Below are 60,852 nucleotides of genomic sequence, written 5' to 3'. Positions count from 1 at the left end.
TTTTATTTGAACAAGTGACATAAATGAATGAATGAATGAATGAATGAATATCAATATACCTGCCAACAACTGCTGCTGTTTCTGCCAGGGTTAAGTCATGCGCATAATCTAGACATCTCTCGAGTGCATAGACAATTCGTGCGCAACTGCCCATAGTCACGGTATCGGTTTGAGTTGGAGACAATAGCCACAGGGGAACTTAACCTTCTAGGTGTAAGGGTAGCAGTTTGAATAAATAATAAACATAGCAGTTTGAACTCTTCTCCACTTTATTATACCACACATAAGATCACTAACTCCAAAAACCCGCAGTACTAAGTGCGCACGAGCCATTCCTATCTACGGCAAGCCCCGAGGGGAAAAATAGATTGCATACACACATACAACGAGCGCCAGTATATCATCACCACATGACAATCCAACAAAGTCTGTTACAATAATAATAATAAAAAAGATTTTGAGGACAGTTACACTGTATTGAGACAGTTGAGAAATAATAATATTTTTACAGTTTTCAACAATAATTGTCATTTTTGAACCCTTGCTTTTATTATGTTTCTGATTTCTCAGTTTTGTCATTATTTTAGCAAATAATTTATTTTATATGTTTTGAGACAGTTTATTTTAAGATGTTTCAAAGTGTTAGGAAACTCCAAGGCCACTTGGGGAAGCCAGCCATCCCAGGAGATGCTGTTATTCACAATGATAGAACAGAATAAGTTATTACTCAGAGTGATTTCTTTTCACGTGACCACCAGAGTGCTCTGAAGGGTAATTGAATTTCCAGCCTGGGTTTTTTAAGCTTCTTAGCAATATCTGGAGCAGTTCCACTCCATTCCACTGCCAGGATACTAGGATTACAGGCCTTCACAGTGCCTCTAGCCAGACATTCCTAAAGGGAAGACCTGAGAGAACAGAGGCCTCGTTCTCCAGACCCACCAGTGCACACAATCCAACAAAAAACTGAGCCTACTTCCTAAACAAGACATTACAAGCATGTTCAAACTTACTGTACAAAACGATTCAGACTAGGGGTCACTCCAGACATGGAAAGGCAAAGCTTTTTCATATGCACAAGGTAAGATGAGAATGGCATCATAGTCCATGGATAAAATGTCCCCTAGTGGTTGAACATTCAGCATCTAAAGATATATATTGAAGAAAGGGCCGTACCCCTGAAAGTTGAGAAACCACAGTAGAATATAGTCACTGTTAAAAATGTTCTGGTTAATTAAAGAAAATATACAGTACTGAAAAAAATCTTATGGGATAAAGACCCAAATGGGTTGACAGTCTGAGATTGGCAAGTTATTTGAACCCGTTTTGGCAAAGCTCCCAGCAATTTTTGTGTCTGTGACTTATCTAATAGGCACGAAGCCAAGTGGGCTTCTCTTATATCAGAACCAGAAGAGAGAATGTGGTTTTATGAATCTTGAACTTGTCTTCTCAAATAAATGCTTCAATAGCATTCTTCATCACTGATATAACAGGGGATTCCAAAGGAATTCATTGGGGTTTGACAGAATTTTACAATGTCAAATAATAGAAGACTCATTAGGAGACATTATGTTTCCATTATGACTGCAAAATAAGGCAAGATGCTTGTGTCCTCCTGAATACAGGTGGTTGGAACTTAGGGCATTTTTACACTGGCAGTTTAGTTCGGAACGGGGCACGATTAGCATGAAAAATTGCTAATATGAAAGCTGTCATGTGGACCTGGGAGCGCATCAGGGTGCTAAATCCGAGACTACCTGGAGGAGGCGGTCTGAGTTCGGCTGCACTCGAACTGTGCCGTGATTCGAGTAAATGTGAAAGCAACAGGGACTCGTGTGCACACTTTTTCAGGAAGTAAAGTAACCTGGGATTTACCTTGGATTCGAGAAAGAGTGAGCTTGTAGTGTATTCTTGCATAGCGAGTGCAATCGGGGAGGCAAATGAATGGCAATCCACTGTCTCCCCAAATGAGTCTGTTGGCAAGCAGCAGAAAGCCATCTTCATGCGACACACACAGTTAGTGTACCCAAGTGTTGTTTACTCAGCTGCACATAAAAAGCTCCAAATTAAGAAAAAACACAATATATTGACCCACGTTCTGTTTTCTATCATGGGTCGTGCACATTTGGATTGACGTAAGATGAACACAAGAGTCCCAGGGTTTGATAGAATAAAGTTGAGTGTGAAACCGGACCAACGCTGCAAGGGATCACCAGGAACAATCACGCTCAAACTCAGCAAACGTTCCCAGTGTAAAAACTCCCTTAGCCTCCAAAAAGATAAACAAGCAAAAAGAGAAACCGAGAGGAAATGTCCGGTCCAAGCATATCCAGTGCAAGTGTGAAGTTAATCTTTATCTGAAGGTTAGCCTTTATGCATTTATGTAGCGATATGACAACCTCATCCATATCTAATTTGTGCATTTCAGGTTCTTCAGAGATCTGAATCTTTAATAGATCAATAGTTAAAAACAAAAAAATATATATTTTATTGTCAGCGTAATGAAGAGAAGTATGGTTTAGCTCAAATAAAACCATAATAATAAAGACTTAAACCAAACTCCTCAAAAGATTAATCTGCATTGCGGTCAAATCTTTATCGACATTTCTGTAGGATAATTCACAGGTTTATAGCAGGCTATGGGCTGTCTGGTTGCTTCAGCTCTGAGAGAAACAAGTAAACAACGTATTTTTAATATACTGGGCATATTAAAAAGTTCCCAAAGAAATCTCAAATACAAGTTCCCAAAGACATCTCCAGAGACCATGGCCATGACTGTGGTAACAAACCCAAAAGCAGGACTTATCCTAGTTCACACACATCCTAATATTGGCATGTAAAGCCTCCTCTAATTGCACAGACAGTATAGTCATAGGCAAATATATTTATACATATACATATACATACATATATATATATATATATATATATATATATATATATATATATATATATATACATACATACACACAGAGACAGGCCTCTTCATGATTTGTTGGTGTTGTAGAGAGGTCTGTTTTGTATTAACCACCTCTCTTGAGGCTTCTGGTTATTCAACGCACTTACCCATAATCAGATCCATACTTACTCCGGTAGGGGAGCCAGTTAACATATGAGCCCTATATAGTAATCAACAGCCTGTCAGGCTTATGGGAGGAAAGCAGTCTTCATGTGAATGGAGGAAGTCCCTCTTGGACTTTTGGACAGTGCAGCACAGCTGTGGAAACTGATGGTTTGTCTTTTATGGGTTACTGGGAACAGTGAATCAAACTGTCTCTCAGTAGCAAGACAGTTCTATGGAACCAATAGACAGTAATATGCTATGCTACTACTACATTTTTCTGATTTTTTCTTGTATATAACCTCCTCCTAAACATTACATATTCCATCAAGTAAACTAGTAACTCAGTTTTCAGTTTTCCTGCATAATATAACTTAAGTCATTGTAGGATCTAGTCCAGATGCAATGGAAACGAGGAGAGTTAAATTGGGGTCTAGCTTGGTTCGGAGCAAACTGGTCCAGGGCCTTGCCTTACAGTTAAGAACAACGATCTCCCTTTTTTTTCTGCTAAGCACTTCTTGTCAGACTAACGTGCCATGGACAGAACATTTATCAGGAACAGATGTAACAATAATAGGCATCCCTTCTTAGACACAATCTCATGTTGGTTTTGTGTGAAGCATCATTCCTTCCAACTGCTCTTGAGGGTCATGCATCAGGGGTGTGTTTTATTGCTTGTCATGGAAAGATGCTTCATAAGGTCAGAGCTTTAATTAAGTCCACTGGCAAAGTCCAAACAACTGCTCATGGGGAGACTCGCTTAAAGTGGACTTTCTGTTATGTAGAAAGATGATAAAATGTAGATTTAAAGTATTTTATGCCCATCAATTTTTCCCAAATACTTTGGGATTCTCTCTCATGTTGCTTAAGCAGATGTGAGAGCAGGAGTTCTAAGCCATGCTCATCTCTTTTATGTACAGTGTTCTCCAACACTTCCCATCATAAACGCTAGTGTCTAAGTAAAGAGACAGAGAGGACGTGAATACAAATTTTGGTTTCTACACATTTTTTTAAGGTTGTATTTCCCTAATGCTGGGGTCTTGTGATTTTGTTCTCCCTTTCTCCTCCTATAATTGTATTATATAATGCACTAGGGTACTGTAGAGTTGTTTCAGGACAGAAATCCACAGTATGGTTTTATTACAGAAGGGTCAGCCAAGTGAAATAAATTTTTTAATTACTATTGACTTTCATGCACCGAGAGTAAAAGGCACATTTCATGCAGAGGTGACCAACAGAAAAAAAAAACACTCTTACACACACTTAAATCACTATCTCCTCCAAATATTTCACATAGTTAAAACTTTCAATATAACTTATTTTAATATTAACTTCAGATGGGTTCTATGATAGGATATGATATGTATTAGGATAGCTGAAACTACTCCAAAGTTATTATACATGTTGGCTAACTCACAAGGTGATTAATCAGGTCTGCACCGCCTCAGAACATGTGTTGAGGCCTGACATCTGCCCTCTAACAAACCACTGACAGAGGTTGACATTCACATTTGCAGTAGAAACTCCTCAGCTTTCCTTATCCATCACCTTAGTTCATGGGGAAACTCCAGGAGGTTTATTAATCCCAATATTGACACATTTCTTCATGCATTTCGGCAAAGGTCTGGCTTTTCTGCTCAAATGAGAATCTAGGTTCTCTTAAAAAACAAATGCTTGCTATTGATCTTTGAACTTCCAGCTGACTTGACAATAAGTGCAGAATAGCATTAAATAGGATAGTAGGCTACTTCTCCAGGGAGTGATGCAGACCAGGAGTGCAGACCACTTGCCAAAGCGAATAAGAAAAGTAAACATAAAAGAGATTCTTCAAGCAGCATGATGCCAACCGCTTGGCAACGTCCAGTCCTTTTTGAAAATGTTCTGCTTCAACTGAGCTTTGCTTGGATGGATGGAAATCCTTAGGAGGCAGTATGCAAGAAAGGAAAAACCAAACACTTGTGTCTCTTCCTCAAAAGCAGCTAAACAAACCATACAGACCGAACACAGTAGGGTTCACTTCAATGTCAGTCTTCCCTCAGTGCTTCAAACTAAATATTATCAAAATATCTTGAAACATAGCAAAAAAACGAAAAGGTTTAAAACATGAGGTTAACTCTAAAAATACACAATGTGTGGTGGGTACCTTCCCACAGAATCCACAGAAGCCTGGTAAAAGTTTAATGGTATATAAGATGCAGGAACAAAAAAAACTATTCTGAGCCAAAAGAGCATTTAAAAAAAAAAGATTTGCACAATAACTGAAAGGAAAACATTGAACAGGTGGCGTACTAAATATCAAGTCCAGGGAATCTCAAAAACTACTCTTCAATCTACTGTTCTACCAATAAACTGACCAGTAAACAAAGAAACCTCCTCTTGTTGGACAACTCCCTTGGTCTGAGGCAGTTAGTCTAAAACAATAACTACATCTTGCTTTATATAACACAATATCAGGATCAATATATGTGCAGTTAGTTCAGTTGCATTCACATTATTCTAGCTCATGGGTTAAAATGTGTTCAAAGGTGAGATAAACCATTTGTGCATACAAGCTCTGATGATTTACATAATGGCACATGTAGTTATACTTCCCAGTACTACATATTTATTTGTCATCTCATGACATTGATTCACAAAAACATAAAACTGAAATGTTTTTAAAAGTTATTCTTTCTATACTGAAGATTATCCTAGATTCAATATCCTACAATTTTTCTGTGGACATAAATGTACATTAAGATGATGGGATCTATATCTAGGTTTCTGACATTTGTAGTTTAATTCCTTGTTTTTCCTCATTTTTCTTAAGAGTGTGTCTTCTAATTAGGCCTATACTTCAAACTAAAGAAGCTCTTGACTACCTGCTTTTCCTCTCTACGCTTACAGGGAAGCTGAAGGAGACAGTCTCAAGTCTTTGACAGTGAATGACCCCCAACTGAGCGGAAAACAGGGCATAGGGGTTTTTCACAGAATTCCACCTTAGACACACAATGCGCTGTAACTATGTGAATGGAGTGTCCTTCAGACTTACAAACTGTAGACTGTTTCTAGGATTTTTTTTCATTGTGTTGACTTAAGAATGATAAATTGGGGGCTAATGAAGGTCATTTTGATAACAAGAACAATGATGCATTAATAAAATCTTAGATTTCATCTTTTAACGTATGAGCCTGTCAATAGGAACATTTCTAATCTAAGCACCTTTATAGTACTGAAGATACTTATAGTTTAGACTAGACTATCTCTTCTCAGAGTATGTTTAGAATAAAATGTATATTTGGTTCATTCAAAAACATTAAAGAAGGGATGATTGCAATATTACAAATATATATTCATGTCTCCTATCTGGCACATCTCCCGGTCCACATCGATCTGCAGACAGTAAAAGATGATCACAATGCAATGTTTAGCACAAGCTTTCTCTCTAACAATTATACTACCCCCTATTGGACAGTTTAAGCACAACAGTAAAAGGTAAACATACCTGAGGTTTCTACAGCAGATCAGTTAAGTAATGCAGGCTATAATCCTGAAATGTATTTGGACACTTAAGACTTAAAAAAAAAAAAAAAAAGTCTAGATCTGGGAGTATATATCTGACATTATTTGATTGCAGATGTTACATTAATATTTTTTTTAATCTATTGCAAGATATCTAGTGCTGCTCAAATGTCTAAACACTTTTCAGGGCCACATTTATTTAAAAAAAAAAAAGCTACCCAGCCGCCAGTGAGTGGATTATGTTAAGCAAATGGTTCAAATAATGATGCAAATGATTCAACAGAGGAACAAGACTGATAGTGACAGTAAGACAATGACATTGAAGTCATCTTTATGGCAGGTGCTCATTCCCTCTGAAAGGCACATTTGACAAAGGGGGTGTCACGAGAATCTCAACTCAAACACCATACTGTAAATATATTTCAAAGTCTGAGTTAATATTTCAAAGTCTGAGTCAAGTAGATTCATGGTGCAAAAGAAAAAGTAACAGGGAAGAGATATTCTACACCTTTTTTCAGTATTTAGGTTTTAAATCTAATTTTTTTATTTTATTTTTTATTTAACCTTTATTTAACCAGGAAAATCCCGTTGAGATTACTAATCTCTTTTTCAAGGGAGTCCTGGCCAAGACAGCGGTACAGATCACAACAATTCAGTACATTACAGACAATTTCATAAGACTATTTAAAAACATTTACAAACCATAGATTTAATTTCCAAACTTTTGAGCAAAAGTAAAAACTGGCCTATTGAAACCAGTTCCTTTAATTTCCAGAATTTTTGTAAGTTGTTCCATGTTGTGGGGGCAGAATAGCCCCCTTACCCGCTTCAGTGCTGACACTTGGTACAGACATTAGCAGTGAGTCTTGTGAGTGTAAAGAATATAGTCCAGCTCCTTTTGGTTGAATATATTCACACAGATATGAGGGGAGCAGACGCAGAATACCCTTATAAATAAACATATACCAATGACTGAGTCTACGATTCTCCAGTGCTGTCCAGCCCACACGTGTGTAAAGTCCACAGTGGTGTGTGCGAGGCTTACAGTTTGTGATAAACCTCAATGCGGCATGATAAACAGAGTCCAGTAGTTTCAATACTTGGGTCGGGGCATTCATATAAATGAGGTCACCATAATCCAGAATGGGTGTAAATGTTGCAGCTACAAGTTTCTTTTTTGCATTGAAAGAAAAACATAGCCTATTTCTAAAATAAAAGCCAATTTTCAGTCTCAGTTTCCTAACCAAATGTTCAACATGTCCTTTAAAACTAAGACTGTCATCAACTAAAATACCTAGATATTTAAAAGATTTAACACTTTTAATTTCTGCCCCTTGAAGAGTGACAATTGGAGGACTTATGTGCAGATTGCTCTTTGCATTTGTGAATAACATCAACTTGCTCTTATTTGCATTTAAAGCAAGACCCAGTTGTAGAAACATATTCTGAACTTTGTTAAAAGTAAATGAAATATGACTTCATAATAAATGAAATATGACTTCAGTGTTTCCCCTAAGATTTTTTTTTTAGGGGGGGTGGTAGACCCCCCGAAACTACTAGTGTAGTGGAGCGGGCATGTTATGGATATGTGGTGTTGTCATAGACGCGGCGCACAGAAGGAGGTTGTTTGTATCTGTGCATTTCTAGAGTGAGCTGAAATGACAAGAGTGCACATAAATTTAGTAAATAAATATAAACATTTATTTACACATCACACTACGAAATGAAATCAGTCGGTCACCCTATCATTCCTATCAGTAGGAATCTTGCTAGAGAGGCCTATCTCCTTTGAGTGAAACTAAACAAGCCAATGCACACTGTTGTGCAATCATTTGCATCAGCCTCGCAGCAGGTATATAATGAGCACCAGGTGCAATTGCACTTCAGCTTTTTGGTTCGGAGCCAAGCACTTCGATGTTTTCTACTAAAGGTGAAACCACAAGCTTTCCTGGACCTCTCCATCCTGGTGGGGGGGTGACAGCACAGCAGCGCGAGTGGTCTCAAGAGATCAGTTATGCGAACAGGGGGACCTCGTGCTCAGGCACCTCAGCCAGTTGGGTCTTCAGGTCAACTGGGTAAAGAGTAAACTCTTCCCTGTGCGGAGGATCTCTTTTCTCAGCATGGAGTTGGATCTGGTCGCACAGACAGCGCCTAACAGAGGAATGCGCTCAGTCAGTGCTGAACTGCTTGAACACATTCAAAAGCAGGACGGTGGTCCCACTGAAGTTCTTCCAGAGGCTCCTGGGGCATATGGCAGTGGCGGCAGTGGCAGCAGCGTTAACCCCACTCGGGCTGCTTCATATGAGACCGCTTCAGCACTGGCTCGACGGCAGAGTCCCGAGATGAGCGTGGCATCACGGCATTCACCGGGTGGCAATAACACTGGCGTGCCGCCAGACCTTCAGCCCGTGATCAGACCCCTCGTTCCTGCGGGTAGGAGTCCCCTTGGAAAAGGTGTCCAGGCATGCTGTGGTATTCACAGATGCCTCTGCCACCGGCTGGGGTGCCACGTACAACGGGCATGCAGTGTCAGGGGTGTGGACGGGCCCCCAACTGCATTGGCACATCAACTGCCTCGAGTTGCTAGCAGTACGTCTCGCTCAGAGCTGCTTTAAAAGGCTACTACAGGGCAGGGACGTGCTGGTCCATACGGACAACACTGCGACCGTTACGTACATCAAACGACAAGGTGGTCTACGCTCCCGTAGCATGTCGCAACTCGCCCACCATTTCCTCCTATAGAGTCAGAAGCATCTGAGGTCACTTCAAGCCATGTATGTCCCCGGTGTGCTCAACCGTGTGGCCAACGAGCTATCACGAGCTGTGCTCTCGGGAGAATGGCGACTCTACCCCCAGGCGGTTCAGCTGATCTGGAGAGAGTTTGGTGAGGCTCAGGTAGACCTGTTTGCCTCCTCGGAGACCTCCCACTGCCAGCTTAGGGCTGGGCGATATGGCCTAAAAAAAATCCCCGATTTTTTCACAAAAAATCCGATTTACGATTTAAATCGATTTTCTTCTCTCCCTACTTAAAATCAATCTGCAGATGACAAAGAAATTGTTCAAAACAAGTTTTAACTTTATTTTGTTTTAATATTCCCTTCTGGGATTTGATCTCGCTTAAAGTGCAATCAGAAACAACAAGCCAGAAAGACAAGAGGACAGGCCCTGTCTTTGAAAACAATGAAAATATAACATGAAATAAAATGGGTGGATTGGGATTGGGGTGATGTGTAAAAAAACAAAAAACTTGCATCACAATAAGTGTATTGTGATTGTCAAATTATTTGGTAACTAAACATAATTTTATTAAGTTTACTGGTATGCTACTGTTTTTATTATTGCTTAACACAAATTTCTCAATTTCAATTCAATTCTTTTGATTTGATTCAATATAAATTCCTTTGGATAAATAGGCACAGTAGATACATTAATGTGTTAATTGTTCTCCAAAAAAAAAAAATCACCTGATGCTGTAAACATACAGAGAGCCTTTCAGCTGGTGTTATAAAAGGTTAAAACTAACTCAAATTAAATATAATGAGTTTTTTATAATAACAACTTTATACTATTTTAATGATATAGGTAAAAAATATAATAAATGTGTAATATAGTTATCATATTTAGCAAAATACTCCTCTCTATAGCAATTATTTTAAGTCCAACTAACATGCGTGCTATCGGTCATTAAAAGGCATCCTGAGGTAAATGTAACGTTCCGTGACATATGTTGTTCTCCAGCTGTTTTATGGACATCTTTTCGTGGTTGAAAAACACTGATCGATCGATTTTATTACATTTCGGTAAGTTGGTAGTAAAGAGTAACAGATGATCGGTTCACGTGCCGCTTGAACTGAGATCTGCCAGCATTCTTTCACGTCACATTTACAAGCGCCAAAACGGTGTTTATTGCTTGAATTTAGAAATAAAATTGACAGAATCTGAGAGCTGAGAATCTGTTTCATATCTATAGTAACGTGATCTGTCTTGTCTGTCGGTGTCAGTATCCTCTTTGCTTCGCTATTTTTCTCTGCGTGAGAAAATGGATGTGTGGCGTGAGAGCGTGTAAAAAGTGACAAAATTGCGTCTCTCACAGTGAACTCGTGAGAGTTGGCAGCCTTGCAGATTCAGCTTGTAAATGTTTTCGGCGGGTGTGCTTTTGCTGCCGCGGTCTTGCTCTTTTGCCATGTTGTTTGTGTATCTCTATCATGGCAAGCGCTAACCCCGCCGGAACTACGAGAGCCCAGATGGGAGCGTCGGCGGTTGTTAAAGAGAAAAACGATTTTCATTTTAAAAAAAAATCGGCGTAAACTACACATTCGAGTTAATTGATAAAATCGATTTATCGCCCAGCCCTATGCCAGCTGTATTACTCCCTGACCGAGGGAACAATCGGCACGGACGCACTGGAAGCTGGCCGCGGGGGCCTCCGCAAATGTTTTTCCCCCAGTGAGCCTACTCGCACAGACCCTGTGCAAAGTCAGGGAGGACGAGGAGCAGGTCCTTCTGGTGGCTCCCAATTGGCCCAAACAGACTTGGTTCCCAGAACTCATGCTCCTCATGACAGTCCTCCCTGGCCCATTCCTCTGACGAAGGATCTTCTGACTCAGAGACGGGGCACCGTATGGCACCCGCGTCCAGACCTCTGGAAACTCCATGTCTGGTCCCTAGATGGGACACAGAGGTTCTAGGTAACCTTGAAGTGGAACCTGTTCGTCGAATGGTTTTCTTCTCACCGAGAAGACCCCGAAGATGTTCGAGAGGGTCCATGCTTTCCTTCTTGTAGCAAGGGTTGGAGCGAAGGCAGTCTTCCCTCCACCCTCAAAGTACATGCAGCCTCTATTTCAGCATATCATGACCACATAGACGGCAAAACAGTAGGAAAGCACGACCAGGTCGTCAGCTTCCTTGGTGGGAGTGAGACAATTAAATCTGCCTCAACCCCCTCGATACCCTCTTAGGACTTTTCCGTGGTGCTTCGAGCACTTCAGGATGCTCCCTTTGAGCCTTTACAATCAGCAGACTTAAAACTTCTCTCCATGAAGACTTTGCTGCTGGTTGCACTGGCCTCTGTCAAGAGGGTAGGGGACCTGTAGGCATTTTCGGTCGACGAATCGTGCCCAGAGCACTGGCTTTGCTCTATCCCGTTCGCGCTCTGCGTCTGAACTTGGACAGAACTCAAAGTCTCAGGACCTCAGACAAGTCTGTTATGGAGGCCAGCATAAGGGAAAGGCTATCTCCAAGCAGATGATGGCTCACTGGATAGTGGATGTCATCGCCTTGGCTTACCAAGAACAAGGTGTGCCCTACACGCTCAGGTTGCATGCTCCCTCCACGAGAGGTGTTGCATACTCCTGGGCGCTGGCACGTGGCTCCTCACTATCAGATATCTGAAGAGCTACAGGCTGGGCGACACCTAACATGTTTGCTAGATTTTATAGCCTATGTGTAGAGCCGGTCTCCTTCCGTGTTCTCACTCTAAACGGGTAGAAGCACTGAGAGGTCCGGCTCTGTCGGCTTGCTGCACCATACTGTGCATCCCTATTTTTTTTAAAAGTGAAAAACCTGTTGAGTCCTCCAACACCCTCGGCCCGGACATGGCGGAGCGTCCGGTGCCAGGCCTTTATTCGCTGAATCCTTGAGAACCAGGTCTAGGCTGGGTCCCATATGTGTGGCCCTACGGGGATCCCATATTTGTATATTTTCTCCAGGGTTGCTCCTGACGGAAGCCCGTGTCTTTCTCTTGGGCTAAGTCACCCAGTATTTCATATGTAGTACAACCTTCGGGCTAGTCTATATGTATTTACCACATAACTCCATAACGCCAGGGCGGCAAGCTGTTGCTGTGTCCGAAATATTTTTCACTGATTCTCTAATCCCCATATAATGCTTGGCAGTTGAGTGCACTATATCAGCCAGGAGTGAACAAAATGAAGCGAGGAATTAGGACATGTGTTATGACACTGTGCGTCAGAGAGCTGTCGCAGAAACAACTTATCAACTAACTTTATATTTATTCTACACCGCAACCCAATCAAACGTAGAGTAAATGACAAAGAAAAAACTGAATGTTTCCTTTCCTGCACCACAAGCTCTCAGGAGTCTATCAGTCATTGTGTTAACTTGGATGCACCTTGCATGACATTAATGCTAATGGGGCCAAAGCGTACACATATATTTGCCTGAACTAGAGAAAGGTGGAGAGAGAGATAGACAGAAAGGAGAAAGAGAGAGGAAGTAAGAGAATGAAAAGGGCACAAGAGGATAGAAGTTGGCGGATGTGAAGAGTCTGGGCAGAAAGAGAAAGAACGGGGACATGGAGAGGCCTGAATCTCCTGAGGCTTTTCCAAAAGCACATTGATTCTTTGAGTAGAGCCTCTGCCACTCGGCACGTACACCCAGAGCCTCTCCAGCCGCCTGGCTTCAGTGTGGGAGCGGAGAAGAAAGGGAATGGGAAAAAGAGAGAGAGAGAAGGAGAGCAAGGGCAGGGAGGGAGGGTGTGAGGAAGAGAGGCAGAGAAAGGATGAAAGAGACACATTTGTTGCTGTGCCTGTGCGGATGGGTGAAATTTCACGTTGCTGGCAGTGCGATATATCCCAGATTTCTGCTTGGACAGGGGGCCGTGAATACACACTGTGGATATTGTGAATGCCATCATTCATGTATCACTCCATCTGGACTCAGACAAACAGGGAAGTGTCTGAAAAGGCTTTTTCTGATGAATGATGTCTGTGATGAGACACTATTTGAGTTTGTGTAGTAATGTTGAATGTAAGAAGGGTTTGTTTCCATGTTCATATGCGTGTATGATGCACCCTAGTGTAGTGAAAGTGTGTGTTTCCAGAGCACTTAGGTCCGGTTTCCAACTACTTCAAGGAAAATGGAGCTAATGATGGTCTGTTTTCACATTTCTTAATTGACTCATGCTACAGCAGCTTTGTTGTGAGGTTATTTACGCAGCAAAATCTCTCTGCGTTAATTGAATTACAGGGGCTTTTCAACTTCGGTAATTTGGGAAATACCAAAGTCAGAAAGTGGGCCTCCATGAGAACAATTATGTAATTGATTCTGCACTGGCATTTTTACTAGACTGCATTCAAACACAGTCAAACGGCACAATCCATAAACAGCGAGACAATAACATGTTGAATTCAAATGCCTAGTATTCATATTGCTACTCTTTCAGTGGATGGCTTATCTATGAACACAATACAGGATAAGGATGACTTCCTTCTGACCAGAGCTCTTATTCCTCAGGCAATGTAACTGTCTGCATCAGCACTCTCATATCGTCTGTGACCTCAACATGGCTCTTCCTGCAGTCACGCTCATCACTCCCTACATGTTTCTGTGGTGCTAACCTCCTGCGCACACCCATAACTTCTCACTGTGACACTGAATCAACATGGAGCCATTGTCCTCCATCTCTGTCTGTAGGGACATCAGAAGCAATCTTTTCATCTTCTGAAAGTGATCTGATTTACTCCCCATCAGTCCAGACTCAGCTCAGCTATTTAGGGAGTTACACATTTCATTTGAATATCAAAGCCCTTGAAAAGGTGGCCAGACACTTTACATGCCATTTTTGTACAGCTCTTTTGTCAAGGAATGTGACTACTGAAGTGTTAATGACCAAAGGAATGAGTTTGGAGAAACACAGCCTGCTTTGTGCAACACAACCAACACACACACACAAAACACACAAAAAAACCCTGATCAGAAACCCCCATTACTTTCTGGATCCCAAAATTATTAAATAACAAACACTATTTCCAATCTTTTATCATAAGCAACAAACGTTTTTTTCAAATATTCCTCTTATTAAACAACATTTGAGGTTCATGGAAAAGCTTTCCCACCATTTTCCTCATATTCTTCTGTTCCCAAGATATGATGTCATGAAGCTGAAAGTCTTTGCCTAAGATCTCTTCGAAGTTCCCTTTGTTTTTAAGACATGTTGCCCTCTTTCAGTGATACACTACATCACCTACATGTGTAAATCAAGAAGGACAGACATAATAACAATCAGAGGGCTTCAACCACGCCATAAGAGCTCTCTAATCGACTGTTTTGTGTGAAAGTACAAGAGGAGCCGATTATTCAACACACCAATAATTTTAGTGAAGCTGCCAGAAATTCAAAAGGCCCACCAGATCCAAGGGGCGCCAGTGTAAAGGCCAATAACTATCAGTGTGAATTTATGTGCTTGTTCACTACAGAGACGACCTTGTTAACATTCATTTCCATCAGTACTATTGAGATATTTGCCAAGGACTGTGAATAAGGTGTTCAGGCATTCTCGGTTCCCTTAAAAATGAGGAGAGATAAATGGGAAGGCTTTATACGTAATTTTACAAACTCACAAAAGAGTACACCAAGATGTCCAAATATATGAGCCATTTTATCACCTACTGTACCATCAGTAAGACTGGCTTTGCTTTCTAGAAGTTTTCCTTTTCAATCAACACAATTCAGCTTATAATAAAAAGAAAACTGAGCAAAATGAAAACTCCTTGATGTCAATATATGTAACATCCACATGCATAATCACATAATGACTGTCTCTTTGTGTCCTAATCTGCATGTTTTGTGAAAGTCTGTTTTACATGAGGGACATAGGGGGTCAGCAAAGATTCTACTATCGCAATCAAAAACGAAAACCCAAGGCAAAACACCTGCATCTCAAACACTGTAAGAGAATGTCAGGACATGTTCCTGTGTAGTTAGGCTCTGTCATTTGTTCTAAACTTCTGAAGGTAGCTGGGGATTTTCACAGCTTGTCGACATCATTGTTTAACTGCTTCAGTGTTTGAAACAAAACACCACTTCAGGCTTAATGTCTAAAAACGTCTCATATCAACACATATTATATGTTTATTTATTATATAATTTCCCCATCAAGACACTGTAGACATATTTGAGGTTATTTCCCTCTCTATGTACACAAATCAATGAATTTTACACACTGTGAAAATCTGGAAACATCTGGAAGAAAAGCATTTCCAGACCACAAGTCCTCATAAATTCAGTGAAGTCTTGGCTCATACATAAACTGTAATTTGAGTCCCACCTTTTTTGCGCTGTCTAATTTAAATGAATATGATTTATGAAAAGTATTCATATTAAAAAGCAATTCAAAAAACATGCAGTGACACAGTTGTTTCCAGTATTAGTATCCATGATTGTTCCTGACTAGAAACAGTGACAATTTTACATCTGTAAATCTCTGATAAGTTTATGGGAGATGTTTCAGTGAAAGCTATACTGTAAATCAACTTCAAACTGTCTTGATCAAACTACATAAAACTTGATTTGAATTCATGAATGACTTTCAGTACTTTCATTTAGACACTGACGTATGCTAAAGTCTAGTTATGCAGGTGCAGTTTGGTAACAGTAACCTAAAAAAAAAGTCCAAGATTAGTGATTGATAGTATGTGAATAAATCACTGCATCACCACAAAGTGCCTTTATACTCTATTGTGAATACAGATCACAGCACAATGTTAAGATGCTCCTGAAAGATATCTCGTATATTCAGATAAAACGAGTGAATTATTTGCCTTTGGTTCATTTCTTTGAATTGTCTTGCTTTGTGTGGTGCTAGTAGACAGTAGATAACTAAGGTAAGGGTCTGTTACTGTATAGCTAAATCAACTCTTACATAAGAATTTTGCCTCCACTGCATTCATGATAAACATGAAGTCCTTAACTGTTGCAAAAGCAAAAACTAGGCTACGCGTGGTTATAGCTCACTGTGGTTTGATCAAATTTGTCATCTTAAGAAAAAAAATCCATTTTGGATTATAAGGTGTGCTATCAGTAATTGTGGTCAACTAATTCATATCTCCACACCTGTTGCTCAGAACACAGTGAATGTAAAAAAAATTAAGCAATGTAACTTACCTCTACTAAATCTACCTTTGCTAATCTGTTTAAGATGTTTTTCTTTTTTCTTTCGGTAACCATTAAGCCAATATACCATATATTTGAATTGGTAATATGTCGATCAATGTCACACTTACAAAATACAGTTTGTTTTTACATGTCACCAACTCACTTTTTTATGTGACTATTACCTTTACCGGACATCAGATCTTGTCTAGATGGTTCTTCCAAAAAAAACATTGTCAGTCAGTTTGACCAACTGCAATGAATGCCTTGTGTGCACAAAAAGAGTAGTTTAGTATTTATTTACAATTTGGTGCTTATTACCTCATTATCTCAGGCCCAGCCGTAGACTGTAACTTTCACTTAACGAAAAACGGAGTGGAAGTGTGCTTCAGTTATCACTCTTGAGTTAACTTACCTGTAAAATGAAATACACCCTAAGTTAAAAACGAAAGCTAGTGAAATGGAGCAGGGTTTTATTAATGTTATTCACACCCACGAACCAGTCATAAAACAGTTAACGTTACTTAATATGAATGATTTCCTCGGATGACGAATTTGCCTGCCGAAAAACACTGGCGCTCCACTCACGTTTCACACGGAGGCGGAAATGCGTAATTGACCAGGAAGTGACTGTCTGAGAATGGCGGCGCGCTGTGTTGTGCAGTCCGCAAGGACAGTGCTGAGGTGCGTCCACAGCGATTTAATCAACAAAGGCTTATTTCAGAGGATACCACAGTTCTCTTTTTTGTGGAGTGTGCCGTGTCGCGGACTTAGACATGGTGAGTTTACTGGAGTATGATTTCGGGACGTCTGCAATAGCTTCATCCTCTTTATGTCATGGACGATGAGCATGAGCGCAAGTTGAAAATCTGGGATTTAATAGAACAATTGATTGTATGAAATTGAAATGTAATGTTTGAAATGTAAATTTTTCAAAGACATGTTATTGCGTCAAGGAAATAAGAAATATTTAACATTCTACACAATTTTAAGCAACTAATCAAATAAGTATCGTCAGTCAGGTGGTTTTGCACATACTTTCCAGAATGAATGTGTCATTCTGAATGTCTGCATCATGGGATGTTATAAATTCTTGTGCATTTTGTGTTTCACAGTGGTGGAGAACAAGGGCAAAACAACAGTTGTAAGTGTACATTTTTGAAAGCAATTCATTGTGCAATAAACAAAACAATATTCTTGCAACAGTTGCAATGACGGTCCTTCAATCTTCCAGAATATGTCTCATCTCTTCTTTGGATTGAACCAGCAATTATGTTAGTCCCAATTTAGCTTGGAACTATTTTCAATACTATCCCCCGGTTTCACACACAAGGCTTAAGCCTAGTCCCAGACTAAAATGGATGTTTGAGCTGTTTTAACTGAAAGGAATTTGCACTGACATTTCTTAAAATATGACAGTGCCGTTGTTTTGTCTCAAGATGCACATCAGTAATGTTTTTTTTTTTTTCTCTAAAACACTAAAGTGTTTATAAAAGCTACTCAAATCAAATGTCCTAATTGAACTATGGCCTAATCCTGGCTTAATCTAAACCCTCTCTGTGAAACCAGGCCTAAAATATAAAGCTTATTTTGTCACTCTTTTCACAGATTGAGGGTGTTATAGAGCCTACTTCAGAGGGGCCACAACCTCCCAATCCCAAAGCTGCCTGTCCTATCTACAGATGGAACCTACAGAACAAGTACAACTACACCGTAAGTGCTTGCACATGTGACAGTTCTATAAAGCATTATCTGTATCTCGTTATCTTTAAGACTTGTCTCTCTTATTCTCATACGTGATGCAGGACGTGCTGTTACTCAGTCAGTTCATTCGCTCAGATGGCGGGATGCTTCCCCGGCGCATTACAGGCCTCTGTGCTCAGGAACATAACAAGATAGCAATTTGTGTACAGATGGCCCATCGGGCAGGTAAGTTGGAACTTTCATTTGAGAGAATTAAAATCATGGACTCAATCTGATGTTACTCTATTTATGTTGTATGAAAACAGTGTCAGTTGTCAGTGTTAATTTCAATAAAGTGGATGTAATGCAGCATCTAAAACGGTTTTAAACTGTAAAAAAAAAAATTGTAGCCAGTTAAAGGACATCAGATATTCACTTTCCCTTATACATTAATATAAACATTTAGACCAAATTTAAAAATATCTTGATTTAAGCACCAACTACCCTTATCTGTTTTGATGTACATGGTAGTTGACTTATCGTAACTATTAATATTTCATTTTTTTTCTAGGTCTCCTACCAGATCATAGACCCCGTTTACCTGAAGGCCATGTTCCAAAACCTAAACCCAACCCACCTCTCAACCGGTACGATCTCCTCAGATGCCACAACAGCACCAAATAGCGCTTTATAATGTCACACATTTGATGAGCCATATTTGCCTGTGCCATTTTTTATATTAGGTGCATCCCACAAATCTAACTGTCTTTTGCAGGTATCTGACACGTTACTCGGTGAAGTCTGTGAAGCCCATCTTAAAGACTGGGCTGAAGTGGTGTAAGAAGAGAATGAGTGTCGGACATCCTGCCCTGAAAAACAACGTCAGATACAGCCCCAAACCACTGTACATAAAGCACTGATAAACAGAGCTGTTTACCCAATCCAAACAGTGACTTCTTATATGGGACAGAGAGGATCTATCGCAAAGAATTTGCACCTTTTCGTGTTCATTGCCTCAGCCACAAAGAGACTTAATTGATGAACCAGAGTGCACTGAAAAATCAAGACAGAGATCTTTCTTCATCCCTTTGATTTTGGTTACATTTCCACTATCTGATTTGGAAAGGCAGATGTGCAAATAAAATGGTTGTTTACCTCAATAGCAGCTGTTTCTGAGTGTGCATGTGTTTGTGCCAGAGAGAAAGAAAGGTACACTTTCGTGTCTGCTTTAAGGGTTGAAACACCAACGCAACTTCAACTTTCCAAACATGTTGATGAATAAATTACAGTGAATGTAAGGCCACAGAGTTGATTACACAATAACTTGTGCTGGCTTTAAAATGTTGCACCAAAAACAATTAGGAGATTGTGCTTCTGAAAGTCAGTTTGACTGCTATAACATGAAGGGTAGGTCTAGGTTTATAAGTCCATCTCCCATGTAGATGTACCCATGCTGAGGGGTCTGGGGAACATGGAAGAAGGTGAGACCCAGCCAGAGCAAACTGCGTAATACACACACAGTGCCACCCCGCTCAAGCTGCAGGCTCCATGACCCTGCATAAAGAACACACACAGTAAGCAAAATGACAAGAAAAAGACTAGAATTATCCTAAAGTGTAAGATCAAAGAGCAAAAAGCATTTTGCATAAACTGAACCTGAATTTTAAACCATTAAACATAACTATTGACAGAGTCCAGACTCTGATAGTGTGACAGCAGCAGAGTAAAATCTGGAAGAAAGTCGTGTGACAGAGAGTTGGCTCAGTTATGGATAACTATTATCACAGCAGTGTATAAAGAGGCATTCTGGGGTCTATCTGTCTGGGTGGCCCCTGCATCCAGCTGCCGACATTGGCTCGCGCACAGTCCCGCAAAGCTCCATGCCAATGAAGTCTGTGTTTGAACTGCAGCTCTGAACAGTAAATGCTAACAGTGTTTAACCTAAAACACTCAAAAGTATACAAAAATGTCCATTGTGACTCTTTGCCTTATTATGAGTCCAAATATTTAAAAGACTGCAATTCTATAGAGCTCATTAAAATACACGACCATGACATTATGCTAATTAGAAAGGCTTTTGAGGAAGATATGTAGTAATTAGATAGGACTGGCATATCACACAAGATACTTCTCTCAACACTGAACAAAACCATTTCCCTTAATCTGTTACAATGATATTTGTTTAAAAACCATGCGGTTATACATTTTCTGCCTTTCCAAGTTCTTGGGAAGTGTCCCTACTTTTTCCTTGTCCAGGCCACATTCAAGGAAACCTGAGTGAAGCTGAAGGGGGGCAGCGGTAAATACCACTGCCATTCCCAGTCTCCTTACCCACTATTTGAGACGTCCAGATGAACCTGGTCACCTCTGGCACTTCTTGAGAGGGGATTTTTTTTTTTTTTCACCCGATTGGTCATGTTCCAAAACCTAAACCCAATCCACCTCTCAACCGGTACGATCACCTAAGATGCCACAACAGCACCAAATAGCGCTTTATAATGTCACACATTTGATGAGCCATATTTGCCTGTGCCATTTTTTATATAAGGTGCATCCCACAAACCTAACGGTCTCTTACAGTCATTTGCAGGTATCTGAGATGTTTTTGAGGAAGATATGTAGTAATTAGATTTTCTCGTCCGAGAAATAAGTTAAGACAGGCAGATCAGACAATATACTTCCTTCAACACTGAACAAAACCATTTGCCTTAATCTGTTACAGTGATATTTGTTTAAAAACCATGCGGTTATACAGCGGTAAATACCACTGCCATTCCCAGTCTCCTTTACCCACTATTTGAGACGTCCAAATGAACCTGGTCACCTCTACCACTTCTTGAGAGGGGATTGGGTTTTTTTTCCACCTGATTGGTCAAGTGGAAAAAGTGGAAACTGTAAGGCAGGGCGGATAAATGCCCCCTGTCTGAGACCTGCTCTACTTTTTCAGTTTTTAAAGATGAAACAAATCAACTTAGCCTAGTTGGGTGCTGCCTGAGGTGAGGGGCCATCCCTTAGAGAGAGAAATAAAAGGACAGATCGCCTCCTTTAATGAAACAGCTGAGATGTTTCTAACACCCTTTAAATCTGGGCATGTCTCCAGTAGGGTGACTGTGCCTTCAAACTCTACTGAGAAACAACAAAGCAGCATTTGCCTCCTAAATCGGAGTCTGATAACAATATTCCCTGTGAGGAAATGCTTCTTTATCCTATAACTAACGTAGTCTTTGATGAGTGATCACAGACTTCTCCTACCTCTACTATCTTTACACTTTAAGGTCATATTTAGCAGGAGCTCACTCTTAATCTTGCAATGAGGGCTCTATGAGGCATAAATGCCAGAGTCATGTTTTTCAGTAAAGCTCAATGATGTTTTAGTGCTTTGCTCGGTATGTTAAACAAATCAGATTCCATCTGGTTAAGATTCAGGATCAGCAGAACCAGATATTCCTCGAGGAACTCTATGTTAAACAATCAGTAGTGGTCTGTGGCAAGCAAGGGGGAAAGCTTCATGAAGCATGCTGGATGAATACCTTTCAGCAAGCTTATGTCTGACTTGAATTTGCGGAGAACAACAATAGCCAGGCGAATAGTTTTCTGAATAATTGTTATGTTAGTTCACTCCCAAATGACAAACATTGCAGGAAGACACACCAAGATATATGAGACGGGAAATTTATCGTTGATGTAGAAAATGGCAATCCCTCAAACGCTTCTTCCCAGAAAGAAAAGAGAACAATGGGATCATAGTTTGCCGAACAACACCCCAGATGTCTCCTTGGCTTTTGCTCAGCCTTAGGCAGCTGCCAAATCATATCTGTCATTAACCCAGGGAAATCCAGCAACAGGGATCATGGGATGCTTTGCAGAAGAAGGATTTTTACACCATCCTCATATTTCCCACCACTATTAAGACTTCCTAAATGCAATTTGCATGTCAGCATCATTTTTGGGAAAGTATAGTGGTGTTAACAGGTGTTGTTCATCGAATTATAAAATCTAAAGCAAAAGAGGGATGATCGGACTTCAGTGCCAACGTTTCATTACAGGGTGGGAGCTGGAGACTTCCACAAGTACATTCAGAAAAAATATTGTGCCTGGAAATAAAACCGCATCAAGAATAAATCATCACACAAAGTAAATGAAAGATCATTCCTTTTAATTACCTTTGGGAATGTCCTCACTCAAAGGATCTAGGAAGTCAAGAGCAGGGTTCAGATCAGACATTTCTAAGATGGACTTCTTTTTCAGGTTAACCGGCTCACGAAAGTGCAGGTAGTTGCGAAGTTTCGCAGCTTCAGTGGGATTTAGACCTGCAATCATGTGCAAAACTTAAAAATTATCTGGGGTCAGACCATTCAAATAAATGACAGTATAAAGAGATGAACTGAAGACTGATACAAGAAAGTGTCTTCAGAGAACTGAAGTGAGCTGACATTTCATTTCACTTTAGTTGTATACTCACACAGCTGCATCTGATTTCCGTTGTAAAGCATATACAAACACTTCTAAGGGTTTGTCTGTAAGCATACCTCCAAAGCTTCGGTTTATCTGCACTTTGCCACTGGGACTCTTTGTAAATGCACCACGTGGCACTACAGACACATCTTTATCGATGTTTGACATGGTCGTGGCCAATCGACTTGCCTCATTCACTTTCACCTGCAGAAAGGGAGCCATGTTAATCGCTCCACAAACATTCAACAAGCCGTCTGCCATCTACCATGTTTACTCCATTATAAACCCAGAATAAACAGAAAACCGAATAAATAATAGCAGTTGTTTTACATCCAAACATTACCACATTCACATAAACACAACATTCATCATGCTTTTTTTGTGTGTGTGTGTGTGTGTGTGTGTGTGTGTGTGTGTGTGTGTGTGTGTGTGTGTGTGTGTGTGTGTGTGTGTGTGTGTGTGTGTGTGTGTGTGTGTGTGTGTGTGTGTGTGTGTAGTTAGTTGAAGCTTCCACTTTTCCTCGAAATGTTTAGACACTTTGATTTCTAAAAAATTAAAGTTTGGTCAGCGAAGCAAGATCTGCATTTTATAAAGACACAAACATGTCACAATCATGAAGTGCAGATACACCAAATAAACCAAGGAAAATGGGCTTTTATTAATTTTGCTGAATCTATTTCCCTATTTCCACATGCTTATTATAGCCCCTTCTATGTCGTGTATCCCAATGGTCCCTCTTCTCACCGTGACTTCTACCTCCGTGGCTTCGTCTCCCTCTCCCTCAGCGCGTGTCTCTGTGTGCTCATACACATAGGACGGGTCGCCTGTGAATCGCCCCTGTGCTGCTAATGCCACGTCTGCAGTCATGGACTCAGTGGCTTGTGGCAGCAGGTGCCAATCTAAGCAGTTTAAACTGTTTAATGATTAAAAAAGATAGACAGACAGAATCAAAAATTATTTCTGAAAAAACTCACTAAGAAAATTAAAGAAATACTGGTATTAAATATAACTGACCATGAAAAAATATAAAACTAAAATAATATAAAATATTTTATTACACATTTTTGGAACTTTCATTTAAATGGCCACTAAGATCACATCTGCAAAATGAATTGAGTTATAAAACCTATTAAACTGAATTGAAATTTTAATATCAAGTTTTGTGTGTCAAACTTTACTGAGACACATTTAGCCAAGGCCGTAACCAATATTAAGTAATTAAACCTATTAAAGGGGAATTCATGGAAAAAATTAAACAAATAAGAATAAGAAGAATGTAAGCAACAAATTCACTCTTATTCGTATGTCTAAAATGTTGCTAAAATTGCAATTTGGCCCTTTCTTATTATTGGGTGGGTGGGGGGGGGGGGGGGGGGGACTTTAGACTTATTCGCCTAAATGTCTATGGTGGTTACGGCCCTGCATTAAGCCAATATAAGTTAGCAGCTACAGAATCACAATGAGTTAATAACAAGCAGTTATAACGTTATAAAGAATAAGCATGATATCTTACCTGTACAAAGACTTCTTTTTCTTCATTTCATCCTCTTCAACTCCTTGAGCAATAAAATAGTCACATTTTATCCCCAAAATCTTTCCCCAAAATAAAACCCGGCTGAATTTGTAACTTCTCTTCAGTATGACCAGAGAGGTTTGAAGAGCAGCTCTCTGCTCACTGCTCAGAGTCAAACCATTACCAGCAGCTAGATCCAAAGAGTAATGCAAAGAATCAAAGTCCATCTCTATTCACTGACAAATGTATATTAACAAAATAATTGAAACTATTACTTGAATGATTTGTATTTATTTCGCTTGTTAGAAAGCTGCTGCTAGCAAGCTAATCACCCTCACTCTCCAGTGTCTCTGTGGTTGCTAAGGTAAACAAAAGCCCTAGTAGCCTGTTGCTATAGATACTCATAGACACTCAGCTCACTAGAGGTACAAACTGAAATATCTTATTTAGAAAATTAACGTTTGAGAAACACATTAATAGTTTATTGCTCACATAGCAATATATTTTAATGATAAAATAAAAATATATAAATATCATAAATATATAATGTAAATATATATTTTTATAACTTTTTCTTAGCATGTGATATGAACACATTGATCGCTCTTCATCTGCTCAGAAAGACAAACAGGAAGCATCTGACACAGCTGGCAGGATGTGTGTTCTGTCCGACCTAATGCCCTCTGCGTGATACCAACAGCTTCACACACTGAACGTGTGAACTCGTGCTGTTAACAGCAGCCCTGGGTGACAGGAGATGTCAGCTGCCTGTTGTGAACACACTAGCATGTTTGTGTGTGTGAAGATACAGGGTGTGCGTGGCGGTATGATTAAGATAATAGCAAACAGAAATAGCCTAGAGAGAGAATTTTGATTTCGCTTTTGCACATGCATTATAGAAAGCTTATCAAAGTCATATTTCACACCAAAATCAGGGAAAAAAAGAAATTATAGTTTTATTAGTGCTGTCAAGTCGATTAATCGCATCTAACATTAAAGTTTGTGTTTGTATAAGGCGTGTATATATTATTATATTTCTACATATATATTATATATAGGCCTACTGTATGTCTGTGCATGTGTGTGCGTGTCTGTGTGTATATATATATATTGTTATGTATGTATGTATATATATATATATATATATATATATATATATATATATATATATATATATATATATATACACACACAATATGTACATATACATATATTGTGTAAACAAAAACTTTTAAAGTTAGATGCGATTAATCACGATTAATCGGATTGACATAACATATTTATAGTTAGTTAGTTAGTTAGTTAGTTTACTGCCCTTAATTTACACTGAATTCATATTTCACCCCAAAATCGAAAGAAAATAGTTAGGAAATTATAGTTTTATATATTTATAATAATAATAATAATGATAATTTTATTTATTTGTATTGTGACATTATTTTAATGACAATTAAGAACATTTCATCTCCAAATTTACATAAATATAAATTTGTGAAGTATTTATACACTATGACAGCATTTTTTGCACTGCTTTCGATTTATGCTGCATTAAACTAAAAATTTTAAAAAAAAAAATCTAATTGTGTTTGGCCAGGATGATTTGCATTATTGTACTGCAGTAATGAGAATAATCATTACACTAAATAGAAATTGCATTATTGTCATGAAAATAAATGCATACAATGCAATAAATATTAAAGGTTGTAAAGTAAGTTTAATTTTTTTTTCTATGCAAAATATAATTTCCTTATTTTTATGAAATTGTTAGTATCGTGGCAGTTCTAGCTTCATATACTTAGTAAATTTGTTTTCTCTTTAAATTTGTTTTCTTTTTTAATTTGTTTAAAGTTAAGCTGTTTATATTGCAAACTTTTTTTGTCATCATATTTTAATTTTATTATCATAATCATAAACTGGTTTGTATAGCGCAAATAGTCTCACACATTAAAAGAAAACAGCTTTGCAAAATAAGGTGGAAGCTGTATGTCTGCTCTATAGCATAAGCTTTTTCCTGACAAGCAACGTCCGTTACAGGTGTCAAGTGCTTAGCACTCTCTATGCTCTTAAAGCACATCTGTGTGTGTGCGCACTAGCAGACTCATATGTCTGCATTACTGTGATTAGGAACGGTACTTCAGCGCTGTCAAGGAACGTTTAGCCACAAAGGCCCCGTTGAGTTAGCGGCACACAAGTTCAACACGCACACAGACGGACAGCCTCATTCACAGGAGATTAGTGGCGACAACATCACACTCTCCTCGGGCTATAACTCACAAAGCGCAGACCCTTCTGAAAGGCCACGGGACGAGGGGGAAGATTTGAGACAGGAAGGGGAGGATGAGGAGGAGAGGAAGAGAGAAATGAGGGTAGAAAGGAAGTAAAGATGTCTGGATTTCAGTTCTTCGGACAAGATTTGTCTCATGCTAGTCTCAGTCGGTAATGATCAACATGACCGATTAAGAAGGCCTTATAGGTGCACTAACTTCTGTTTAGGGTTTGCTGCCTGACCCTACTTTGACATAAATAGACGCCTCTGGCATGGATACAAAAGCCAGTGTTATTTTAGCATGATTTATATGCTATAATAGTAATTATGTATAGGAGCTTATGTAACTTTTAGTTTATTTACACTATCTGTAAAATAGGGTAAAATGTATTGTGCCAATATGATGGAATATTCCATATTGCTTATTCACAGGTGTTTTCCCTGTTTTAAATTAAGTATTGTATTGTGTTTTAGGGTTACAGAAAATGACTAGTACCTTTTCCATTTTTATTTGGATTTTTCTTACAGTTTACTATAAGAGAAAAACCTTTTTTCTTTTTTTTACAGTGCAACCAGAGTTACTTTAAAGGGTTAGTTCTTCCAAAAATGAAAATTCTCTAATCTTTTACTCACCCTCATATTGTTCCCATATGACGTTCTTCCACTCTGTGGAACACAAAAGTAGATGTTTTGCAGAATATTCAGATCACCTTTTTCTGTGGAGTAAAAGTAAATGAGGTTGTCAAGCTCCAAAAGAACAAAATGCACCATAAGGGGCTGTTCACACACAACACATTTTTCCATTCCACTGCCCTACTTTTCCATTGTTTCTTAATGTAAACGTGCTAGACGAATGCGTTTAAACAGTGTGCTCACGTCTTTTGCATTGTCTCGTGCACGACTTCTAAAGTGGCGTTCTCATAACACAAAGCTAAAATGATTTCTACTTTTAAAAATCGGGTCTCTAGACCTTGCCACAAAAATGTGTTCTGTGTGAATGAATGGCCCTTAAAAGTAATCCACATGACTTTCTTGTGCACCATGTTGTAAGATAACAGGATAGCAAAAATAGATAGGATTTTAGAGCAAATAAAAACTTTTCTATATGTTCCTCACAAAAATTGAGACATCTCAGTACTTGTCCTCATTCTGTTTCTTCCACACAAGAAAGAAAATCATATTCAACGACATTAAGTCGAGTAAACGATGACAGAGAACAAGTCAGAAATTGCAAATGTCCCAATCTGGGAATTCTCCTTCTAATTCTTCAGTTTCTTTTCTTCTTTCTGGCTCTGTTTCTTCACTGAGTAAACTCCACAAACCTTAAGAGACGTCTGGCAAGGAAACAAAACTTTGCTATTAGTTTTCCCTTAAAACTATGTCTGGGTGAAGTGGAATAAGTTTACCCCCAGGGCTTGGCGAGGGTCTATTACTCTCGGCTCTGAGAACGTTACCTTACGGACCACCAGCGTTGCCATGGGAATAATCCCAGCAGACAAAAGGGAGGGATCAGAAGGGGAAATCAATGCCGTCGGGCTTTGTGGTTGGCTGGAATAGAGATCAGTCATACGTACTCCGGGTCACGAGGTCAGAGGCATCGATCATGGCTTCCGAAAAGAGCGTGCACCATCTGAAAAGAGGAGAGAAGAAGGGAGGAGCGGAGGAAACATCTTCGCCTGTGTTAATGGAGGGATGAATCATCTTTGGCCTATTTCAAGTCATCATATACAAATGCAACAATAATTAGTTCCTGTAGTTTGAAAGACCAAACGCAGCTGTAGATGAGCCATTCAATGTTTCTGTGTGTATGCGCATGTTCAACTATGACAGAAGAGTTACACGACAGAATCCATATCATGTCAATTTATCCAGAGCCCAGTTCACGGGATTAAGAAATAGTTCTTTCTTTTAAAAAGTAGATTTTTGTTTGTTTTTCATGGTTTTTCTGTGCAAAAGTCACTAAGATGATGCCAGGGCATTTGTAAGCTGTTTCTAATGTTTTGCTATGTGGTTGCTCAATTATATACAACTTGCATCTCTCCTCTATAAAACTTTTTCCAACCTCTTTTGTCATATGAAAAACAAAAAAAGAGTGTTATTTATTGTTCATATCTGTGGCAAAAACAGCAAGGATTGAGTTACACTGTGTTAAAGCTAAAGTTTAGTTTTAGTATTAAGGGTTTATTTAAATCCATAATCATGAGGAATAGTAACAGTGATGCTTGTCTTAGCAAGCAAAACTAATAATGAAAACAAAATGTTTATTTACTTTCCTAATCATTGGTTTCCATCCAGGCATCCAGCAGCTGTTTTCCTTATGTAGAGGTGCAATAAGGTTTTTCTAGATTGGCTTCAGCTGCCAACACTTGACTCACTTTATAACCAGAATGCATTGGTCTGGGAGTTTTGCCACCTTGAGGCCCCCAGCAAACACAATTTAGTGAAGCTTGACCTGCTCTCCGCATGTTTTCAGCCCATTTAAACAATTACTCAAATGATTAATTTGACTCACATGCATCTTTTGTCTATAGTTGCACATGGCCATTTCGTCTATTAGAGTTTATCGCGGTGTCAAAGAATGTAAGTGCTTTTATTTCTAGCTCCCACAGAATGAATTTAAGTTGTAAAACTACTTGTATATGATTTTGCACATGTGGTTTTACACCCAAATGTGACATGTAGTGTAAGATATGTAATGTTTGATTTAAAAAGTGTTGTGTATAAAAATTTTGTCCTATTACACACCCAAATACACACATAGAGGAAAAAAATCTTAGTCACTTTGATATCAAAATTGACAATTCTTACTGTATTATGGAACATTCCAATGCTGATTTTTTTTTATTCATGTGCCCATCTCTTATGACATGTTTACTGGCTTGAGGGCGAGGGCAACCTGTCACTCACATGAGATTGACCAATAGCAAACCACCATCCAATCAATTCCCCATGGACAGAATCAAGTCCCGCCCTACATTGTTCTTATTCGAGAAGCAGTTTCACTCGGACATACATTACAGGTGGGAAGAAAAGACTATCACAGCTTACATTTAATGCTGACTTTAACAAAGCTAAAGCTTAAAGGGTTAGTTCACCCAAAAATGAAAAATCTGTCAGTATTTACTCACCCTCATGTTGTTCCAACCCCGTAAGACCTTCGTTCATCTTCGGAACACAAATTAAGATATTTTTGATGAAATCTGAGAGCTGGATCACTCCTCCATACTAGTCCATAGGCTTCTTCAGGGATTGAACTTGCAGGCCCCGAAAAGTTATTAAAGATATCGTTAAAATAGTCCAAGTGACTACAGTGGCTCAATCTTAAGTTTATCAAACGATGAGAATACTTTTTGTGCGTAAAAAAAAACTAAAATAACGACTTTATTTCAACAATTCATTTCCTTCTCTGTGGGCCTCGAGTCAGTTCACTAGTATAATATCGTAAGCTTCTGTTGTTGTACGTCACATGCATCACCCCCATGACCAGCGTCGGCCAATAGTGAGCCTACGTGTGACGTAGCTCTACGCTATTACACTAAGTTAACTGACTTAGTTTATCCCACAGAGAAGAATGAATAGTTGAAATAAAGTTGTTATTGTTGTTTGTTTTTGCGCACAAAAAGTATCGTCGTTTGATAAACTTAAGATTGACCCACTTGGACTATTTTAACAATGTCTTTAATAACTTTTCGGGGCCTGCAAGTTCAATCCCTGAAGAAGCCTATGGAGGAGTGATCCAGCTCTCAGATTTCATCAAAAATATCTTAATTCGTGTTCCGAAGATGAACAAAGGTCTTACTGGGTTGGAACAACATGAGGGTGAGCAAATACTGACAAAATTTTCATTTCTGGGTGAACTATCCCTTTAACTTACTTACAAAGTTTTGATTTTTTTGTGCAATAAAATATTTGGCAACCTAAAAGTGAACCCAATGAACCAGCTGTCAATATGATGGTACCCTGCTTTATAAGCTGACCTTGCTGAATGGCAGCAGGCAAAACACTGGAAGAGATCTTCCCTATTGTCTGTCATTGCCTCAAAATCAAAAAGAAAAAATTTTTTTACCCAAAAATAGTTTGCAAATGACAGACACACACACTCATTATATCAGTTTCTGTTCTCAGTTTTGAACACTGATCCTGGCGTTTGTAGCAGGTCACTCTGGCCACAGAGTTTGTGGGCTGCTTATGCTGTTAAAGTAAGACGATTTTGCTCTATCCTGACAAATGAGCTGGAAACCACAGTCAGAAGCAATGTGTCAAATGTGTGTTTGGAGGACGTTCATTCATCCATTTCCAAGAAAATCTGAGGCTTAAGACTATGAGACTCAGTGTACAGAGGTTGAGCCGTTTGAATGATCAGACACTGCAATTCGGTTTCTGTTCCAATCATATAATTACTACAGAACCAAAACACATGCACAAACAACAGTTCCTCTTCATATACACAATATCTTCCCGTTGCATTACAGTTAAAAGGAGAAATGTAACTTTTTTAACAAAGCCCCGTTTTTGTTTTGATCAATGTTTTCTAAATAGTCCTTTGACGTTGGAATACTTTTCTAGGTTGATGAATTTCTAGTTATTCGCAATTCCTGCAACTGGAATTTGCTCCATGTAAACAGTCCATTTCTGGTATACTTGCAGATATCATGCAAAAGTTACCGGGTTTACAGGCATTATGTGGTCAGGACACTTAAGTTGAACTTTACATAGCAAGCGATATTATCACGCTAGTCTCATGAATGCCTAAGTATTGAGGCTATACTTTTTAAGCAGTGTGTATTTTAAGGTTTATGCACTGTCCTGTTTGCTTCATTTTAAGTGCCTTACTGTAAATTCAATCTTTGCATAATTGTTTTTCTCTAGTAATTGACATTATGCCACTGCTCTGAGAAGACCAAGAACAATCAGAAACCAACAGTGCCACCCAGTGATGAATCCTTCAAAAAGCCACTTATCAGCCAAATACATTAGATTCATTCTTTCAGACACACACAATTTACGGGTCCCAGGAAGTAAACCATAAACCATGTTTACGTTGAAATACCCATGTCATTATACACATTTGTGTCCTCATAAACCATGTATACACAAGAACACACACAAAAATGGGTCATTCTATAATTTAGGGTACATTTCCTGTCCACTGATAAAAATATTTTTCCCTAACAATTTTCTTTAGACCAATATTTTGTGCATCCAGTTTGCATTAATTTGCCTTTGCATACCTTAAATTACAGTTTTTGCAATGTCCACATTTTGGAGTGGGTCTCGAGATCAAAATAATGCATAAAAAAAATGTTAAAGTCAAGATCATCCATATTAAATTTATTTCTACAATCTAAATACCTTAGAAAAATAGATTGAGTTTAATTTAATTTTCTTTCAAATAAGAAAATATATTAATTTTTTTAAGTCCGCAAAACTCTGTCAACTATGTTACTACCTAAACACCCCCTGAAAACTAAAAAATGATTTATCCAAAACCATGTGACCAGCATCATGTGATGTCATTTTCTTGTGCTGTAGATATTTTGAACACATTATGGTAAATATCCTCTTAATTCCGTCAACTATGTTGAGTAATCTGTTATAATTTGCAATATTTTTATGATTTTATTTCAAATAAATATTAAAATGTTAGGTTAACCTGATCAAGAAAATAACATTTGGTTGGCCATACAAGGCCTGCCATTGAAACTGAGGCATAATGGTTATGTCATTGGTCAAGGCATAATGTCATTGTCAACTATGTTTTGACTGATTAGTTTACATCCACATGGACTGGAGTTTTGGATCTCATTCTTAAAACTATCAAAAGTAGATTTATGATTAAAAAAAAATTCTTGTCCTTTGTGAATTTTACATGTCTGCAAAAATGTTTGATTATTAGAAGTATTTTAAAATAAGCTCTGTACATATGGCAGAATAGACCAAAAACATTGAATATTTAAGTCATTTAAAGTGTAGCACTTAATCAGTGTACGTAGTGGCACTCAGTTTGTTCTTATCATAGTTGACAAACTCGCCAGGGTAAAAATAACTTTTTGTAATATCAAAATGGTGTTTAATGATTAAGCTTTGCAACTGGCAGATACGTTACACTGATAAAAACATATAAACTGAAACCAATAGCTTATTTATTGAGAAAGCATATTGTTTTTACACTTGATTGCTGATGTGAAATGTACCCTAAATTATAGAATGACAAATGAAAGGTCATTGAGCAATGAGCTCAATATATCTCAATATATCAATATAATAAAATATGTATATAAAACTTTGCTTTAAACATAAAACATTAAGAATGACAATCAATATATATAAGCGCTCTTTCTCTCTCACACACACACACGCACTCACACAAATTACAGTTATAAAGTGTGTTAAGTTGTTTCCAACAAGGCACAAGTGCCATGATTCAAGTGTTCATGTGCGCTTTGATATGCTCAAGTTATATTTGTACTCCTTGGCAAGTGTTCATTGGCGAAGCTGCTTTTGTAATGAAGAAATGTATGGACAGGGTGTTTGAATGGCAATTTAGAAAATAGTTTTTTTCTTTGGTGAGAAGAAATAATTCCCAAAAAATTATTTTGCATTTGTTATATGGCAGTTTATGATTAAATGTTCCTCAGGTCTCTCAGTGTGTATGAAAAAAAATAAAAATAAAATAAAAACAGAAAAAAGATTGAGAGTGATTTTTTTCAAAAGCATATCCCCTCCATCTCCACACTGACCTCCAACCGCCAATGTGGCAAGAACCATGTCCTCCAAAGGACTTGGATCAGTCTACATGTTCACTGATAATTGTTGTTAGATATCAGAGTCTGGGCAGTCTTCCTCAGTGCTGAGGAAGGGCGGGCTTGTGTCTGTCGTGCCGTAGGATTGCCGAGTGCTGAACTCATCAGAAGACTCGGACAATGCGTCTGGGTTCAGAACTTTAGGAAGATACGCCTAAGTAGAGTAAGAAAGATGGAGAGAGAGATTTTGGTAATTATGAAATCTATCAATTGAAAACAAAATTTGTGATAATGTTTAATGTAAAAATGTGAAACTTGCCGATGCAGATGAAGAAGATGATGCAGCGTCTTCATCTTCCTCCTTAATCTGAATCACAGACATACACAATTACATATATGCATTTTGCAGATGTTTTTATCCAAAGCGACTTACAGTAGAGGATCATCGGCAATACATCACAGATCAAACAATATTTCTAGCATACAATGCCAGGTTTATAAGAAATCTGGATTTGGAAACAGATAATTGGAGAAAAGTAGAGATAAACAAAAAAGATTTTGTGTGTGTGTAAGTGATTTAAATTGGTTTAAATGATTATGGCTTAAATGGGGGTGGTTATATCATAAACTATTAAATTATGGTAAAACTATAACAATTATAACAACAGTGGCATTTTAAAGTCGGACAAAACTCTGATGCAGAACAAAGCAGCTTACGTTGTAGTTGTGGGGACTGAGGTATTTGAAGTGTCCAAAGCAAGTGTAGCTTATACAGATAAAGATTGTGACGCACAGAACCACTAGTGTGAACAGTGACGTGACCGCCATGAAGCCTGTGAGGACACAGTCAACATATATAAACACACACTATATGAATCAAACAAAATAATACAATAAACAAAATGCCTGAGAAACACTGATTTAATCAGCCAATTAGTGGACGTTACCTGTCCTGAGCACAGAGAAAAAATAAAGCCACATCAGGCATATGATTGGTGCAGCCAACGCTTGATTGACAGCTCCCAGGTGAACTTGTCGGTCAAGGCGGGCGGGCAGGTAAGCGAAGTACAGGTTGTGTTTGTCCACCAGGTGTTTCAGCAACAAGTACAGCAGACCTGCAAACATTGTCTGTTTTAATGTAATGTTACACACACTAATAATGTGTACAAGCCCTTGAGGAAAGAAGTCAGACCGAATGGGACAATGACAGGACAGGTGATGCTGTACGCCATGATGACCGTGAACACACACAGAGTCCATCCGTACATCGCGCCGTACTGAAACTCGTACGCCTGATTCTACAGAGAGACAAGATTACAAGTGGATCAGAAACACATTCCTGTTAATTCTATTCAAATCAGTTTCAAGGGATAATCTGGCTTATTTTCAACCTAATGTCTATACAGCTTATTAGAAATATCAATGTTCAATTCAAATTAAAGTATAATAAAAAAATTAAAAGTACAAAAGGTTAAAAATACTTCTTTATTCTTTTTTATGCCACTTATTTTTAAATTTTTCTTTTAAAATTGTAAATAGATTAAATATTCAACACACAAAGATTTCGTAAACATATTTTGAAAAGATACCAGGGTTCTTTTAGTAAAAAACTTGTATTATTGGATGGATGGATGGATGGATGGATGGATGGATGAAATTACCTGTTTAACATATTTCCTCTCAGCAGCCGAATGTGCGAGTGCCAGACGCACAATGTAGAGTAGTAACCCTGGCAACCGCAGCAGCTCCATGCCTGTGCCCACCAGAGCTGCTGTGATCACGTAATTTACAAAGAACGCCCCCTGATCAGGTAAAAACACACACCTGAGACAGACAAAGAGAGGAGTCGGGAAGCCAAGCCATCGTTTTTTAGGTGCATGTCACAAAACTAATAAATCATTCTGATTTGAGCAAATACATTATGAGTATACTCACTCAAACCTCAGCTTTCCCACAGACTGCTTATCAAACAACCAGCGGAAAAACACGTCCAGACTGAGTGGAAAGAGAGCACATCTGTATACATGCTCACTTTGGGAACATTTTAGACCCACTATACACCAATCAAGAATTCATTTATGGTCATTTCATTGTGGGTCAAATTTAGCCCATTGATCACAGGTGGTTGCAGTTTTTTAGGACAAGGTTAACAATGGAATCGTTAAGTTAGACTGTAATCCACAACAGAGCAAAACATTTAATTTTTATTAAAGCTCCAGGTTTGCTGTGCTTGTAGGGCTGCAAAATTTGGCAATAAATTGTGATTATATGTCAATATGATTGTAATAATTAAAAAATTGGTAATATAACTATTGTAATACTTCACTGTAAAAAAAAATGTTTTGAGGAAAACTAAAAATCAACTACTACAACTAATAATAATATTAATAAAGATAACAATAATAAATAATAATAGTAGTTTGAAAACACTGAATCATGAGCTGCCCACGTGTAAATGAACAGTGCTCCTTCACTCTGAAAAAGGCAGCTCATATGCTTATTTAAAGGGCCTATATGCAGAATGCAGAAACCCTTGTCATTGGCAACATAGGTGGCCATTAAGTGAACTGCAGCCAACAACATATTGCTCGCATTCATGCACACATAACGTACAAGAGACTGAACATGATTCAATCCCCGGATATACTCACGCTAAAGTTGTTTTTCATTCTTCGCTTAGAACTAACTAAATTCTTTGCATTCTTCCTTAAAACGTAAAGTACAGCTCATTATCCTGAACATTGTATAAGCATTCATCCCATGAGTCATTGAACGGAAGAGAGGCTCTCGGGAGCACACGTAAATGTCAAATCTTTTGGATTTGTCCAACATAAAAATCAGTCTACAGGCTTTCATAGACAAACTAGGAAGTCAGGGAAGTCATGTTTTTGTAATTTTTGTTACAAGCGGTTCACATTTGGAATGAAAAAAGCGATTAATCCACCTGTTTCCGGGGGGCGCTACTGTAAAAAATTAAGTGGGTGCAACTTCCGGTCAGGCGGTGGAAGTAGCATACCAATGGTATTTTGTGTGCTTTTTAGCGAAGAGGCTAGGTGTTTTCTTTTTTTTCTGATCATTTTTTTACTATTTAAACTAAGTCGCAAACCTTTATGAGAGATGTCGTTACGGAGCTCATGGACAACATGTGCTAATTCAGTGGCCAATTTTAGTATAGCCTACAATTATCCCATTATACAAACATCTCCATGTTTTCGGTGCTGATGCAGACGTGTTCGTGTAACATGTAAGGGTGGCGCTGCCAATAAAACACCTAAAAGCTGTCACAAAGAACCAGCAAAAGTAATGATTATGAATATGTAAAATATAGCAATGATATATTTTAATTAGGCAATTTATTAATAAACAAGTGTTTTCTGTGTCGATGCTGACTCGCGATCTTCACAGTAGTGAACGCGCCGGAGAAAAATGCACATTTCATACGGATTACGTAGTTTTCTTTCGTTTTGAATTGTTCCGTTTAAGATTTCATGCGTTCTGTAGAAATAAAGATGTATTTCTCAGGTCTGTAAGGCAAGTAGACTATGATGAGTTTCGGTTCATTTATGAGACGAGCTGCAGTTCAGGCGCCGCCGCCTCCGTGTGGTGATATTATTGTCTGCTATATTTACTTATTATTTATTAAATCCAGGTAATTTGTGGATGAAACATTGATTAAAATAAGATACAATTAATACAAAACAAAATTAACTTTAAAGAAAGGCTTAGTGCTTTCTGTTTGAGGTCTGTAAAAGTTTTAAAGCAGTCTTTTAGTAGGCTAACGCTTTTAGGGAACTCTCACGTCCGTAACATTGTTTTTTCATCATAAATGCGAACACGAAAAATAAAATAAAATGAATATTTTATTTTCTGTGGAGGGCCAACCCTTCTTCATCCAGTGGGTAGTATTACTTTAGGTTGCGCAGTGTAATTCACACATTTCACAGAATTACTAAAAAAAAAAATTGCCACCTAAAACTTTAAGATTTTTTTGTGTCACGTCCGTAACACATGTGTATTTCCCTCATATTAAATATAAAATGCATGCGTTATATTTTTCTAATGTCTGGACTCCTTTATTAATGGAGTATGATATATAAACAGATGTTTTAATATATTAAATGCATTTTTTGTGGTATTGTATAATGTTAACTTCAAATAATAGGCTACTAATAGTAATTTAAAGATATGCTATAGCCTATTGGATCTGGACGGGAAGGATAACTCAGGGAGTTGAAATTCTCCCTTCACACACCACGACACAGGTTCGTGGATCGATTTTGGTTTTATATCGCGTATGTTACAGCATATTTAACATGATCCTTTTTTTTATTATTATTTAGGAACAAACGAGGGTCTCTGTTTAAGAAACACCGGCTCGCAGCGGCAGGTTCCAGAGCACCGCAACGCATCTTCAAGTTTAGCCTAACCTCCGTTTTAACTGCCACAAGTTGATCTTCTAGTAATAAAGAATTCATCGTGGAAAAACACGCTGTATTTTTATTGCATTTTTAATTTATAAAAAGTTAAATAATAATGAATTTTTATATAAATATTAGTTTAGCCTATAACGTTAAGGTGATGATACACAGGGCAACTTTTTGACCAATGTTGCTGGGCAATCTTGCCGAACGATTGTTGCTTGGGCACTTTCCCATTGAAAATGGGCAATATATTTCTATCTGGATAATTTAGATCGGTTGTGGGCCCTGTGTCTCATCTGGTTGCCCGTTGACGGCAACATTGCCCATCAACATTGCTCAAAAAGTTGCCCTGTGTATCATCACCTTCAGTCAATCGTTAATTCTCCCGACGATCGACTAAGAAAATGTAATCGAATGCCCATCCCTAGTAGCCTAAGTTACTGCCATTTCACCCTTTTTTAATTTCGTTGAGGTTATGTTCCCACATCGTAAGCAAGTTTGGATCGCTAACGTTACATCTTGAATGACTGTCAACTGTTGAATGAATGAACGAGCGTCCCGTCAGGTCTCGCCTGTTTACTTCGAACCGGAAGAAACTAGTGGATACATGAAAATTATTACATATAGCCCCTTTAATTAAATAACATTAAATAATTGAAAATCACATTGAGCCATTTCGCAATTTCTGTTCTGTTAAATTTCACGCTTAATCGTGCAGCCCTAGCCCACAACCTAGTTTAGTTTTACTGTAAAAGTGTATGTATAGAAATACGGAGAAAGATTTAAAGAGCTTTTACCTGGTGAGGCCCAGTGACGGCAAAATCAACACCATGAAGATCAGAAATGTGTAGAGCTTGTACATCATGCTCATATTCTCACTAGACCTACACACACAGACAGACACGCATTATTGAGGTAACTTGTTTGAGTTTGAGTGTGTTTTTCTGTGTTGATGTCTACCTGGTCCAGTGAGATTCTCCCAGTGTAGAGTAATACACTATAGTGGGCAACAGGGCAGAGAAGGTCCACAGTAGAAGAGTGGGGAAGAACTGGCTGATAACGGCACTCTACAATAACAACAAACAGTCTTTACACCACTGAGCTCCATCCATGTGCACACATCATTATAAGTGCCGTGTTCAGCCACATACATTCAGATAGTGAATGGGCTTGGTGACATTAAACTTGTCCATGGTGCTGATGATGATGGAGGGTGTTGTGAGGAAGAAGAGGAGGAAGAAGAGTGCAACATTCAGCAGCACACAGCGTAGCCACCAACGCCACCCACGTAATGACAAATTCTCCCTTAAAGAGACAGAAGGTGAGATAATGATAAGCAGAATTATGAATTGATATTAGATGGTCGATAAAAAAGCAGGTTGTAACATTAATGATTTTGCTCCAAAAAAGGCATAATAGGACATACCAGTAAATATTATGAGGGTGAGGAGCGTAATACACTTTCCATTTGTGCACCCTCAGCTCTGCACTCTTAGAGGACGGCTGAGGCTCTCTGCCACACACACACTTGATTCCCCCGCCCACTTCTTCTCCGGCCACACCCCTTGTCCCACCTCCACACTCTATAGCATTGAAATCTTTCAGAATACTGTTAGGAAAGACAAAGGACATACGTTTAAAACCCAAGTGAGCTGAAATTATACTGGAAAATACATTAGAAACTACTTCTGTCTAAAATTATACTAATAAACAAGATTTCACAGATATAATTGCAGTTTGTTCAGCCTTATATTCTGGTAAAAATGTAAAACAATCTTATAAGCCAACATAAATATAATGCATAGTTTCCTTAAATGGGCAGTTGAGTCTGAGTGTGAATCACTTACTAAGCCGCCATGTACTCATTTTGGAGGGTGACAAATGCCATGCCCAGAGGATACAGCCTACTCTGCTTTAGTTTATCTTCCTCCTCAAGCAGAGCAGCTTCTTGTGAGCTGTAGAAATCTATAGCATCAACCTACTCACAAACACACACATTATTTAGATGCCAGAATCTTGAAAAGTCAAAACAAGGCCACTACTAATGATGGTCGTATTCACCTTTTCACACCCCTCACAGTGGCAGCAGCAGCACAGGTGGCTGCATGGGCGCGGGTTGATGACCTCACGGTGTCCCAGGCGATCGAGTATCTTACGGTAATGCTGCAGGTTGTTTTCTGCCCGTTTTCTGTTACAAAACATTACAATAAAAAATTACACAAACCAAACAATAAATGTTAGAACTATAAAAATATTAATGATCATACCAGGGTTATTACATTTGACTAAAATTAAAACCATTTAACAAATGTTGTTAATTCAAATAAAATAAAAAAGCTAGTAGCAAAAGAAGCGTTGCCAACTTTTATTTAGTTTAACTTGATGTACTAAAATAAATACCAAGTTCTGTCATGTAATTCTAGATGGAGCAGGCTGATGGATCCTTACGCAATCTACTAAAAATTACATAATTTACTATATGGCACAAGCTGATTGGTTCCAGTTTCAATTGCAGCCAATGAGCTTGCTGCTCAACATTTAAATAGTTGGTCAGTGTTTGCTGTAGCAGTTTGCAGCATGCTTTCCCACCCTCCACCTCCACCAGTATAGATCTGCTACAGGTAATTTAATTTATGCTATTTGTGCAGCAGCAGTCGATGGTCACAGCAGCGTGTCGTCATGTATGTATTGGTAGTAGCAAGTCTCTGTACTTGCTCTGCAGCAGCACAATAATCAACAGCAGCCGCAATCAGGGTTTTAAAACGAAAACTCAGAGCAGAATCAGCATTTTAATGTTTCTGTTCTGCATTCCTTCTGTAACATTACAGTTCCGAAAATGGTTTGATTAGAATTTTAAAAAAAACTGGCAAGTAACCTTTTTTTTGTCAATACTTTATACCAGACCTTATAGAACTTAGATAATAATAGAACTTTAAATCCTAATAGAATAGAACCTATTAGAACTTTATACTAGAGCTTATGACCAAACCTCGTAACTCCGGCAGATCCTCAAACTGTTGGCAAAACCTCATACAGTATAGCTCCATCTGATTTAATCGGGAATGAAGGGCTGCACAATTTCGAGACTGTCAATTTCGAGATTGTTTGCAGTGCAAGGGTAAATAAAGAACTGGTTCTTTGAAACTGGTTCTTCACAATGTTTGCAATGGCTAGTGTTTTATGTATTTGAGGAACTGAGAAGAGTAGTCAGTCTGGTATTTGCCATCTAATCATAGTCAATACAGCCAATGGCCATAACTTCATCTTTTATATAATCAAGATTTTTGCCAAATTTATTAAACAACATGAAAAACTGAGCACCCACAAACAATCAACTTTGTAACCAGTAAGATGTTGAAAACATAATGCATGAACAAAATGCATCATTTGATTTAATTAATGGGGGATTGCCAATTAAACAGAACAATAAAATAATGTTATTAACCAGTTAATGGTAATTTTAAATTAGCGTTTCTTTTCATAACGATTAAACTGGACTGTTAAAATTTTGCTTGTTTCAGGTTTTTGTTTTCCAGGAGCCCTGTTAGCAATATCAGCAGCGTAGCATATCTATTAGAACAAATACATGAACATTTCCAAATCCATTAACATGCCAAACTCTTCCGAGAATTGCCATGATAGAACTAAAACTAAAATGATTACATATTTAAATGAAAACATATTTAAGAAAAAAAATTTAAATGACAAAAATACACAACAAAATAACTAAAACTTTAACATAATTAAAAAAAAATAAAAAATTTTTTTCAATTTCAATTATACTAAAATAACACTATTGTCTGTGAATATGTCCTATAAGATATTTGGACAACTAAAAATAATATTGGGTCAAATTTTCATTCTCACCTGTTTCTGTCCAGGTCAATCAGTTTGGCAACATCATAACACAAGTTAACTTCAGTCACTTGACAGGTAGGGTATGCCTCCCTGAAAACAAATATACATCAAGACATGTTAATACCTTAAAAGTTAACAGTGATTTCCGCATCAGTGGCACCAAGCAGAATTGCAAAAATAATGATAATTTGCTCAAACACACCCTCTGTCTACCTTTGCTCATACAAACAGGTACTACTGGCTCAACTCAAGCCATTGTTTGAACCAATCGGTCACTCAAATGAACATTCCATTTGCTGCCAAATTTATATTGTTATTATTATTTACGAATTATCCATATCTGTAATGTTAATCAATTACTGTGATTGAACAATTGCTGACCAATAAGTATTTTGCTAAGTAGCTTGCTTTGAGATCCAACTGAGCCACCCACATTATGTAAACTGAGATCATACCTTACACACTGAATGGAACAAATAGCATGGAGATGGGATGTAAAAGATGTCTGGATGAATGGCTAAAAATAAAGAGATTGGAAAAGTCATCCCACTTACACAAAGTGAGTTTTTATACTCTCATCACTGGCTGCAGTGGGTATAGACCTCACAAACAGGGTGTTTCTGGCCTATGGAAAAATACACCAGGGTTAGACTGACACTAACCAGCATATATGTGTGTGTGTGAGAGAGAAATGTCAGGATGACTTACTATCTCTCTCTTGGTTCCCTTCATTTTAGAGGTGTGACGTCTCAGCAGGGCCACCGTGATCATGAGATATAGAACTGCAAATACAGTGTGCAGCCAAAGCAGCTTATCACTGCGAAGACATCATATAAAATACAGTTCAAATAGACACACACACACACACACACACAGATACCTGCAGTCATGTGTGCATAGAAACATACGGTACATACCCCTGCTTAAGATTCCCTATGGTGGTTCTCCCAAAACTGTATGGATCATTGCCTGAAACACAGTTATAGGTACTGTAAGTCTTTTTGCCTTCAGCAGAAACTGAAACACACGACTAAGAAAAGGAATTTGAAAAGATTTCATAAAATGACATTATTTGAAATTATAAACCACTACCACCCTGGTGAGGGGCCAAAAAATCCAACATATTAAGGCGTCATAAACACAGTGCCTGTTCCAAACAGAATGCAGCAAAATTATGCAATATTAAAAGAAGATTTTTTTTTTGTCATAATTCACCTTTTTTAATTAAAAAAAAGTATTTGATAATTTTTGAAGACGAATATTAAATTTTTGCAAACATTATATTATACTATATTAAAAGAATATAAAAATGAATGCCCTTTCATCTTGAATAAAGAAAGAAAAAAATCTAGAAAACTGTCCATGGTTACATTTTATATTTCAAATCGGTAATAAAATTAAATAAATATATAAATCATCATATTATATTAATTCAATTTATAAATATAGACATTTTATATAAAAATGTCAAAAACATATTTGACTACAGTCGCCCAATTTCTCCTATTAATTTTTCTAATTCAGCGTCTCTGTTATTAGTCAAATCCCTGCCTTAAAGAGTAGCTGAGTACCTCTCTAAACAGTGAACAGTGAGGCAGCTCACTAGGGTTTATAGCCAAGCTACTGTATGAAGCATTCTTGAGTGAGACTATATTGAATTTTTTTGTAATTGCATGAGCGAGCTACCCAGCAGGTCCCCGGACAGGTTGACTGGTAGGATGACGGACACAGACAGCACACAGATGAGCGAGAGCAGGGTGACCAAGTGCTTCTGAAATGACAGATAATGTACTGCATCCACCCCACATCTCTCCTGGACTGTAGTCTCACTGCGCACACAAACAAACACAGATCAGTTTCACTTCAACGTTTATTTTACTAATACCCATGTGCACTTTTCTATTTAAATAAGGAATAAGTGACAATATCAACAGGCAAAAGCTTTCCGGGTATAAACAAAACCACACTTACTCCATTTTGACGATAAAGGTGACCCAAGAGCAGCAACCCTACAGGAAATGAGGAAGATGTTGATGATGTCATGAATGATGTCATAATGAGGATGATGGGTTATAAACTCACCTTCTCATAGTCAGGCTCCTCAATGGACATGGATGATGTCATTCTACGGTAATGTCGTTTACTGAAGTCTCTGAAATGGCAACAATGGTTTCATAATAATTTTTTAAAAATACTAACATTGGCTAGTTTAAAGATTAATTTTACAATACATTTTTGTTCCCTATAGTAATAGTATGGCACAGTATGTTTCCATTGCAACAAGTACTGCCTTCATGTCACATACCCTTCAGTCTCTGTAACAAGAGCGAGTCTCCCATAATCCCACAGTCTCCTTCTGATCACAGTGAAGAACAATAGCAGCACCTGCAGGATTATACACAGCTTTGTGTGGTTTGATTGGTTGGTGCCTATTAATTGGATGGCGCAAACAGCGCAAGTCAATAGAATCCCAACTAACTCCATAACTTACCAGGAAGACTATAAAATCGAGCAGCAGAACGATGGGCACACCTCCGAAATTCACCCCCTTCAGCACAGTGCTCTGCGTGGCACTGAAACAGCTACTGTTGTCCACATGGGCAGTGCCATTATCCACCGGCACGGAGAGCTGCCCCCACCATGTGGAGGCCATCTGGAGGAGAAACAGATACAAATGATACAAGGATTTCTTTTCAGGGCACACAAACAGCTTTTCTGCTGCTTCTGAAAAGATCTGTTTCGGTGGCACATATGCCATCAACATCCCAGGTGACTATTGTTTGTTTGTTTACCATCATTTAAACAGACAAGTCGGTTTTCTTATTTACAATGACCCATGGCAGGAAAAGAAACATCCTCCTGCAATGATGTCCAGAGGGTATAATTGTTTTTATGACCCTACAAGTTTCATTAAACCATCATTAAATATGAGGGAAGAACAAAAAACTAAACTTGGTTAAGGTCTTTATATGACAAAATTATTTGGCAAAAAAGGCAAACTACAACTACAGGTTTGATTTAACTGTGCAAAAAAAAAAATGCATAGAAAAACAAAAAGCTCACAGGAAAAAGCATATATTGACTACAACATAATCAGTTATTAATATTTCATTGGTTCTTTCTTGTTTTTGCATGCGTTCAATTTCTTAGTATGACAGCCTGGCCAAAAATGATGTCCGCTGTTTCATTGCGTTATTACAAATAAAACAATTGACTCCAAACACAACTACGTAATAGGATTACAAATCTTTGAACTCATTTTTATTAATATTTAAATAAAGGCTGAAGATGTCAATTTTCCAAGTCCGGGCATGACTTTTGGCTACTGGTGTACATACATTACATTCAGAGACATATACAAAAAAAACCCACAAAAAAATTGTAAAACATCTAAAACAATTGCAGCAGTTGTTCAAAGCACTAATGACCAATTGTGTAAAAGATTAAACAAATATATGCATACATTTTCTATCATTTCTGTAAACTATTCCAGTCAGTAGGGCAGCAAAATTAAAAAGCTTTCTTCTAGGAACATTGAGAAGATTACTTTATCTAGTGTGGTTCGTTACAGGTTGGTTTCGAACACTATTTTGAAGGAAAGCTGGTGTAAGTCCGAACAAAGTTCTAAAAATGAATATACAGTATACCAACTATACTATTACTCTATGAATAGATCACAGCTTTCCATCTCATTCTCAGTCATACCATCACTGGTACCGCCACATGAGATTCCATTCAGTGTTGTGAATGGCAAATCAGTACAAGGATGTGAAATGTCACATGCATTTCAGTTCAAACTCTAGAGGGAGTCCTTTATAACTGTATTGCAAACAAAACAGAATTACACAATGGTCTGGATCAGGGGATTTCAAACCTTTCCTGAGATTTGAAAACCCCTTGGTCTAGATCACATGACTATGTTCCATTTACACAAAAACAGGTTTGGAGGGCTTTGTGAACATGATAATGCTGTAAAGTGCTGTAAATTGTGGATTACTTGTGACTGTATTGAAGATAAACGTTTGAACCTTATGTTGTCATTTGATATCACAATGACTCAATGTACTGCCATTATATGCTACAAGAATGTGTTATTTAAGACAGGATCATAATATAACCACTGGCTCCACAAATAGCCTAAGTCATAATCTAACCCCTTTTTCACTCCACCCTGTGTCTGTGGGCCTCCTACAGATCCTCTTCTGCTTTTTTCACTTGGTCAGGTGACTAATGTTTAAATCAAGGAATATAATCACATCTCATTACATACTGCTCTGCGTTTTCACTGTCCGGTGGTCATGCATAAGAGTTTTACTCACTCTGAAGTGGCTCTGAAAAAAGAAATCAGATTGTGTCACACAAAACATAATTTATTAAATCAGGAAAATGAAATAGAGTAAAGATATTAAGTCAAAATTAAGTGAGTTTATGCTTAAAAATTGGGGAAAAAATCTGTCAGTGAGGTAAGAAAAATCTTGTTTGTCCCTTTGAATTAAATTTATGTTTTGTTTTAATCAAAATAAGAATGTATCTTGATTTAAAGGGGTCATCGGATGCAAAATTCACTTTTATATGGTGTTTTCATATAAATGTGTTTTTGCAGTGAATGGACACAACTACCATACAATGAAAAAAAATCCATTCACACTGTTTTATCCTCAAAAAGCCTAAACACACTCAATAATCAAGCCGTTTGGATTTTCTGAGCAATATGATATTGCTCATGGTCCGCCCACGACCACTGATGGACTGTCCCGTATTAGCATATTTCCGCCCTCAGTTATTTGTATACGTCAACCAAGGCAGCACTTTACATGTCTTGTGTGGACACGTCCCATGGAAGAGAGGAGTGGTGTAAGTAGTTGCTCATTATCATTTAAAGAGACATGCACCAAAACGGGTCGCTGTGAACAGAGCTGTTTTTGAGGAGGTAAAAAAGGTGTTGTTTTACACAACCATTGAGGAATTTTAACCAAAGTATGTTACAAACTTTACATGAAGACCCTAAAGAATCATACCAACATGTGGAAAATGGCCATCCAATGACCCCTTTAAGAATATTTAGATATTGTTACTGGAAAAAAGACAAAATTACTGAATACAAAAATATAGTGTAGCTATTTGTAGCTACCTCCAGAACACTTTACAGTACCAAGTCACACTCCTACAGTATGCGTCAAATAACAAAGACAGAAGTGAGAAATTCTTTGGTTTGCTATGTGTCTGAGTGAACTTTGAAATCCCACAGATGTGAAAGCAAAACATATCAGCAGAGATTTAAATTTTAGAAACATAATTTCATCTAATGTAATGATGCATAATGCATGATTCTACTTCTTACATTAACTTCTTATAGGTCTGGTTTCACAGACATGCTTATATTAAGCCGGGATTAATCTTAAATTAAATTAGTAAATTTCAATTGTTTTTTTAAACATGCTTTAGAAAAAGACAATGTGCATCTTGAGACAAAACAATGGCACGGACATATTTTAAGATATGTCAGTTAAGTTAAGACAGCTCAAACATCATGCATTTTAGTCTGGGACTAGGCTTGTCTGTGTAACTGGGGGAATAGTGTAGGCCTATTAGTGTCATGTCATAGTTTAGCAACAATTTGCATGACTGAAACCAACTTCTGTATGATGTGGAAACTTACTGTTGCCAAACTGACAGCTGATATCAGAACTGTCGGAACTACGCTGGTTGAGTATAAAGCCAAAAACGGGTAGCTTTACTAACTAGCAACTAAACTAAATGTAGTTAGACTCATGTTAGCATGTAAACACACCTTAGTATAAACACACACCAAAACAAACAAAAACGTGCCACTAAATTCATACATCGACATGCTGTGAGTGACGTTAAGACGCATCTGTATACCGGCTGGACAAACTTACCTTCATTAACCGAAAGCTTTAGTGACTCTTTCTCCACTTTGGTAAATAAAACATGTTATGAAACAAAAACATACCTCGGTTGAATTGTTCACCTTCTGAGTTGTCCAAAAACGGTCGTATTGTCAACTGAGCTGAGATTAAACTAAACGAAACTTTACAATGACTCATATCCGCACATGCGCAGATACACTAATTTCCGCCCAGTGTCTCATTACAACACTCTGTACAAAAGCACACTTTTAATTTTTTTTAATTAATTGTCATTGTATAGGATACAATTCACAATCAACCTGGAGAAATTAATGCATTATTTAAAGAAATATTAATAAAAAGCAGATCATAAAAGTCCCGCAGTGCAGAGGTTGCATTAACAAATATGGTAAATAAATGTAAAAAATAATTTAAGAAAAATAAACCAAATAAATCATAAATAAAATAATAGTATTTTATCTATTCACAACCATTATAACTATGCTTAGGCATTCTCTAATATCATGATAATTAAGTCAATTGATCAATTTAATTTAGTGAAATCAGTCAAAGTTGATTTTTCTAAACAAAACAGCATTCAGCAGCAATTGCTGGTAATGAAGTGTTATTTCTTTCAGCTCCAGAGAGACAAAATAAAATAGAAACAAAATATCAGAAGTCTTAATTTTTTAAATATTAAAAATCTAAAACCGATAGACGGGAGAAACAATAGGCTATATGCCCATACTATAAAGATAAATATATATAAAAGTAACAATGAAAAATATATCAGTAGTGAAATAAAATATGCTATGTGCAATGCAAGGTAAATGTTATCAGATTGCTTTCAGGTGTTGAAAATAGGCAAAAATTTCCAAACAGTGTCTGATTTAATTGGTGCATCCACACATTTGGCTTAAATAGATTATCCCAGCCCTGGAGGTGGGGGGGAAGAGAGAGATGAAGAGAGTCTTTGAGCTTTTACAGTGAATCCCAAGTGATTGACAGGGCGGCGATATCCGTCCAATATCATCCAGCTCACGTTCTCATTCCCCTCTGCGTGCCCCTCTGTGACACCATCTGACGCAGGAATTAACCCCCGCTGCAGGCTGGAGAAGGGCGACAGGTTCCCTAATCAGCGGCTGATTGCGGTGGCGGCGCTCGGGGAGAGAGCTGTTGTGATTGGGGGTATGGAGGCTTTGATTGTTTTCAGTCAGCCTGACAGCTGAGGAATACGGCTTCTAATCAGCGTAGTCAAGAAACTGGCATGAGTGGCAAATGAACAGTCAAAGTCTACACATACACACATTCTCATTTAGATGTTTTGTTTGGTTAGACTATAGGCTACTGTAAATAGAGTGTGGAGCATTGATCTATAGTTCTTTCTTTGCTGTAGGCCTACATTTCACTTACAACTCAGACTGGAGATTATTTTGGAGTAGAGTCATTTTTTATTTAAACAATGGTCAAATTGCAACATTCACCAGTTTTACCAGTGAATAGAAATGAGCCCTAAAAGGAATATTGTATCATATTTTGTTCTGTCATGTAGTGTAAATAGCTTTTACTGCACCCATTGATTTCTCTCCAATAGATGTTTACCCATAAATGAAGGGTGTTTGTGGAATAATGGTGTCTCTGCTTTTGCTTAAACGGTGTGCTTTTTGCCCAGGGTTGCCAGGTCTGCACAACAAAACTAATGCCAATGAAAAATAGCCCATAAGTAGCGAGCGCAATGACCACAAACACAAAATATGCCTTTCCCATACCTAAAAATACATATCCAGTCACTGTTATGCAAAATGAAAACCACTATACTGATCACAAAACTTGACATCTAGCTGCCGTTTTATCATTTAGAATATAAAATATTTCAATTCAAGCATTTCAGTCAAATATAATTTATACAATATGTATCAATATGTGGGAGGAATCAACCTGTGGCAAAAGTTAAAAAGTTTCCCAATTCCACAGGAAAACCACAGACTTGTCAACCCTGTTTTTGCCTAAAAATATTTCAAAGAGAGCAATAAAGCATAGTTGCAAACAAAAGTGGTTTCATTTTATTTAATGTTCTGCCAGAAGCAGGTAGAGAGTTGCCATATGATAGGAATACACAAAATCAAATCTAGTATCAGACACTTACTGGGATGTTTTTTCACCCAATTTCTGTATCCGTCATTCAGGAAACACATGCTGTTACTGTTGATCATGCAGCGCTTCACTGTCTTCAGTCAGTCACCACAACTTTCTGAGGTATCCCAATTTGCCTCTTCCCAAATGTTGACCTCATAGCCGATATCCAATTCTCCAGATTTGCTGAATTGATGCATCTCATTGAATCTAGTTTTTGTCAAGGCATCATTTAGCTGGAAAATATGACAATATATTTGCTTTTGAATATATGTCATTTGATTTTACAGAGAATAACAGAGGTGATTACTTAGGCTACTTCAGAGCGTTGGATATCAAAGCTTCCACAGCAGGTTTTTCAGGAACAGATGTCTTTAAGTACATTAGCGACAGACTTCACAGCCAGCACTATACTAAACACTGAACAAAGGTATATAGCTTTCATCAGGGTTACCCTTATTTCTTCAGGGCTTTTATTTAACTCTCCTCTTAGAAAGTGCTGCAGGATGAGGTCGTTTGGATGTGAATCAGGGTTTAGATCTACTGTAGATTATTCAGGTATACTTTATGAAATGAGATCCTGAAAAAAGGGTTATTCCAAGAATCCAACTTCATTCAGAGGACGGTTGTTTAGCACTTCGACTGACTTAGCCCAACTATCACCAGCGATCCAGATGCGTTGGGAGCCAGTTTCTCAAACAAAGAAAACATGTGGTGAGGTTTGGCAAAGGACACAATGACATTAACTCTTAGGGTGCTCTCGGTTTGTTTGAAAGTTTCATTGAGTTTTGAATCTAAGTTTTCATCATCACGAAAATGAGGTAGCACAATACGGTACGACACAATCATTTTCTGGATTTTGGCGTGCGCCTCAAGACGGTCCGTGGCGTAGCGTCTAAAATCTCCGTCTGTGGTTATTATGCCAATATGTCCAGCTGTGGTTGTCCAGAATTTAGGCGATTGCTTGAGTCTGGTGGTCATCTTCCAGCACAGTCCTCTTGAATATCAGAAAACAGGTTTTATTGCCCAAAACCTCAGCTGAATATATAAAACAACATTCTGAAACAATTAAACAAAACATATCTGTAGCATAAACCCTTTAGTGAGAAACCGCGCCACTGTGAAGGAAACCTCTCCTATTACAGCCTGAAACATTGAACTTTTGTCCTTGAAGACATCAGAGTGTTGTAGTGCAGTGGTCACATCAGAGCAAGTGTCTAGATCTTGTAGCCAAATGTGAGATTTTTCAACATTGAGGAGTTGTTGATGGCCTACACCCCTTTAATCATCAGGGATTGAATCAACCTGGATATGGTAAAACTGTCAGAAAAAAAAGAAGGGCTCAGAATCCAGCTTCTGGATGGATTGATTGATTGATTGATTGATTGATTGATTTAGTTTGATGGTTGCTGTAGAAATATTTCTTACTCTGAAGAACATCAATTGATTTGATATACATGCACACACAATGACCTCAAGTCTGTAATCACATCAACTGACCGTCACCGTATAGTTGCTGAGTCACTGCGACCAAAGACACAATGTCACAATATCAGACATAAAGACCAAACAGGCCAACATAAACCAGCATAGCTTCTGTTTTAAACCTGCTATTTGCATTTAATTTTATCACTTCATTTGATCAATCCATTTGTTATTTATTTAGAATGCATAGCCTATTTAAATTTATATAAGAACAGGTCAGCAAAGATTCAAAGGAATGAGGAAGATCAGTAAACAGGGTTTTCTCTTTTTTTATCACAGCTTATTGATATGTTCAATCTTTTTGCATAATTGGGAGAAAATACAGTAAAAGTAAGGGACATTTACCCTGAACATCACGTCTCATTTCCTCTCAAGCTGACACTTTTCCTTGGAAAGTACCTATACTTAAAAAAACTTTTAAAAGCTACGATGTAATGGAAAAACGCTACTCATGTGGTATCAGCGTATTGATGTGTACGATTAGGGGTCTTTGCTGTGGTGGAAACCATGTCGAGAGACAGTCTTAGGCCTAAAAAATAATAATAATAAACTTCTGTGGGGGAAAAATACTTCAGTGGAAGTAGATGTCGACGCTATTACTAATACTCACCGCTAGAGAGCAGCATTTTCCAGCCCTCGTCCCCCAAAACTGTGAAGAACTAGATATTTATTATTCCTCGAACAGTGAAGTCTTATTATGTCCTGTATATTTGCCAGTTTATGCCAGTCGTGGCATGTTTGCTATTTATTTTGATCCTGTCTGTAAGTAGGCTATCACTGTACAATTCTATCAACTTTATCATCACAATGTAACTGTTTATCAGCATTATTTGAGTTTCCAATTATGAGTTATAGAAGCCGTCTCATCCAGTGTTATCCTTCAATATGTGTATTTCAGTTAGTGTTTTTAATGTTTATAACGTGTGACATTTTGACAGTTGCTCCGTCAGAAACCTCCCCTCCCCTTCTGAATAACCTTGCCAGATTACCATACAATTATCATATCATTACAATCTCATTATTATACTGGAGCCTATGGAATTGGGTTTAAAATTGTTCTGTTTGTCATTTCATTCTACACTATTCAAATTTCTACAATGTGTGATACCTTAACTGGACATTAGGCTATTATGTCTATTTATATTTAAAAGAGCACTGATGTATAAATGGACATCTGGCCTGTTTATTGCCACTGGTTACTTAAGGAAGTGGTTTAATAATTATTAAATAATATCAGGGTCTATGTGTCGGTGTTAGGCCATCCAAGTGTATTAAACACCAGCAGGTGGTCTGATATCTCTTCAGTATGATAATTACTTCTCGTTGTCCACAGAAATCACCTGAAATCTACACTGTGATGGACCTAATCCGCAACTCTTTCCTGGATACAGTGAATCTACCTGGAAAACAGCAAACATTAGCGTCAATCATCCCATATCCTCCTCTCAAAGTTTCATATCATATAGCCTACATTAGATCATCTAAAGGGGTTTCATTTTGGGTGCTTCTCTCTCTCTCTCTCTGTTCTCCATTACAATATTAAAGAGAGTTTTACTTAAGCTTCTCTTCAAGGGTGGTCGTGAACTGAAATTTTCCCCAAAGTGCTCTAATCCATCACAAGGACAAGACCGGGCCGACCATCCATGCATCATTTTAGAGAGGATGAGGGAGGGCTGTGGGTGGGATGGAGAGAGCGAGGCAGCGCGGGTGGGTTTTTCTAACAGATCTCTGAGCTTTAGAATATCATAATTTAAACGCTGGACATAATTTGCCATAATCAATGAGAAACCCCACTCCCCTGCAGAGACATGTGCCTTTCTTTGGGTTGTTAAAGGCCTTTTCTGCGTGCTGAGTGTGTTTGACCACAAATGTATATCAATAGCTTGTATCCTAATGCATTCATTATGCTTATTATTTTCATGCAACGCAATCATCACTATTACTATTACTTATACTTAGAGTTAGGGATTTAAACAAACCACTATCCCAAAAAGTGGCTTTTTAAAGAGAGACGTTTTACTTGTCTAGACAATCCGACTTTGATGCATAGGAAAAATAGATACCTTAGAGATTTATGTCATAATAGAATGTCATAGAGACCCATTGTGAAAAAGAAGTGCTCTTAATTGTATTGAATGTGCACTTGTAGTGTATGGCACTACACACATCGTATAATACTAATGAAATTATTATTAAAGAGAGACTTAAAGAGAGAACACTTTCATGACAATGTTTCTAAACACACTTAAGTGCACTTTTAAGACAGGCAATTTGTAATAATGTCAAATTTAAAGTTTTAATTTGAAGTACATTTTAAAGTGCTGTCAAATCGATTAATCGCATCTAACATAAAAGTTTGTAAATACACTGTATGTGTGTATCTGTGTGTATTTATATATATTGTGTATGTGACTTTTTTTAAAGTATGCTATGACTACTTCTTTTTCACAAGGAAGCACCTAGCAAACAACCAGAATGTTACTACTTAGCAAAGTGCTAACAATCACTCTAAACACTTTAGCATCATGGCAGCAGCTTTCATACTGGCTATTATCTAAAAGTGAGATATCACTGCTCTGAATTAAGACTTTAAAGGGTTAGTTCACCCAAAAATGAAAATGATGTCATTAATGACTCACCCTCATGTCGCTCCAAGCCCGTAAGACCTCCGTTCATCTTCAGAACACAGTTTAAGATATTTTAGATTTAGTCCGAGAGCTTTCTGTCCCTCCATTGAAAATGTATGAACGGTATACTGTCCTTGTCCAGAAGACAATACAATGCTGAATAAAGTCCTAGTTTTTGTTATTTTTGGACCAAAATGTATTTCCGATGCTTCAAAACATTCTAACTAACCCACTGATGTCACATGGACTACTTTGATGATGTATTTATTCCCTTTCTGGACAAGGACAGTATACCGTTCATACATTTTCAATGGAGGGACAGAAAGCTCTCGGACTAAATCTAAAATATCTTAAACTGTGTTCTGAAGATGAACGGAGGTCTTACGGGCTTGGAGCGACATGAGGGTGAGTCATTAATGACATCATTTTAATTTTTGGGAACTAACCCTTTAAAGCCAATATGATTGACAGGTGTCATAATAACAGTCAGCTGCACTTGGCAATTCTCGCTCTCTGTTTGCAAAACATTAGCATTAAGGGAAAGGAGAGAAAGCCGTGCAAGATCAGGTCGCCGCGGTACAGATGTTTTAATTGCGTTTGTGTCAGTGTGAAACACGATTAGCGTTTCTGCTCATTAACGAGCTGATGGGCCCCTCGTTCCGACACCTCGCTAATGCGCTAACACACGAACACCTCACACATCACATTCAGATGCAAAGACTGAAACAGAATCTAATCAACAAGGACAGCAACACATACAGTTAACCGCTCCGCAGCAATTAGATGATCATTTGCTCAAGTCTTTGTGTCTCTGTGTATGCGTGAGTGTAATTACATAATGGATAGTTGAATAAAGCTGAATTTAGGGTGGTGAAGTTCTTTGGCCCCTGCCATGGTGAGACACCTCACCAGTTTGGGTTACAATTATGCTTTATGTGCAATTTGAATGTCATGCTATTGCTGTACTGAACGTGACCCCGTGAAGATCAGCCTGCCAACTTCCAGCTGTTTAGATGCAGATGATGGTGGCTCTTATGTCTCCAACTGATCAGTTATTCAGCCACCAGTACAACATCAACAGTAACACGCTTTTTCATTATCATCATATTTTTTATGTTACAATAATGTGAATTGTAATTGCTTCCGACTCTTTCTTTTGTCATGCTGTATTTTGGGAAGAAAATTCACTGTAGAAATTTTTTCTCAGGTGACAAGTGGTAACATCTAAACTAAAGGTGACAAGTATTTTCTGTACCAAACACAACACGCCTACTATCCATCTAGGTTGTTCAAGATCACTAATCTTGAATACTATTAAGGGTGGATATTATATGAATTGGCACACATTGAATTACTGTTTTTTTAAACAGTTTCCCTGGCAAAGACCTATCCCATCAAGCAACTTCCCCCTTGAGATGGCAGTAATGTGCAGCAGGGATGATGTAATTTTGTAGGCCAAAACCCAGAATCGATATTTCTGGTTCCATCGTCTCGAAGTCAATTGTTGTGTCCGAAATCGCATATAGCCAAGTAGGTTCTACATTTGGTTTGAAACTTACTTCGCAAGTGTTAAAAAGTATGTTCTATATAGTCTGTGAAGTATAAATGAGATTTGGACGTACTACATCTGCCATGTTGTCATTATCGTGTGACCTACATCGTCAGTTGTGTCACTTCACCTCCATTCACAAATCCTCTCCCATTGCCTATTGGGACATTAAAGTGTCTATCAAATGCACACTTCAGAATCTCGCCAGAGGTAGTAGTTCATCCAGGTACTTTTCACATACTGTTTTATGAATAGACTATTAATTTGGACATACTACTCAGCTCACATATGGTTTTCACCTACTATGGTATGGAAGTAAGCATATTCGGATGCAGTTAGAGGGGTCTTTAGAATGGGTTTTTGGTTAAATAGCCTTCCTGAAATAAGGTCAAGACATTTTCACGTTTTATTGTAGAAAATAAAATACTTCAGTAACTCGCCCTTTTTCAAAGCTTTTACTTGTCTTGACGTGTCTAAATGGGACTGTAGAGGTTGTCAGGGACATTACACATCACCAGCCGAACAGGTTGACTCATCTACTCACTGGTTGGCTTTCATAGCCTATCACACTCTTGCAAACAACTACAGTATAACTCGAACATTCAGGAAAAATGTTTTTGAACAAAGACTGAAAGAGTTGTCAGAAGCTAGTGATGGTGACGTTGAAGTCAGGCGACCTTAGAGTATTTTGTTAATAGAAGGCGATTGTATTTAGGTTTCAAAATTCATTGAAGTTGTGTTAATTTGTGAAGATAGTTTAGGACGCTGTTTTATTCGGATATACTTCACAAAAGGGGAGAAAATAAAATCATACTTTCCATTTCATGCTGACTTTAATTTATTTGGCCCATTACTTAAAATCTTATGGCCTATTCAGTTAACTAATTTTGCACTTTCAGATGACCAAAAAAAAAAAAGGTTGAGAACCTCTAAAGAAAGAGGCACATTGACGTTTTTAAAGTGTATGCTATGTCCCAAAATTAATAAATGACAAATGGTATGGTTTTATGTGTTATGCCCAGCATGTTATATATCACCGTGACATATTCTGCTGAAAATGATGACTGGCATTTTGCTGAATGAATCTCTCTTTTGTTCGGTCGCTATCGCATCGCTTGCACCAGATTATTCACTTTCTGTGTGTCAAGCACGAAAAGAAATAATACAAAGGAGCTCACAATAAGTAGATTTGCTTTGGTCTCCGGCCGTCGTATGTGTGTGCGTTGAGGCTGCAGCAGTGTGATACGGGTTGAACACACACTCTGAAGTGGACAGATATGAAGAATGACATTTAAAACGCCATACTGTTTGTCAGTGCGCTCTCTCGTTCTCAGACCCTCGCGCTGACTGAACGCCCCTCAGTGCGGCTGTCAATCACCGCCGTGTCAAACCTGCGAGGACGAGGCAGGTGTGTTTATACTGGCTGACGAAACTAAACAAAAAGCAAAAGACGCAAACAAGAAACGAGGAGAAAGATGAAGGGGCGAGAGTCATAAAACGGAGAGAATGTGTATCATAGAGACGGTGAGGAATCAAGAGAGACCTTAGCAGTCCTTCCCTCCTCCTTCTCTCTCTCTCTCTCTCTCTCTCTCTCTCTCTCTCTCTCTCTCTCGCTGTCTGTCTCTCACCTGCGTATCAGTCGTCTGTACCGTGTTTGATTGACAGCTTGGCAGAGATCAGTGTCGAGCTGATGTGAGGGTGGCAGACCTGGAAACGCAGTGAGAGGGTTTATCAGCTGCACGGAGAGAAAGAGAGAGAGAGAGCGAGGTGGGGGGAGTAAAGGGGGGCACACAGAGAAAGGAGTGTGAAAGAGCTACAGGGAAGGAGAAAACGATGAAGGGAGGAGAGAGAGTGGGGGGGAGGGTGGAGGGGGAGAGGGCTCTTTTACTGCCGGTCTAGAATGTGACTGGATTCTTAAACAGCTTTACAGAGAGTAAGAAACAGCAGCCACCAATTCATCAAACAAATACCTGCGCACACACACACACACACACATGAGTGAATGAAACTAAAACCGTACGACAAAAAATAAGAAATTATATTTTGGGAAAATTAATAATTCAGTCGATATGATTAGGTTGAAATGATTTTCTTTGCATTGTGACATTATATTAATAACAATTAAGCACACTATCCTTTTAAATTCTCATTACCATAATGAGTTTTTTTGTAATGTAATTTGCCATATTCTCAATAGATTATCATTACTTCTATACAGTAGTGATATAGTAGAAAATAAAATAAAAATAAGTAAATGGTCTTTTTAATTATGAATATAAAGGCAGTACAACTAATACTACCATGAGATATTAATAATTTACGTTAAATTACTTTAATAGTATATAATATTTTTTTGCATTACAATAATTCATTAGTTTTCTAAATTAATGAAAATGTCACATTGAATAAAATCATAATCATAATTTTCTGTAACAAAATAAAATGACTTAATTATTTGAATTTTGGTGTGAAATTATGCATATTCACATATAAGCAACTAGCCTATATAGAGAGAGAGAGAGAGTGAGACACACACACACACACACACACACACACACAAACAACATATAATTAAATAAATAATTTTTTGGAATATAAAGAGGAATTATCATGTTTTGCATGCACATGCCTGAAACATTCCTATAATAATAAATACACACATACCTGTTTCACATTCATTTTAAGTTCTTATGCTCAAATATGAAGGGTCCTTCCCTGACCATCAATGTGAGTCTGTTTTATGGACAATAAAAGCTTTAAACAGAAACACTATGTCTTTGCTTTAAATGGCTATGTTCCCCTTAAACGGCTGCTTTATCGTGAGTCGTAAAGGCTGTATAATTCAGCAGCATTTTACTGATGCTGCTCCTGGCACGCTGCCTGCCAGTCAACAAATGACGCTTGTGCCGTGAAGGCCGGAAGAGAGAGAGAGAGAGAGAGAGAGAGGAGAGAGAGACCCAGATGCCCTGCTGCACTGAATCACTAGCTGTGCTTAAACTCTGTGCAGTGAAACAAATTCCATTACAGAGACACACAAACCTCGAGTCGGGCCTTCCGCACTGCCAGAGTTTTGATAAGATTAGATCTCAGATGAAATTAGTGAAGAGTTATTTCTGTGCTCTGAAAACACATGATAACCAAAGGCACTGATATCATGAATATTTTGTGGAAGCCTATGAATAATAAGGATTTGATCATGAATATTCAATATTATTTCAGTACAGTAGTCTGGGTTCAAAAAAAACTTTAGAAGCTGTCGATTACCACAGAAAACGATTGTCATTTGTCCCTCAATTGGTAAATTGAACAAAAATCATATAAATGAAGTGTAAAACTAATAGTGTGATAAAATCACTTATCTCGTCCCTGCAACTCTTTCAGCTTATCTTATAGCCATGAAAGGCAAGTAAAGTAATGCAAATACCCACAGGAATTATGTCAGCAACACATAAATAGAAGTTCCTCTGCCAAGAATTAAATGTCTGTTGAATAATTTTTTACATTTACACTCACCAGCCTCTTTATTTGGTACACCTTGCTAGTACCGGGTTGGACTCCCTTTTGCCTTCAGAACTGCCTTAATTGTTTGTGGCATAGATTTATCAAAGTCACTTTTATCACCTTTCTTCAGCAGCTCGTCTTGTCCATGCCAAAAGAATGCATTGAGTTAAAGCCTCGTGATAGATGCATTAACAAGCAGTTGAACTGTACCTAATAAAGTGCCCGGTGAGTTATATATTTTATATATTTATATTTTATATGAACTACATTTAAGTTGTTTATTTTATCAGTTCATGCATTTCGGATCAAACCCTGACTGTTTTAGTCACAGGAACACCACTCCTATGGGGGTTTTCGCAATGATGCCAAAAAACATTTTTGGTTTCCCAAAAAATCTTTCAGTAGTTCTTCAAAGAATTTGTATATAACCTTTTTCCAATGTAAAGAACCTTTTGTGCAATGGAAATGTTCTATGGATGTTAACGGTTCTTCATGAAACCACTGAAGCCAATAAAGAACACTGAAATAAAAGTTTTTATAAACTGAGAAATGAGTCAAAATCGTTACTCAACTTCATTCACAGATGCTGTCAATACAGCTTGTTTTGAACTTGGAATATTCTTTTAATATCTGACAGTGATCTTAAACTATTTGTTATCATTTTTAAATGTAAATAATTTATATAATAACAAAAATTATATAATTTATAATTATATTTATATAATAATAATAACACCATTATTGTTCCAATAAAGGTATAAATAACATTTTTCATTTACTGTATACAATTAAAGAAAGGACCCGCTTCAAGCTTCTTTACCTTCTGTTTTCCCCTCACACTATCTCTCTACGCTTCTCCCTTCATCTATCCGCCATTCCTTCCATCAATCGCTCGTCTGTCACGCTGCAGGAGCACCCAATCTATCACGGGTTAGAGTTCGGGGGCACTGCGACTCCGAGCACTGGAGCGTTTCCTCCATCACACTCTCTCCTTCTCCTCCTCACTCACTAATAGGCAGGAGGAGTGAAGGGAGCAGGAGGTTGATGAACATTTTCAGTCAGTATTTAACGTTTAGCATTCCTGATGAATGCCAGGGCTGTTTTGTGAGCTTTACAATAATAAAAAAAAAGATGCACGCTGTCTTCCCTGGGGCAGTGGTAGACATTAAAACTCAAGACAAGTCATTACCCAGCATGCGTGGAGAGTAGGGCATGGGGGGATTGACTTTGGGCAAGTGGTCTTCGATAAGTCCTGCTCTTAAGATCTGAGGTTTTATGTGGGGTAGCAGTGGTGGGGGTCTATTTCTGGGGTATTTGTGATGTGTGCGCGTCCGTGTGTGTTTGTGTGTTGTTGAAATGAATGAGATATTGAGTCGCTCACCTCTTCTCTGCCCTCTGATTCCAAATTGAATTTGAGGGATCTTGTGGGTGGGACGGCCTTCTGCTACTCAAAGCCACATCAATTACTATTGGCTGGCGTGCAATTGATTTAGAAATCACACCGAATGCAGACGGGCAACATATATTATGTAAAGACACATACAATTGCACGTGCGCCGACATCTGTGACCTCACAAGAAGTTAAATGAGGATGTGCAGATAAGTATCTTAGTCTGCTCCTGTGGCATTTTTGAGAGGCAATCAATCAAACCTTCCAGATCCATCGATCACAATCAGGTGAGAAAAGGCCAAAGGCCACCAGAGGGTCGGGACCCAAGACGGTGACCCTTGATAGAAACCACAACCTCTAATTTACATCACGCCCCAGACAGGCGTATCAGTGACCTTAACCATGACCGTAACCATGACAATCAGGCCACTGTTGCCGTGGGAGGATAATCAGAGAGATGCTGGATTGTGCATCAGTGCCCACACACACACACCTGATGTGCACTGGATGCAGAGTTATGGGTAAATAGCCAGCCCATGCTCTACCCAGATCAACCATCTCTCTCACAGCCTTGACTACACACGTACTACTTGACAAAGCAGCCCATGGTACTAAAAACCTAAATATATATATATATATATACACCCAATTAAACCCAATTAAATACACTCCTACAAGAGAGAGAGACCAAAAACAGCACATTCCCATGATGCTTTGCTGCATTAACAGTCAATGGCTGTGTCCAAAAGAAGGCATGTGACTTGTTATCTAACTGCCCTATCAGGCAATGACTTTGCAGGCAGCGTTTGCGCACAATACCTCATGAAACTGCTTTCAGACTGACTTCTGAGGCAGCATAACGGTTTAATGATCTACAGCAAAATAGAGCGAGCTTTGGTAAGAAATGA

General features: G+C 38.1%; 3 protein-coding genes across 6 annotated transcripts; 1 reads left to right on the top strand and 2 right to left on the bottom strand.

The window, feature by feature from the left end:
• Positions 1-17,041: 17,041 nt before the first annotated feature.
• Positions 17,042-19,293, top strand: mrps18a (mitochondrial ribosomal protein S18A). Its single transcript, XM_077234788.1, has 6 exons — positions 17,042-17,229; positions 17,566-17,594; positions 18,059-18,163; positions 18,256-18,379; positions 18,705-18,780; positions 18,909-19,293. The coding sequence occupies exons 1-6, from the start codon at positions 17,091-17,093 to the stop codon at positions 19,051-19,053; spliced, it is 618 nt and encodes a 205-aa protein (XP_077090903.1). The 5' UTR covers positions 17,042-17,090; the 3' UTR covers positions 19,054-19,293.
• rsph9 (radial spoke head component 9) lies at positions 18,851-24,472 on the bottom strand. Its single transcript, XM_077234787.1, has 5 exons — positions 24,102-24,472; positions 23,333-23,501; positions 22,663-22,792; positions 22,297-22,443; positions 18,851-19,687 (listed from the first exon to the last, which is right to left on the bottom strand). The coding sequence occupies exons 1-5, from the start codon at positions 24,326-24,328 to the stop codon at positions 19,527-19,529; spliced, it is 834 nt and encodes a 277-aa protein (XP_077090902.1). The 5' UTR covers positions 24,329-24,472; the 3' UTR covers positions 18,851-19,526.
• A 6,272-nt stretch (positions 24,473-30,744) lies between these two features.
• On the bottom strand, positions 30,745-47,480 carry tmem63a (transmembrane protein 63A). 4 transcript variants are annotated; one of them, XM_077234783.1, is made up of 24 exons: positions 47,364-47,480; positions 45,660-45,720; positions 43,881-44,042; positions 43,695-43,774; positions 43,472-43,541; positions 43,361-43,398; positions 43,076-43,218; positions 42,307-42,358; positions 42,098-42,206; positions 41,944-42,014; positions 41,399-41,479; positions 39,593-39,719; positions 39,379-39,509; positions 38,958-39,140; positions 38,683-38,836; positions 38,492-38,598; positions 38,329-38,415; positions 35,046-35,105; positions 34,772-34,934; positions 34,303-34,408; positions 34,058-34,225; positions 33,828-33,943; positions 33,430-33,477; positions 30,745-33,324 (listed from the first exon to the last, which is right to left on the bottom strand). In XM_077234783.1, the coding sequence occupies exons 3-24, from the start codon at positions 44,040-44,042 to the stop codon at positions 33,184-33,186; spliced, it is 2,397 nt and encodes a 798-aa protein (XP_077090898.1). In that variant the 5' UTR covers positions 45,660-45,720; positions 47,364-47,480; the 3' UTR covers positions 30,745-33,183. The 4 variants fall into 4 exon arrangements, with proteins under 4 accessions (XP_077090898.1, XP_077090900.1, XP_077090899.1 ...); XM_077234785.1 differs by having other exon boundaries at positions 47,290-47,455; XM_077234784.1 differs by lacking the exon at positions 45,660-45,720 and having other exon boundaries at positions 47,364-47,467.
• Between the last annotated feature and the right edge of the window lie 13,372 nt (positions 47,481-60,852).

This window comes from Siphateles boraxobius, unplaced genomic scaffold (assembly GCF_051911475.1).
Source record: "Siphateles boraxobius isolate OS27281-9 unplaced genomic scaffold, OSU_SipBor_1 19, whole genome shotgun sequence".
Taxonomy (NCBI): domain Eukaryota; kingdom Metazoa; phylum Chordata; class Actinopteri; order Cypriniformes; family Leuciscidae; genus Siphateles; species Siphateles boraxobius.
Note: the sequence above shows the minus strand (reverse complement) of the source record. Positions and strands in the feature narration are given on the sequence as shown.

What these genes read in the sequence shown, in the direction of transcription:
- rsph9 (XM_077234787.1), bottom strand. Translation starts at nt 24,328, where the DNA reads ATGGACTTTGATTCTTTGCATTACTCTTTGGATCTAGCTGCTGGTAAT. An exon ending in AAAAAGAAGTCTTTGTACAG is followed by an intron (nt 23,502 to 24,101) that starts GTAAGATATCAT and finishes ATCATTAAACAG; the next exon opens with TTTAAACTGCTTAGATTGGC. An exon ending in CCACGGAGGTAGAAGTCACG is followed by an intron (nt 22,793 to 23,332) that starts GTGAGAAGAGGG and finishes CCCTTTCTGCAG; the next exon opens with GTGAAAGTGAATGAGGCAAG.
- mrps18a (XM_077234788.1), top strand. Translation starts at nt 17,091, where the DNA reads ATGGCGGCGCGCTGTGTTGTGCAGTCCGCAAGGACAGTGCTGAGGTGC. An exon ending in ACAAGGGCAAAACAACAGTT is followed by an intron (nt 17,595 to 18,058) that starts GTAAGTGTACAT and finishes CTCTTTTCACAG; the next exon opens with ATTGAGGGTGTTATAGAGCC. An exon ending in CCCAACCCACCTCTCAACCG is followed by an intron (nt 18,781 to 18,908) that starts GTACGATCTCCT and finishes TGTCTTTTGCAG; the next exon opens with GTATCTGACACGTTACTCGG.
- tmem63a (XM_077234783.1), bottom strand. Translation starts at nt 44,042, where the DNA reads ATGGCCTCCACATGGTGGGGGCAGCTCTCCGTGCCGGTGGATAATGGC. An exon ending in CCTGTCCGGGGACCTGCTGG is followed by an intron (nt 42,359 to 43,075) that starts GTAGCTCGCTCA and finishes ACTGTGTTTCAG; the next exon opens with GCAATGATCCATACAGTTTT. An exon ending in ACTGTGAGGGGTGTGAAAAG is followed by an intron (nt 39,510 to 39,592) that starts GTGAATACGACC and finishes GTTTGTGAGTAG; the next exon opens with GTTGATGCTATAGATTTCTA.